The 65,496-nt window shown below is 43.7% G+C and overlaps 1 protein-coding gene across 1 annotated transcript; it reads right to left on the bottom strand.

The window, feature by feature from the left end:
* Positions 1–6,476: 6,476 nt before the first annotated feature.
* SBSPON (somatomedin B and thrombospondin type 1 domain containing) lies at positions 6,477–33,315 on the bottom strand (the record flags this gene model as incomplete). Its single annotated transcript, XM_082674977.1, has 5 exons — positions 6,477–6,594; positions 11,612–11,788; positions 13,312–13,402; positions 22,216–22,410; positions 33,102–33,315. The coding sequence occupies 5 exons, from the start codon at positions 33,313–33,315 to the stop codon at positions 6,477–6,479; spliced, it is 795 nt and encodes a 264-aa protein (XP_082531103.1).
* Between the last annotated feature and the right edge of the window lie 32,181 nt (positions 33,316–65,496).

Raw genomic sequence — 65,496 nt, 5'->3', positions numbered from 1 at the left:
TCTCTTGCACGTTCCCCCTCCACCCTCCATAAGTACACAGCTTGCACCCATACAGATGCTTCTCCCCGGTTCTTCGAGCGTATTTGCATCGGTTTTTGGTTAAACCAATATTCAGGGTTTGTATTATAACTCTGTAACTGTTTTTTACACCTGAGCTGTGTGTACTCATCACTTATTTATCTCCAAATTCTCTGACCAATTTGAAGACCTCTGAATACATTGAAATATGTCATTCTATTGACATTCTTTTTTCTGGCCACGCTGTGCAGCTTGAGGAATCTTAGTTCCCCGACCAGGGATCAAACCCTGGGCCACGGCAGTGAGAGCGCTGCGTCCTCACCACTGGACTGCCAGGGAATTCCCAATTTCATTGTTGTTTTTTTTTTTTCCTTTGGTTGTTTTGTTTTGGTGACAGCCCTCCTACTCCTTGCCCTCCAGGCTTGCTGCGCAGCTGTCAAGCTTACATCTCCCTTATCTTGGCTCTGGGCATCCCAGTCATCTCTCTCCTGGTTTGAATTCCCCGTTTCCTGGATCCTCTCTCTTGGTTTTAACTCTCGTTTATCTAGAGCATCTCATCCTATACCTCCTGAGAAAATATGCATAGAGTGAAAAATGTTTATATCATGCATGTCTGAAAATATCCTTTTTCTAGCCTCACATTTGATTAATAATTTTATTGGATATAGAATTTTCATTTGGAAAACATTTTGTCTCAGGATTTCAAAGGCATTGCTCTGTCATCATCAGTGTCAAGATGTTGCTTTAGGTAGTCTGATACCGTTCTGATTACGGAGACTTTTCATGTCACCTACTTTTTTTTTTTTTCCTCTCTGGAAGCTTGTAGATTCGTCCATGTATTCAGTGATCTAGAATTTCATGGTAACATACTTTGTTGTGAGTCTTCTTTTCTTTTTCAACTAATGAGCCAGGCACTCAGTGACTTCTGAAATCCCTGTGCTAAGTTCTAAAAAATATTATTGTGTTATTTCTTTGCTTATTTTCTCCCTTCTGTTTTTTTTTGCACTTTCTTTCTGGAACTCCCAGATGTTGGATGTCAGATGTTGGATCTCTTTGACTGATCCTCTAATTTCCTATCTTTTGTCTCCAAATTTCTGTATCTTTAATTTTTTTGTTTACTTTCTGGGGAAAATGTCACAAAACTTTACCTTCCAAGTTTTCATACCATATATCTACTATCAAACTTTTTAATTTACAAGAGCTTTTAATTCTCTGAATGTTCTTTTTTAGGACATTGTGTTCTTATTTCATGATTGATATCATTGCATCTCTTCTGACCCTGGCAGTGTTTATTGCCTGAGTTTTGTTATGTTGCTCGTTTCTTTTTAATTTTGGTTTCCCTCTTGCTTTGTCAATGGTTTTCCTCAAATGTTTGGTTGAACTGGGCTGTGCATTTCTATTTATGAGTGAGTATGAAGAAGCTGGTTGGAAGCTCTGTGAGCACTGATGGGCACTCACAGGTCAAGGTAGTGATTGGACAGGGACTTGGCTATCGCAGCTGCTGGTACCTGCAACCATTTTCTTGGATGATCTATTTCCTCAGAGAGGAATCTAGCAAACTGTTCTGAACGGGTGAGAGTAGTTTTCTCAGAGCACATGGACGAGGGACCTGGGGAGGGGGTGGTCACCATTCAGAATAGATAAGTCTCCATTCTCAGTTGTTGCTGGTGTTTCCTATCTGGAGCCCCCTGTAGAGAGTTGTTGCCTGGCTGCAGAGCCATCTAAGGCTCTAACTGTTTCTTATACCAACTGTCAACCATTCCATTGACGGAAGCATCTGGATCCTTAAGTTCCTGAGCCTTTCCAGGGTGCTGTAAATGACCTTGCCCGCTGAAATTCCCTCCTGTAGACATTTGGCTTTCTCCTATCTTCTGCTTTACCAGTCCTGAAATTTTGTGACCATCTCTTTTCAGCCTTTTTCTCTCAATCTCCTTATCATTATATTTTTTGTCTTTTAAAAAAACCTTTTAACTGTAATTTTATTTGAAGGTAAAGGAAGTAAATATATGTTCAACCTGCCATGTTTAATTGAAAAAAAAATACCCTATTTAGGACCATCTCACGAGGCTTCTGAACTCTACACCCCTGAAAGGCTGAATCTTGCCTTCACACTTTATTAGTAGCTTGACTTACATAGAAATGCTAGTTTCGAAATTATTCTCACCCAGAACTTGGAGGCTTTACTCTATGACAGTGGCCCCCAACATTTTGGGACCAGAGACTGATTTCGTGGAAGACAATTTTTCCACGGACAGGGTTGGGTGTGGTGGGGGATGGTTCAGGCAGTAATGCGAGCTATGGGGAGCGACGGGGAGTGGCAGCTGAGGCCTCGCTTGCCTCCTGCTCTGCGGCACTGTTCGTAACAGGGTGCGGACCGATACCCGGGGTTGGGGACCCCTGCTCTATTAGACTTCAAGTATCCACTGATGCTGATGAGAAGACTGCGGTCTCTCATGGGGATTCTTGTTCCTTTGTAGGTAATCTGTTTTTCTCTCTCTGGAAGGTTTTAGTCTATTCTTTATCCTTGATTTTAAAGTTCACAAGTTTGTCTCTAGGGGTGGGGATTTAAAAAATTCATCTTGTTTGTGCTGAGTGGGACCTCCCCACCCCAAGAAGAATGTCTCTTACCTCTGATTCCACCTTCTTTTCTACATGTTTTAAAGGGTATTGTTGGGCTTCCCTGGTGGCGTAGTGGTTAAGAATCCGCCTGCCAATGCAGGGGACACGGGTTCAAGCCCTCGTCCGTGAAGATCCCACATGCCACGGAGCAACTAAGCCCTTGCGCCACAGCTACTGAGCCCGCGTGCCACAACTACTGAGCCAGCGTGCCACAACTACTGAAGCCCATGTGCCTACAGCCCATGCTCTGCGACAAGAGAAGCCACCGCAATGAGAAGCCTGTGCACTGCAACAAAGAGTAGCCCCCGCTCGCCACAACTAGAGAAAGCCTGCGCGCAGCAACGAAGACCCAACGCAGCCAAAAATATAAATGAATTTATAAAAAAATAAATAAAGAGTATGGTCCCTTCATTCTGGTTTATCCATCAGTAGAATCCCATGTGCTTTCAATCTTCAAAAAAAATCTTCAAAATCTCTGGGCTGATTCCCACTCCTGCCTTCTCATCTATGTTATAGACTTATTCTCTTCCGTGAATTCTGTAATCTCCATGAGATTTGAGGAAGAAGGTAAACATGTATATCCATCTGTCACCTTGACCTAGAAGTTTCACTTCTCTTTCAATATACTCATTACCTGGTTGCTTATACTTCGGAATGCTCAGGTTGTCTAAATCAACTTACAGTTATTTGTATGAAACTTCACTAGAATATTCTTAGAGGGCAGAACCAGTTTTGGTTTACATCATTTTGGTGCATACCTAGAAAAGATGGCTAATTAAGATTCTTATGCCAGAGTAGGACTAAACAACTTAAATTGTTCCTATGACTTTTTATGCATAATGGCAACATTCTTGAATAAAAACATTGCAAGAAAGGCCCTAAAAAAAGAATAGTGAGATTATAGTTCCCCTTGTTCTACTCTTTTCTTTTCCCTTCTCTACTTTTTTTCTTTTTCCACTTTTCTCTTCTAAGTATCAACATCTCTAATTCCTTTCCCCTTCTTTCCTGAGTGGTTATATTTATTTTTGTTCAAATTACTTTTCTCGTGCACTTTTGAAAAGCAGCCTATTACGTAATGCTAGGGCCCGTAAATCATTGTAGAGTGTCCGTGGAAAGGATCCCAACTCTAAGATACTTGTTAAAAAGGAATATCAAAGCAGTCTTAAATTCTTTGATCTTTATCTCTGAAAATAGAACTTTTGGTTCTTCATTAATCACTTGGACTACATGTTTCAGTTCTGTACTGTTTCCTTTGCTAGAACTAATAACAAGCTTTTCAAGACCGTTATTTAATACTATGTCTTCTAGCCCATGAAATTCTTCTCAAGAATAGAAATAAAAATATGCTTTAATATGAAAGTAATTAATGGCCAAGTACTGAAAGCTAAATATGTAATTTGAAAAATTGATTTTATACAACTCAAATATGCTAACTATTATAACACATGTTGGAACCATAAATACATCATAGCTTTATTGCTGTTAATCATCGTAACTATGCCTCTCAATTCTGAAGTGTTTTGTTTTGGTTTTGGTGAAATTTTTGTTTATTCTCTGACCAGTCCAGAAGATTTAGGTATTTTCTAGTCAAATAAAGAAAGAGCTTTTAAAAATGTGAACAGAAAGTTTATTTACTGGTATAAAATTTTAAGTAACATTGAAAATTACCCAAGTATGCCTTCAAATGTTTTGCTTTACAGATCTTACAAATGGTCTTAAAATGTTAATAATGAACTTACAGTTGAAGTTCCCAACCCTGATGAGACTCAAATTTTAATTATTAATCTCTGAAGAATTTAATTTACCACAAAGACAATTCTGACAGTTAAATGAACATATAGTCAGAAATATTGCTACTTTCAGCATTAAATATTGGGGGCTTTTCCATCCCTGTTAAACTTGCTTTTGTCATTATGTCATTACATGATAAGTACCAAGAAATACGTATTTTAGTAAATCATTTGTTAGTAAATAATATTTTATACAAATGAAACCAAAGGAATTTCATATACAGGCATACCTTGTTTAATTGTGCTTCTCAGATATTGCATTTTTTTTTTAGCAAATTGAAGGTTCGTGGCAACCCTGCATTGAGTAAGTCTGCAGTGCCATTTTTCCAATGGCATTTGCTCACTTTGTATGTCTGTGTCACGTTTTGGTAATTCTCACAATATTTCAAACTTTTTCATTATTATTCTGTTTGTTAAGGTGATCTGTGATCTTTGATGTTACTACTCGCTAAAGGCTCAGATGATTGTTAGCTTTTTTTTTGGCAATAAAGTATTTTTCAATTAAGGTATATACCTGTTTTTTTAAGAAATAATGCTATTGCGCACTTAACAGACTTCGGTATAGTGTAAACATAACTTTCATATGCACTGGAAAACCAAAACTTTCTTGTTACTTGTTTTATTTTGGTGGTCTGGAACCGAACCCAAATACCTCCGAAGTTTGCCTGTAGTTTAAATCTTGAGATTCAATTCTCCGAAGAAAATATCCTGAATTTAAAATTTGTTTCAGAAATGAAAAGGGCTTCGCTTTTACAGCACAGTCTTTGGCAACGACAGGGTTTCCATCGAAGCTGAGTTCTGGCTGAGAAGCTGAGATATGGCTCTGACTGCAGCCCAGATCCTGCAGCAAGGCACTTTGACGCTGGTCCATTGATTTTCCAATCATAAAATAAGGAGACTAATACTTCTCTGTGTGTGTATGGCGGGGAGGGGCATGGGGGGGCGGGGATAATAGCATTCGTAATAAATCTTTGCCTTCCATAATCTATACCTCTGCCTTCTACTCCAAACAAAAGAAAATACGTGCTGTAGGGGGGGAAAAAAAGTAGTAAGTTTACTTCAATTAAACTTGAAGTTGGACTCCAAAATTATTTTAGTCAACTTCAGGCTTTAAGCCTTGGAGATAATTTTGGATATTAATGATGGTAGAATGTCCATAATTAAAGCAATTGTTTCATTCATTGGTGCCAAAATTTCACTTCATGGAAATTATAACATTTAAAGGAACTTGTGCTGACCTATAACGAACGTTTGATTGATGCTTTTCAATTAACCGAAGAAAATTTCTTCTATTTCAAAAAAAAAGGTATTTTTAGGGAATTCCCTGGCGGTCCAGTGGTTAGGACTCTGTGCTTCCACTGCTGGGGACACGGGTTCTATCTCTGGTCGGGGAACCAAGATCCCGCATGCCAAGCAGCGCGGCCAAAAAAAAAAAACAAAAACGAAAAAGAAAGTAGTTTTAGCAGAACTGTTGGTTTCGCATAACAAAATGCTTACTAAATCTCAGACAACTTGTCCTGTGGAAAATTATTTGTGACAATTTGCTTGAACTTATTATTTCAGAATTTATGGAATAATACATGGGAAATGTATGTGTGAGTGTACATATATCTGTAGACATTTTTTAAAGAAAGAAGTTTTTAAGAGATTACAGAATAGAAAGAAAGAATGCAAGATTCAAATCGTGGATACCCTTAAATGACAACTTACCAATAAATGGACCATTAAAATGTAGTAAGTTTAGTGCAAACAGATGAACACCGTGTCCAATGGGCCACCTATTGAATGAGGAGACTCCAGGTGACAGATCGAGGACAGAAAACCACAGGAGACTTTAGGGTGGGTCCTCAACTTAGTAAAAATGAAAATAAAGGCACTGTGTTTCTTGAGAACTGGCCCCCAAATTTCCCTTCTCTACTTCAGAGTGTGGCAACGACATATATTCAGGAACTTTGGCCAAAGGGTTTTTAAAGAATTATGAAGCGCTGAACATGACTTGCTAGTATTTAACATGTTTGCAAGCACATTTTGAAATACTTATATCACGATCTATATAAAAATAAAACTGTGAACAGCTGGACAGGAACATTGTTCTACTCGCCGAACTTTTTTCCAAGTTCCTTGACATCGAGGATTGCCAATTGCTTGCCAGTGGAGGGTCTGATTTCTGAAATGATATTTTGAAAATGTGAGTTATGCTAAAGCATACCAAAGAAAATTCTAATTTACGGAATTATAAATCGAGATTTGTTGTTTTTTTGGGTTTTTTTAGAAAATGATCACACCTTGAGTTTTGAAGTGTATTACAAATTGAAATTAAAAAAAAAATGATCACAAAACTGAGTTTCCCTTCTTCAGGCTCTGTCGCAACAAGTTACCAATTAATCCCTATTTGAGAACACCCCCTGTTGAGATTGTAGTTTGAGGTTACTGCATTCGTGTCTCTCACTTGCTCTGAGCATATGAAGCGCTACGTAAGGGAAAATGGCTTTCTGTTTTGTGTACATTTAAATTAGAGGGGTCTGGCCTTTCTGCCTGTGGGTGCCGCCGAGTAAGCATTGTCGACATCCGCCCCCTCCACTGCTGTCATGTCTATATCAGAGTCACCCAAAGAGCCCGAACAGCTGCGGAAGCTCTTCCTCGGAGGCTTGAGCTTTGAAATAACCTGTGAGTGTCTGTCCTCAGACAGACACTGTGCCATTGTGAGCAGCGGGGAGCGCTCGCAGATGGTGTGGTAGTGAGGGATCCAAACACCAGGCGTTCCAGAGGCTTTGGGGTTGTCACGTACGCCACTGTGGAGCAGGTGGATGTGGCCATGAATGCAAGGCCACACGAGGTGGCTGGCAGAGTGGTGGAACCAAAGAGGGCCGTCTCAAGAGAAGATTCTCAAAGACCTGGTGCCCGCTTCACTGTGAAAAAGATTTTTGTTGGTGGCGTTACGGAAGACGCTGAATAACGTCACCTAAGAGAGAATTTTGAACAGTGTGGGAAAACTGAAGTGATTGAAATCACAACTGACAGAGGCAGTGGCAGAAAGAGAGGCTTTGCTTTCGTAACCTTTGATGACCATGACTCCGTAGACAAGATTGTCATTCAGAAATACCACACTGTGAATGGCCACAACTGTGAAGAAAGGAAAGCCCTATCTAAGCGAGAGATGGCTAGCGCCTCATCCAGCCAAAGAGGTCGAAGTGGTTCTGGAAACTTTGGTAGTGGTCTTGGAGGGGGTTTTGGTGGCGATGACAGCTTTGGTCGTGGAGGAAACGTCAGTGGCCCAGGTGCCTTTGGTGGCAGCCGCGGCGGTGGGGGATATGGTGGCACTGGAAACGGCTATAATGGGTTTGGTAACGGTGGAAGCCATTTTGGAGGTGGTGGAAGCTACAATGATTTTGGCAGTTACAATCACCAGTCTTCAAATTTTGGACCCATGAAAGGAGGAAACTTTGGAGGCACAAGTTCTCCCCTATGGTGGTGGAGGCCAATACTTTGCCGAACCATGAAACCAAGGTGGCTGTGGCGGTTCCAGCAGCAGCTATGGCAGTGGGAGGAGGTTTTGATGACTGCCAGGAGACAGAGCTTTGCGGGAGAGGAGAGCCAGAGAAGTGACAGGGAAGCTCCAGGCTACAACAGATGTGTGAACTCAGCCGAGCACAGTGGTGGCAGGGCCTGGCTGCTACAAAGAAGACATGTTTTGACAATACTCATGTGTATGGGCAAAAAAACTCGAGGACCGTATTTATGACTAATTGTATAACAGGTTATTTTAGTTTCTGTTCTGTGGAAAGTGTAAAACATCCCAACAAAGAGTTTTAATGTAGTTTTTTTTTTTTTCTTTTTTGCACCCATGCTGTTGATTGCTAAATGTAATAGTCTCATCATGACGCTTGAATAAATGTGTCTTTTCTTAAAATGTGCTGTGTAAAGTGAACCTCCTCTACCCCAACCCTCCTCTACCTCTACCCCAACAGTGCGAAGTTAGAATTCCTTCAGGGTGATGCCAGGTTCCGTTAAAATTTATTTACAACCTGCTTTGGTGGAGAAGCTATTGTCTTCCGAAACCTTGGTGTAGTTGAACTGACAGTTATTGTGTTGTGACCTGGAGTTCACCGTGAAGAGGGTCACCTAAGCAAAGTCATGGAGTTTTTTGGTTATTAATATGATTGTTGGTACATCCTATGCAATATATCTAAGTTGAATTATGGTACCAGATAAAGTTAGAGATGGGAATGAAGCTAGTGTATCATGCATTATCATGTGTAATCAATAAACGATTTAATACCCTCTTAAAAAAAAAAAATAGGGCTTCCCTGGTGGAGCAGTGGTTGAGAGTCTGCCTGCCGATGCAGGGGACACGGGTTCGTGCCCCGGTCTGGGAAGATCCCACGTGCCGCGGAGCGGCTGGGCCCGTGAGCCATGGCCGCTGAGCCTGCGCGTCCGGAGCCTGTGCTCCGCAACGGGAGAGGCCACAACAGTGAGAGGCCCGCGTACCGCAAAATAAATAAATAAAAATAAATTAGAGGGGTCTGAACCAAACGATCCCTTGAAATCCTTTCCAGCTCTTTGATTCCATAATGAAAAATGGGAGCAGTGAAAAGAAAAAAGCCATATTATTGAAATTATTATTTTTAAAGTCACTGGAATTTCAGCCTGGGTTGAAGGTGCTTTACAGGTACAAATTAAATTATAATATTCATTTAAAGTTAAAATATGGATGAGGTAGTCAGGAAAATATTAAGTCTAGATATTAAGTTTCTATTTCATGTGAATTCCTTACCCACTTTACTGTTCGTATGTGTACTCAGTACAGAGGCTGTTGGGCACAGGGGACTAATAAACATAAATTCAAGTTATTAAATATTAAAATATACTATGGGAATAATGATTAACTGGGAAGGTCCGTATTTTTCTTTCAAATCTGTATTTTTCCCAGTTCTGTCTGACATATTTAAAACCATAACCCGTGCCCATCACAAATTCTACCCTTCTTTTGGTTATGAATAGTGTTATCGGATTTAACTAGTAGATAAGTACAGGACTGGCATGGATTTTTAGGGTGGTAAAATGTTTTCAAGGGTCAATTCTTTTGGACGATCTATAGATTTCTGTAGACTTCTGTGATACGATGATTTACAAGAAATATATATTTGGTCATTCAAATGACCAAAATATATTTTTCAAGTATATTTGGCCTTTGTTCACCATTCCTGGCTGACAGCTCCCAAAGCCGTTGGAATTTCCTAAATGTTGAGAGTGACGCAAATGTCTTGTTTATGTGAATAGGTGATTTTTGGAAGCACCTGAAGTTGAGAGTTGGTTGCCAGGAGAACTAACCAGGTGGTTAGAGGGTTGGAACTTTCAGTCCCACCTCCCATCCCCAACCTCCAGGGAGGGGAGAGGGGCCAGAGGTTGAATCAATCAATAGCCAATGATTTAATCAATGATGCCTACATAATGAGGCCTCCGTAAAAGCCAAAAGGACAGGGTTCAGAGGGCTTCTAGGCGGGTGAACACGTGGAGATGTGGGGAGAATGCCACCCCTTCCCACACCCTGTGCCTCTCTCCCATCTGGCTGTTCCTGAGTTATATCCTTTTACAATAAACTGGTCATCTAGTAAGTAAATGTATCTCTGAGTTCTGTGAGGCGCTCTAGCAAATTAATCAAACCTGAGGAGAAGGTCATGGGCATCTCCGATTTATAGCCAGCTGGTCAGAAGCACAGGTAACAGCCTGAGCTTGAGGATGGGATTGGAAGGGGGCTGCGGAAGGGAACGGTCTTGTAGGACTGAGCCCCTCACCTTGTGGCATCTGATGCCATCACTGGGTAGATAGTGTCAGAACTGAGCTAAACTGTTGGATGCCCAGCTGGCGTCCCACGAATGGCTTCGTGTTGTGCGAGGAGAACCCCCTGCCCCCCACACTGGGAAATGGGGGCTCCGAACATCAAAAGAGTTTCTGACCCTGCAGAGCTGGGCACACGGCTACTATCTCAGTCATGATTTTATGACTACCCCACTGAGCAGTGATTCTGAAATTTTGCAGTGGGTACGAATCACCTGGGCAGGGTTCAGCAGACTGTGACCCATGGGCCAAATCCAGCCCACCCCCTTGTGTAGTCTATGAGTTAAGAATGATGTTTACTTATGACCCAGCAATTCCACTCCTGGGTATATATCCAAACAAAACGAAAACACTAATTCGAAAAGATACATGCACCCCAATGCTCATAGCAGCATTATGTACAATAGCCAAGACATGGAAGCAACCTAAGTGTTTATCAATGGTTGAAATGGATATGTGGTATATATACTACTACTCAGACATAGAATGGAATTCTGCCATTTACAATAACATGGGTGGACCTGAAGGGTAGTAGGCTTATTGAGATAAGTCAGACAGAGGAAGACAATACTGTATGTTATCACTTATATGTGGAACCTAAGAAAATAAAACAAACTAGTGAATATAACAAAAAAGAAACAGACTCACAGATACAGAGAACAAACTGGTGGTTACCAGGTGGGGAGAGGGATGGGGGAGGGGCAACTAGGGGGAGGGGATTAAGGGGTACAAACTACTGTGTGTAAAATAAATAAGTTACAGGGATATATTGTTCAGTACAGGGAATATAATCAATATTTTATAATAACTATAAATGGAGTATAATCTGTAAAAATTTTGAATTACTATGTTGTATACCTGAAACTAATATAATATTGTAAATCAACTATACCTCAATGAAAAAAAATAGTAATAGAAAAGAATGATTTTTATGTTTTTAAAGAGTTGAAAGAAAATCAAAAGGATATTTCATGATACATGAAAATTATATAAATTGAAATTTTAGTGTCCATTAATACAGTATTATTAGAGCAAAGACAAACTCATCGGTTTATATAGTGTCTACGGCTGCTACTGGACAGGTCTTCGGTAGTCACTTGTGAGCTCGGCCTGAACCCCAATATCCAAATTCACTCACGCATCTCTGATGCAGAGCCTCTAAGTCCCAGAGTATGAACTGGGTCCTGGACTCTGGAATTGCCAGATGGAATGTTCTCCTCACTGTTCTGATTCCCCAAATCATGCCTTGATCTGCTACATCCTGGTCCGCTGTTCAAGACATGGAGAGGACAGATCTCCCCAAATGAGTCCCAAGAAACATCCTCCAACCAGTTTCCCTCCCTTACCCGTCAGAGTCCAGGCCGTCTCCAGAACATCGAAGGCTCGCAGAGTTCATAGCTGGAGGCTGACAATCTACGCACACCGTGTAGCCCTCTCGGAGATACTGCATCCATCGGGTCAGGGGCCGGTTCTCCGTGGCGCAGTGGTGAGTCAATGACTCTGTCTTGAACTCCATACAGTATCTAGGGCAAAAAAAAAAAAAAGGAGCGAGTTCACTTGCTGTTAATTAGAAATGGCCTAACGCTGGAGAAAGGCTTAGGAAGCCGGAACTCCCCGAGGACACGGGACAGCCTGGAGAAGGTAGGGCGTTGCGTGGTCACAGGTCACAGAATGCCTTGTCAGGTTTCTCGTTCGCTGAGCTATGATGTCTGACTGACAACTGAACGTTTTTGCTGTTTTTCAGTCCACGGTTGAATTATCTGGTCAACACGAATTTGCAGAAACTTGTTTTCATATTCTGTCTAGTCTGACCACGAAATTGTGTCTAAAAGCACATGTCAGCAGGAAAATTGCCCATGATAACTTTGCTGAGATTTTAATGAATTACAGAAAGTGAACAAGACCTTGCTTGAGCCTGAGAACATGTGAGCCCCAGGACGGCTAGTCCTGGATTTCCAGCCCAGCACTTGTGTTTTTCTGCCCCACAAACATTCCTGGGGCCTTCCCTGTTCTCCCCACCTGGCAGATGAGTTTTGACTTGAAGTCAAGCATCAAAGTTACACTGGGCATCACAGATAAAAGGACATGGGAAGCTGAGACATGTTTTCCTGTAACAGACTAGTGTCACCTAATACTGAGCTGCAGGAAACACTCTATTATGTGACTAGACTCTGAAGGCTCTGGGGGCGCAGCCAGACATGGATGAATATTTTAGAGTCTTGTACTTAAAAGCAACACAATTTGGCAATTCTTCAGGGAAACAAAACAATGTGGCATTTTAGGTCCTAACTATGCTAAAATGGGCTAGTTTTTTTTAAATCCATACAATTATGAGCTGTAAAAAGTTAGATGGAAAGTGTCTGGAGAATCTGCTTCAAAGAAGATCTTTAATGACGGTAAGTATTATTTATTAGATACCTTAAGGTATTAAGGGAGGAAATTCTCTTGATACAGCTTCAGTCAATTTCAGACAGCTTAACTCTGACATCTTTTCAATGATATTTTCTCATTAAATTCTCATAGCAACCCACAGGGTAGGAATTAATATTCTCACTTTACAAGAAGGAAAACTAAGGAGCAGTGAGAGGTAGTGTGGGGATTAGAACATGCAGTGCGTCTGGCGTCTCTATTCTGACCGCAGAAGGGTGGATTTCTACTGAGGTCAGAGGTTCCTCCCAGCCTGAGCCATTAGGTCTTGATAAAGTCCTCAGAGCTCAGGTGGAGGCCACGTTCAAATTCACCAGACAGAGGCGGTGCTGGAGTCCACAGTCCCCTAAGGACTATAAGATGAGCAGCCTTAGTGGGACTGACAAAATAGTATCACCTCATTTTTATACAGCATGTTTCTACTCAGGGATCAGACCCCAGAAACAAATCTTTTTTAAACGTAAAACAGGGGAGGGACAAGTACTTCCCAGTTCTGTGATAAAGAGTCACATTTGTCAATGAACAAATAACAGAAGAAAACCCATGTAGCAAGTTACCTTTGTGGGCTGACTTGACCGACTAACCGGAAAAACATAAGTAAAAAAAAACAGCAAGTTACCCAGCATCCTCTGTGTCTGTGGACCACTGTGGGGAGGCCGCTTGTCTTGTTCGCTGCTTGTTGAACGCAGAGGTAGTTATAAAGGCAGGGACTGGAAAAGGAGAATGACCTTGAACACGTGAAGCCTGAAGTACCCAGAGCGACATTTCCCAAACTTGGTTTCAAACCCGTCTAAAGCCTTCCATCCCTAAATCTATGGGACACCATCAAGGAGTGCAAGGAGGTGAAGTCAGAGTCCCCAGAAACGAATTCCATAAAGCTTTGTGCAGTGTAGTTGGGTAGGGAAGGGAACAGTAGGCTTTTGATAAGCACGCTTCTCTGCAGTGATAACACCGCGTGGAAAGGCAGGAGAGGGGCCAGGAAGCACAGCCCAGAGGGAATAATAAAAAGATGGGCAGGTCGGGGGAACCAAGGAAAAAAGTAAGGTACTAGAGAAAGGGAGAGGATTTTTTTTTTCTTTTTTTGTGGTACGCGGGCCTCTCACTGCTGTGGCCTCTCCCCTTGCGGAGCACAGGCTCCGGACGCGCAGGCTCAGCGGCCATGGCTCACGGGCCCAGCCGCTCCGCGGCATGTGGGATCTTCCCGGACCGGGGCACGAAGCCGTGTCCCCTGCATCGGCAGGCGGACTCTCAACCACTGCGCCACCAGGGAAGCCCGAGGATTTTTTTTTTTAATGGAAAGAGGAGACACAGAGAAGAAAAGGGAAAGATAGAAAGAATAAAGAAAAAGGAGACAGAGAAGGAAGGAAGGAAGGTAAGAGAGAAAAGGGGGTAAAAGGAGAAAAAAAAAGACAACCAGAGACAGGAAATGAGAAAGGGAAAAAACAAAAAGAGGAAAGGGTCAATGTTCCCAGGTGTTCTGATAACCACAGCCTGGAAGTTTCACCATCAACCCTAGAGCCCAGGGTGTGACCACCAGGTGCCGGCCGGCATAGCACTCTCTCTACACCAAACTCCGAGAAGGAAGGTCCTAAATCACCTCTCCTCGCCCCTCCCCCCACTCCCACCTCTGACACTCTGGGTGGGAGAAAAGAAAACAGCCAGAAATCCTTCCCTCCCACCTCTGCTCTCTTATTTTGTTTGTCTACCTCCTATTTCATCTCTTAGTCTGGGGGGGGCGGGCATCTGTTGCTTTGTGTAGCACCTGGAGATAACCTCTTGATTCCACCCTGCTGTCAATTCAAGAAAGGCAGGGTTTTGCCTTGTTCATCACGGGAGCCCTCACACATTTACATGCTCAGTAAATATGTGTGCGAGGAATGAATGGGTCGATGAGGGAATGAATGAATGGATGAATGAATGAAATTGCCACCACGGTTCACGGGTCCTACTTCCCTGAGGTCTTCTGTTCCTATACTGAGCCTTGCAGCTGAGATGGCTCAACCATCCTTCTTAGCTTTCCTTTCAGAAACTGGACCATCCCAGGAAGGGGAGATACCAGCTCAGGTTGACTTCTGCGATGCCCCATCATCAACAAGAGCACAAGGGCGTGCGGGTACCAGCAGCAAAATAGAGGCTTCAAGCCCGCATGCTCATCTTGCTAAGCTCCTTCCTGCCACAAGATGGCAGCCTTAATTCTTCTTTAGATTTTCTGAATGAGGAGTCATTTTTCTACGGCATGGGAATATAAGACAAGTGTAGCCACTTGATCCTAAGCGTCGCAGGCACAGCTTTTGCCCCGTGTGTCTGAGCACCTAACCTCTGGAGTCTGAACGCTACCCACATCTAGTGTAAACTACAGACTCCCAGCCGAGTGGCTCTTCCTCGCTGTGCTAACATGTTTGTTTTCCAAAGAGAACATGTCATTCTTTCTAAATGTGACTGTAGCTTTTGCACTTCCAAAATCCACGGACGGAATCAAAAAGGACAAGTGAATGCATGTACGTTAGGATCCTTCTCTGTTTCTCTTAGACCTAATTATCAGAAACACAAACAGCGAAAGGCTTTTCATTTTCTCATGTATTGTTTTCATTTCTGTTCTTCTGACGCATTTATAGGCTTATTCACTAAGTGAGGAATGCGTTTACTGCTACATCCACGTAGCATTATATCAGTCAAACTATAACATTTTCAGGATGTGTTTCTTTAGTGCGAAACATTTATCTGAGCTCCTAATTGGTACTGCAGGTATTATTACAAAAGTTCAAAGGCAATGCACTTAATGTGTAACTCGGAGGGTGGGTGGGAAACTTGGTTAGGAAGTAGAGGGCAAGTGTATGACTATAGTTTCTGATACAAAATCTGAAGAAGAAGTTCTAAGATAATAAAAATAAAAGCTAACAGTGATGCACCTCTAAGTTTCCAGGCATGATGCTAAGTGTTTTTCATGTGTTAACTCATTTAATTCTCATAACCCTGCTCTGAGATAGACCCTATTATTTCCCCATTTCACAGATGAGGAAACTGTGGCCCAGAGAGGTTAAGAAACGTATTCAAGGCTCATGTCGAAATGTGGCAGGCTGCCTCTATTGCAATGCAGATGACAAAGTTTCACTCTTTTAAGTTTCAATATTGCAGCATATTACCGATGAATTGCTTAAATTCGGCTGTGTTTTCCCTTTCTGTGCCTGATCGCTGCCCTTAATGAGAAGTGAGATTTGAGAGAGGAGAGAGGGAGATGGTAGCCCTGACCCTCGGATTTCCCTCAGGCATGGGGGAGGGGCGGGAAGTGTGGTCCAGGAGGTGGCGGAGGGCTCATGGTGGGCGCAGATTAACGCCTGGAGCAGCATGGCTCCTTGAACGTGCGCAGCCTTAGCCTGCTCGTTTACAAGGTGCTTTCACGTCGTATGTTACCGATCTTCACCAAAGCTTTGTCAAGAGGTGTTCTGAGCAGGTTTTCTCATCAGAAGACTGAGGCTCCTCGAGGTTAAGTGAAGGGAAAATAACTAGTAAATGACCAAGCAGGAGCCCCAGTACAGACACTAGCTTCTTGAAGACTTCCTGTCCATGCCCAGTGTCAAGCCTCTGTGCTTATGACCCATCAGAGAAGCAAGCCAGTAACCCTGGACCTTGTCTCCTCCGTTTCCTGCCTCCTCCAGCCCGGGCTTGGTTCGGTGGCACATTCTATCGAGGGGGGCGTCCTTCCCTCTGGCAAGAGTCTACAGTAAACGATCCAGATCTCCTGGCGAGCTCTGAACCAGCACCACTTTTCAACATCCCCCAGAAATTCAATTTTTCATTACTTAAGAGCAGTAAGTAATTCAGAAATGATTTTTGCCTCCAGCCCCGCTTTTGCCTCTGTGTGGAAGCACGTAACCGGTGCCCCAGGCTCTCAATAAACGTCAGCAACCCCTCCTTTCCCCTTTCTGGCAACAATATTCAATGTAATAGATTCTCTGTTAACAGACTATCTGCCAGCTTTTCTGGCATCCCTTCCACCTACCACTGTTCGCTTTTACAACAACTTCCACTTCTAAAAGCGTGGCACTGCACCTGCTTACTTTGAACATGAAAGTAAATTAAATTTGCTTTGAGAATTTCATAAAGCCCTCTGACACAGTGGGGTGCCACAAAAGCAGGCTTAGAACCACTAGTCTGTAGCATATGGTGTAGAAGACGACAGAGTGAAAATTTGACAAATAACACCAGCCTGGAAGTAGACGGTTCATGATATGCACGGCAAGCTCGCAAGAGGAAAACGCATATAAACAATTGTCAGGATGGGCAACAAATATATAATATGGGCTTTTGCATTTGTTTTTATGATAGAAATAGACTCATGATACACGTTAAATGAAACAGAAAGAATGCAATGGCTACTCGATTATTAATAAGAGTGTCTCAGTGATCATGTTTCGTTCACTGGCCTTGCATGGCCTTTATATTTCTACTTAGTTACCAGATTCTGTAACTGTGATTTTAAAATATAATACTACTACTAATATACGAATAGTAATGAATTTACAATATCAATATTAATTTGCAATATAATAATAATAATAACTAATGATAACACTTAACAGCAAAACTATCAAGGGGGGGAACCCACAGGATTTAGAGCCATGAGATCCAGGTTTAAATTCTGGTCCCTTTACAAATGCTGTCATCTTACTGAGCTCCAATGTCTTCATGTGTAAACCAAGAATGTGACACTGTCCTACGTCCATGACAGGCAGAATAATGGCCCCTCCCCAAGATGTCTGTGTCCTAATCCCCAGAAGCTGTGAATATGTTATGTTACAAGGCAAAGAGGAATTCAAGTTGTTACTCAGTTTACCTTAAAATAAGGAGATCATCCTGGATTATCCAGACGGGCTGAATGGAAGCACAAGGGTCCTTCAAAGAGTCAGAGGAAGATGTTACCGTGGAAGAAAGGCACAGAAAGATGCAATGTTTCTGGCTGTGAAGATGGAGGAAGGAGGCCATGGGACAAGGAAGCTTCTGGATGATGGAAAACGCAAAGAAACCGATTCTCTCCCAGAGCCATCAGAAAGGAATTCAGCCGCACCTACACCTTGATTTGAGCCCAGTGAGACCTGTCTGACTTCTGACTATAAAACTCTAAGATAATACATTTGTGTTGTTTAAGTCACTAAGTTTGTGATAATTTGTTACCTCCAGCTTTCTGAAGTATTGACAAAAGGTAATACAACCATACCCTGCGTGTATTCCTCTAGAACATGTTTTCCTGTGAGTGAATCTCTTCATTTTACTGTCCTTCACCATTTTGGTAGGCTGAGAATTTCACAGTTTATCAAGTCCTGGTTTCATGAGGATTAAAAATATTATTTCAGTTCTTCCTGAAATAATAAAGATCAGAATGAAAATAAATGAAATAGAGACTAAAAAACGTAGAATATATCAATGAAACTAAGAGCAGGTTCTTTGAAAAGATAAACAAAGTTGACAAATCTTTAGCTAGACTCACCAAGGAAAAAAAGAGGACTCAAATAAATAAAATCAGAAATGAAAAAGGAGAAGTTACAACTAATACCGCAGAAATACAAAGGATCATAAGAGACTATTATGAATAATTATACACCAACAAATTGGACAACCTAGAAGAAATGAATAAATTCCTAGAAACATACAAGACTGAATCACGAAGAAATAGAGAATCTGAATAGACTGATTACTAAGAGGGAAATTGAAACAGTAATAAAAGAATCTCCCAACAGACAAAAGCCCGGGACCAGACGGCTTCACTGGAGAATTCTACAAAACATTCAAAAACATTTAATAACCTTCTCAAACTTTTCCGAAAAATTGAAGAGGAGGAAAACCTTCCAAACAAATTTTATGAAGCCTGCATCACCCTGATACCCAAACCAGACAAGGACACTACAAAAAAAGAAAATTACAGTCCAATACCCTTGAAGAACATAGATGCAAAAATCCTCAACAAAATATTAACAAACTGAATCCAACTATACATTAAAAGGATCATACACCACAATCAAGTGGGATTTATTCCAGGGATGCAAGGATGGTTACATTGATTTGCAAATCAATCAATGTGATACCTTTACAAAACGAAGGATAAAAATCATATGATCATCTCAAAAGTTGCAGAAAAAGCATTTGACAAAATTCAACATCCATTTATGTTGTTGATGTCAACAAACTGGGAATAGCAGGAACGTATCTCAACATAATAAAGGCCTTATTGACAAACCCACAGCTAACATACTCAATGGTGAAGAGCTGAAAACTTTTCTTCTAAGAGAGGAGTAAGACAAGGGTGGGCACTCTTGCCACTTTTATTCAACATAGTATTGAAAGTCCTAGCCACAGCAATTAGGTAAGAGAAAAGAAATAAAAGGCATCCAAATTGAAAAGGAAGAAATAAAACTGCTACTATTTGCAAATGACATGATGCTATATAGAGAGAACCCTAAAGCCTACACCAAAAAACGGTTAGAACAAATAAAAGAATTCGGTTTCTCATAGGAACACACTATGAGAAAGAGAAATTAACAGAACAGTCCCATTTACACTTGCATGGAAAAGAATAAAATACCTAGGAATAAATTTAACCAGGAGGTGAAAGAACACTACTTTGAAAACTATAAGACACTGATGAAAGAAACTGAAGAAAATACAAATAAATGGAAGATATGCATTTTCATGCTTCCTGTTCCCTTTCCTGTGACCTGCATCATCCTTCTCTGAAGAGATCCAGGGCTGGGAAGGGGACGGGGTCTGGGCATCCTGGAGCCACAATGAAGATTCAGATGTGCTGCAGGTATACGGTCTAGCAGCCAATCCCTATAACTGAATGGTGCAGTTGCTTTTTCTGATAGATCTGCTATAGGCTGTGACAGCCATCCAAAAAATCAATAATGTCCCACAGCGACTTCCTCCCTCAGCCTTTCTGTAGTGTTTCTGCAGAGTGCCTGAGCTGAATGAGAGCTCGTTCTGTGACCATTGTTGTGAGCCCTAAATTATTTCCCTGCGAGCTCAACTCGACTGCTGTATCCATGAAGGGCCTCTGCCCTGGCCCTGCCACTACCCACTCCACTCCCCAAGAGATCTTTTCAGATCACAGATCTGATCACACTGGCACCTGCAGAAAACATCCCAGAGGTTTTCCACGGCTCTTAAGAAAACGACCAGAATCCTAAACAGGGACCCCAAGGCCCTGCATCCAGGGGGGTGTCAGCCCAGAAGGCTCGCTCTCTGCTCCCCACACACTGGCCTTCCTTTGGCTTCTCAGATGGGCCTTGTGCCTCCCCCGTGTTATATAAATCAGCCAAAGATGGGCCCTAGGTGGTTTATTTTCTCACAGCAGGCTGAGACCTGTTAGCCTCAAAAGCTACTGGCACTGGGCTTCCCTGGTGGCGCAGTGGTTGAGAGTCCACCTGCCGATGCAGGGGACATGGGTTTGTGCCCCGGTCCGGGAAGATCCCACATGCCGCCGAGCGGCTGGGCCCGTGAGCCATGGCCGCTGAGCCTGCGCGTCCGGAGCCTGTGCTCCGCAAGGGGAGAGGCCACAACAGTGAGAGGCCCGCGTACCGCAAAAAAAAAAAAAAAAAAAAAATAGCTACTGGCACCAAACTCAAACTTTTATACATCCAATCTTTAAAAAAATTTTATTTATTTAATTTGTTTATTTTTGGCTGCACTGTGTCTTCGTCGCTGTGCAGGGGCTTTTTCTAGTTGCGACGAGCGGGGACTACTCTTGGTTGCAGTGTGTGGGCTTCTCATTGTGGTGGCTTCTCTTGTTGCGGAGCACGGGCTTTAGGTGTGTGGGCTTCAGTAGTTGTGGCACGCGGACTCAATAGTTGTGGCTCGCGGGCTCTAGAGTACAGGCTCAGTAGTTGTGGCGCACGGGCTTAGTTGCTACACGGCATGTGGGATCTTCCCGGACCAGGGCTCGAACCCTTGTCTCCAGCATTGGTAGGTGGATTCTTAACCACTGCGCCACCAGGGAAGCCCCAATTTGTTTTTAAAATAGCCAAAAAAGCAGTTTTTTAGTCATTTAGGTCCTGCCTGTTTTGCATACTCTGTGAAATTACACCCAACATCGGCCGGCCGTTGATAAGGTAAAGCCTTATGGTTACAAGACCCCAAGCCGTCATGGCACCTGCGCTCTGAAGCCCCCAGAGACTCCAAACCACGCTGCTTGGCTAACATCACCTAGACACACAAGCTCCTGGCAGATTCCTCTCTTCCCCTTCTGTATGGGGGTCGCCATATCAGAGCCTCTGGACATCCCCTCTCACGCAACCCTGTAAGGTTGTTGTGTGTTACTGACTCTCGTGGTCATGCGTTTTTCCTAGATCAGTCCCCAAATCCCTCAAACGCCCTGCACCTGACTGTCTGGTTCGCCACACTGGTCTCTCTGCCTACGTAGCTCTGCAGTTCTCAGCCTCATCTCCACATCCTCAGGGAAGTCGCTCCCCTCCTGGCCTCTGGGGTTGCCCTCCTCCACCAAGGCCTGGGGGAATCTGCTTCCAGCACACACTCACAGCTCCCGACACCTCTCCCCTGTGCAGTACCTGGGGTACCACACTGAAGCTGTAATTTCCTGGGATTGGTGTCCTAGGATTATCTGCGTATCATCTCCTCCTCCCACTAGACTGTGATCTCCCTGACAAGCAGACTCCATGTCAACATTTTTCCCCCGTTGTAACTGGCACTCAGCCCAGTGCCTGGCATCAAGTAGACTCTCAATAAATATTTGTGTGTGGAAGGAAAAAAGGGAAAAAATGGCTTAGTGAGGGTCACGCTGACATGGAATTTTCCAGGTTCCTATGAAAAACATGGGATCTTTGCTACCCTGAGAAATCAGTGTTTCACTCTATCAGATTCAATCCCTATGAACACCCCTGTTTTGGCCTTTTTGTTTGTGTCTGTGTGTTTCCTGTGGCTCCTGACTCGTGATCAAGCCGCCTCCTGGTCTCCTTGGCCATGCCACAGCCAGAACGATCCTCCCGAATCATAGATCCGATCAGCTCCAATCCAGACGGCTTGAGAGGAGAGGCAGGTGTTTTAATCATTTAATCATCCTTTCGGAATTTCTATGTTTTCTACTAGTTTCACATGTATGCAAGCATGCGTGATTCAACAGGAATGACCTTGAAAGGTGAAACAGGGTTATCCTTACTGGACACATCCTAGCCTGAGTGAAATACTCTCATCCTACCTGAAGTCCTTTGTGGTCAGCTTGACTGAGTTTGCTCAGAAACCACAGTGCGCGTCCGTTACACTGGGCGCACGCACAGCGGCAAGGGGCCACCGCCGGGTTGTAACTGGGAGACGGTGGGAGGAGGCCTTTACACAGCTGACGTATAATGCCTTGATCAAGTATTTCCTGAGCTTCCTATCTCCTCTGGGCAGACTGGCCCATCCCATTCCCTGCAGCTCATGGAACTTTCCCGGCCTGGCACATGGCCTTCTATGGGACGAAGGGATGGAAAGTCACCAGAGACCCCAGGGGCAGCGATCAGGGAAAGCGCAGTACCGAAGGCGTGCCCGCAGTCCTGGCCCTGGTGCGTCGCGTACTCCAAGCAGCCGGCTCTCTCCTCCAGGGCCGGGCAGGGCTCGCCGCCGTTCCGGGGCTCCTGCCGTACCGCGCGCCTCCGCACGCGGGCCGTGGGCCTGCACTGGTCCGCACAGCCGCTCCAGGGGCTCCACTCCCCCACGATGCACGGGCGAGCTGAAAAACAGCACGACGGGACGCACACCTGAGCAAACCTAGCGCCTGCCCGGCCGTTCCCGCCAACGCACACAGTCAAGTTCAGCCCGCGTACATTGCGCCTGGACCCGGCCCTGGTTCGGGGGAACACCCCAAGTTGACATTGATGTCACCCGCCCTGATGGTGAACTGATAAATGAGTATCTCTTAGAGGCAGGCGGATGTTCCAGGATCATGAAGATGGGTCTGAGCCAGGACACACCCGAGTAAAAGAGACAGATGTCTTCAGGGTACTTCCTCTTACTCCCCGGGCTTAGATCAGGTCTTTGCTCTTGTTTTCCTTTGAGTGTAACTTTATCCTCCTCTGGCCAGAACATTTTTATGATAACAATAACACACATTCATTGTAGAAAACATAAAGGAAAAAAAATATATAAAAAAGAAAAGGTATTTCTCCTACCACTTACCCAGGTCAATTTTTTGTTTGTTTTGTTTGCGGTAAACGTGCCTCTCACCGCCGCGGTCTCCCCAGCCGCGGAGCACAGGCGCCGGATGCGCAGGCTCAGCGGCCATGGCTCACGGGCCCAGACGCTCCGCGGCACTTCCCGGACCGGGGCACGAACCAGCGTTCTCTACATTCGAAGGCGGACTCTCAACCACTGCGCCACCAGGGAAGCCCAATTCTTATTGGGAAATGTGCCTCCATAAAACATGACTTAGGCCGCACGAAGGACCCCTACCCAGCAGGTTTCTCCTGGGTGCTCTAGTCCCATCCTCCATGGCTCAGAGGCTCATACACTGTAAGAGGCGAAGTTTAGAGACCAGCAACCAGGGCCCACAGAGGGTAAGAATACCCAGGGTCAGGCATGAAGAGGCAGAGTCGGGGTGAGAATCTGGCTCTCAATGCTCTGTCCAAGACTGTAAAATCAATGCGGTTGCACATTTAACTTTTTCATTTAAAATCCCAAGGAGTCTTTTAAAAGGACCGTAATGAGTTTTTAAATTGAATTACTTGAGGACTTGAAATTGGATATAAGGACAAGGAGACAGAAGATGTACCCTGAACCGGATGCCAAAACTCTTTCTTTCCCACAAAATGTGACCCACTTTTCCCAATCACCCTCATACTTTCAAGTTTCCAGAGTCTTCACCACGAAAACACCTGAACTTCTTTGAAATCCGATTGGACTTCCAACAGTTTGTACCTGAAAAAACTCATTTTGCCTCTCAGCAAACTCTAGTTTAGGGTTCATGGCGTTTGGAAGCTGTATCCTTTGGTAGCACATAACTACACCTGACATGAAAAGGGTCACATACAACATAAAGCTCGGTCAGTAATCCAAAAATTTCAGACTGCTTTAAAAGATGCTGTTACTAATCATCTAAAAACTCACAGGCATCACATGTCAGCTACCTAACGAAGCAAGAACGAGCCACGTGAGACTTGGTTCCCAGTATCTGCCACGCACACATCCTTTGGAAAATCAATAACAGGTCACTTCCTGCTCTTCATCTCTTGTTGACCTTCCCATTTTATTTTCACAGTCCCCTGATTTAATTGGCCCATAGAACCAGAAGGCATTTAAAGAGGCTGCCAGATTAGGAGCTGGTTGAGAAAGACACCTTCTGTCCTTAATTCCTTTAATAACTCTTTCTCCCCCAAATCTCTTCATCCCTGAGTCTAGCTAGTCCTGCCCTGGTATGTTGGACTTGAACTACACTTAATAATACACTTAGGGCTTCCCTGGTGGCACAGTGGTTGAGAGTCTGCCTGCCGATGCAGGGGACACGGGTTCGTGCCCCGGTCCGGGAAGATCCCACATGCCGCGGAGAAGCAGGGCCCGTGAGCCATGGCCGCTGAGCCTGCGCGTCCGGAGCCTGTGCTCCGCAACGGGAGAGGCCACAACAGTGAGAGGTCTGCGTACCGCAAAAAAATAATAATAATAAAATAAAAATAATACACTTAATTCAAAGATTAAACATTTAGACATCACTATAAAATACAACTTTGTGGTATTTCCCTGGTGGTCCAATGGTTAGGACTCCATGCTTCCACTGCAGGGAGCACGGGTTTGATACCTGGTTGGGGAACTAAGATTCCACATGCCGTGTGGCACAGCCAAAAAAAAAAAAAAAAAAAAGTTATAGCCTAAGTAGGGAGCACTTTCTTTTTTTATTTAAATATTTATTTATTTATTTTTGGCTGCATCAGGTCTTAGTTGCAGCACGTGGGCTTAGTGGCATCCCCTGCATTGTAAGGCTGATTCTTAACCCCTGGACTACCAGGGAGGTTCTGGGAGCACTTTAAAAAAAAAACACACAATTTTGCCATGGCTTTAACTCAGAACTTAGTAATACGGCCTTGGGTTACACCCTGCCCATATGGTAAAAGTTGACATGGGGGGATGAATTTAGTCTCTCAGTATTTCTTCAATATTTGTGTCTCATGTCTCATAAATGTTTATTTTATTTGGTTTGACCAATAGGCAACGTCCTCACATCACAGAATCATTGAATCAACTGTTGTTCCTATAGGTTAAGGTTTGTCCTTGGCAAAATACTATGCCCTGTCTTTCCAATTCATGACTTTAAAGAGAATCAGAAAGTTCTGGGGCCCTGAACAATCACATCTCGGGGACTTTACTGTCAGAGAAAGTGAAAAAACTTCACATAGAGTTTCACCAGTGGAAAGGGGTTCCACAAAATATTTTGAGCTGGAAGATGAGTCTGAAGTATTTATTCCTATTCTGCACAAAAAATTCTATTATTAATTAACTTGTGAACTTTTGATTATTTGGATTACAATTTGTCACAGGTGATCTTTTGTCACGGAGCTTGGGAGAAGTACAGAAACTTCTGACAGATTTATTACCACAAGTCATATATCTCAACTGCATGACACAGATTTCCTTTTGAACTCTTCCATTAGTGTTCCCTTCCCACTAAAGCTTACCTAACTCACATCTATACTTAGCATATCAAAATATTCTGTCTTCAAATCTGACTTTCTCATCCTTCTCGTTTCCCTGGCTGTCACTGGGGGCTGGCAGACTGTTACCCAGTGAGCACAATCATCTCCTAACTCCAAGTCTGCCCCAGCTTCCCTGTGTCTTAATACTTGGGATTTGATGACACCCTCCCACCCCTTTTAGCGGAAAGAAGCCCAGATTTTTTTTTTCTTTTTTTTTTTTAACATCTTTATTGGAGTATAATTGCTTTACAATGGTGTGCTAGTTTCTGCTTTATAACAAAGTGAATCAGTTATACATATACATATGTTCCCATATCTCTTCCCTCTTGCGTCTCCCTCCCTCCCACCCTCCCTATCCCACCCCTCCAGGCGATCTCCCTGTGCTATTCGGCTGAAGAAGCCCAGATTTAATGGGTGCCTGGAAGAGCGGCAAAAGCTCCTTTTTTCTCCTTTGTTTCAAATCAACATAACATTCAGGTTGAGTTTCCCCAGAAGCAGACCCTGAGACATGGATCTGAATGCAAGCAATTTATTTGGGGAGGTGATCCCAGGAAATATAATAAGGGAATGGGGAACAGAGACAGAGAAGAAGACATAGAAGAGAGTAGAGGTAGGAAGTAGACTCCTAAGCTTCTACTTTGGGTCCAGCAGGCACCTCTGGCTCTGGGCTCACTGGGCAGTGAGACAGTGGATAGACCCAGAGCGCAAGGAATCATCAAGCCGTTCATGACGTACCAGCTAGTACCCCTTCCTCTGGAGCTTTCTGTTTATCAGACGTCCCCACTACGGCCACAAGGAGAACAGCCAAGAGCAGAAAAGTAAGTCACACAGTTCAATAACGAATCTGCACACAAGCGTAGGGTACGTTTTTCCATGTCCTAACAAGGATATCCAGTCATATCCAAGTACAATTACCTTAAAAGATGTACCACTAATCTTTTTTTTTTCTTTTTTAATGATTTTTTTAACCTCCTTCCATGGCTTTGCCATTGAATTTGGAATAAAATCCAACCTCCCTGCATGGCCACAAAGTCCTGGGTGACCTGTCTGTGCCTGCCCGTTGCTCCCACCCGGAGGCACCCCCAGTGCCCCCTCTGCCCCAGGCTCCACCCACTCTGGCCTCTTCACCCGTCTGCCACACCCACCCAGGCTCTTTCACACTCTGGGACCTTTGTCTGTATTCTCCCTCTGCTGGAATGTTCCTCCCACACTGGGCATGGCTGGGTTCGGCTCATCCTTGAGGTCCAGCTGAATTATTTTATTTTCAGGGAGTACTTTCCTGGCCAACGCATCTAATTAGACACACACAAACACACACACACACCCCCCACAAAATTATTTCCTCTCAGAGCTCTGTGCTCCTTGCCTTCTAACATCTCCATAATTCAAATTACATAGTTATTTATTTTGTTTATTGCCGAGTTTTTTATTTCATGCCTAGCACTTGGCACGTGGCAGGCGCTCAGCAAATATTTGTCTAATCAGTGAGTGAATGAATGAATGAAATGGCATTGGGTGAGTTGCTCCTCCTTTCTGAATTACATTCTACATCCAAACAGACTCTGGAAGTAAGAAGCCAAAGCACTGTCCGAGGCTCTAGGGTGGGAAGGAAAGCCGGTAGAAGGAAAGGGACAAAGTCAGAAACTCCCAGAGCCAGACACAGAAGACACTCCTCAACCGGGCGAGCGCTGTCTGGGCTCTCCTGGCGATGGTGGCCCCACAGGGTGTCCACTGGACGGAGCATTGCTTTCCATGCCTTAAGGTCAGGTAGAGCCCAGCTTCTCCTGGCGGCCACACCCTGTCAAGGCCTTCTTAATCCATGTCTAGCCCCTGCCAGTACCACCTCTTGAAAGTGACAAGCTCTTTTAATATTAACATCTATGGCGTGAAGTGGTATTTCCTTTTATTTGAGTCCAATTTCCCTCACTTGAGAATTTCAGAATATGGTGGAAAAAAATCTGTGTTTATCTTATCTGTTCCACTGGTGGACTTACTGTTTCAGTAGACCCCCTTTTATCTTATCTGTTCCATTTGGGGACTTACTGTTTCAGTAGACCCCCTTTTATCTTACCTGTTCCACTGGTGGACTTACTGTTTCAGTAGACCCCCTTCCCTGCAGCCTTTGGATACATCTCTCTATAGACGTTTCCCCTCTCAGAATTACCGCTGGACTTTCCCCATACCCATTCACAGCCCGGTGAGTGGTGGCAACTAGACACACTATTCTCAGTATGCAGGTACCATAGGGTAATTTAAAAAAAAACTTTTGTTTTCTAATGCCTTTCTTGATGATGCCAAATACACACACACACACACACACACACACACACACACACAGAGACACACACACGGCAGCAAACTGAGCTGAAAGCCAGGCTCCTTCATTTCCTAAATATAGTCTGGATTATTTCTTCTTAATGTAAGACCTTGCTTATCTTCGTGTAGCCTCACCTTGGTTAATCACAGACACTCAAGCCTTCCTCTTTGCAATCTGGCCCTGCCGGCCTGGCTCTTCGCCACCTAAAAGTTGAAGGCCACCCACACTCAAGCACTTTCTCCCTCACATTGTTAAGTTCTAATCAGGTCTAGTCGTTATCATTCCTAAGGAAATATTCTTTTCACACTTTACCCGCAGCAGTACCATTGATGCGTAACTTCTGTTTCTCGACCATCTACAGAGGAAAAATAAAACCGTCCCTTTATACACACACACACACACACACGCACGCACACACACATCTCATGGTGACACAGTTTTAACTGTATGTCATCTGCCTTTTTCCCTCTCCTTATGTATGTGTACCCTTTCCCAGGAACCCTGTCACAACTTCTCTGAAAGACGAATGAGAGCATAAATATTGCCCAAGTGCCTATGGACCCCCTCAAAAAGCACCAATAAAATGATCAAGTATTTGTTTCCTCTTGCAGAAACTTATGTTATCTGGCCCCTGGTAGGTTGTTTCGTTTTTTTTTCTTTTGAGACGTTAACTGGACAAGTTTATGAAATGGTAACAAGAAAGTGACATGAACTGTCACCTTAGAAAAACAGAATTTTAGACCCCATGAAAGCCTGGGAGAAAAAAGGGAATCAAAATCAAAAAGATAATGATGCTTTTTCTGGGTAGTAAGTTTCCAGGTAAATTCTTTTGTGCATTTCTACACTTTCTGCAACAAACATATATTTTGTGATCAGGAAGGAAATTTTTTTTTTTTGGCCGCGCCGGGTGGCTTGTAGGATCTTAGTGCTCCAACCAGGGATCGATCCCATGCCCTCCGCAGTGAAAGCGCAGAGTCCTAACCACTGGACCGCCAGGGAATTCCCAGAGAATGTTATTTTTAAAAAGGACATGTGGATATGCCTCAGATGGTACGGCCTTCTGAAGTCACAGTTAACATCCTCCAGGTGGAAACCAGTGGTCATATGTTTTTGGACAAATGTTTGTAAACGACACTGCGATAGCTCTTATGGGATTGCAAAGAGGAGTGGGACACGTTTTTTCACCCTTGAGGGGCATAGTTGATGGAGAAAGAAGACTCACTCACTTTCCCAGTATTTATATGGAGCCTACCCGCAAAGTCCACAGCTTCTCATAAAGGCTAGTTTCTCCGAGGCCGTGAAAACGTAACGTTTAAACGTGTGGGCTCTGGACCCAGAGCTCCTGGGTTCAAATCTCACTTCATCACTTATTAGCTGTGTGACGTTGGACACACTAGTTGACCTTTCTGCGCTCTGGTTGCCTCGTCCATAAAGTGAGATCAAAATGAAGAATACTTGGGTGGGTGGTGAGACCTAAGGAGACTGAGAGCTGGGAGGTACCTGGAGAGCACGGCCAGTTGGTTTCTTGGATTCCCCATAAATCTAGGAGAAGACACTGGGCTACAGAGGTGACTCAATTTTTGTCCCGCTCCACTTGGGTTAATGATTACTCTGTCCTTAAGTTGCTCATCCAAGATCCAATGCAACCTACTGCTTCTACGGTCTTAGAATGCAGACTCCACGAACCCATCTAATGAGTTAGAGACTGCGTGTTATGAGTCTGATAGGCAAGCCTTCCAGGAAGTTCTTCAGGGCAGGGTAACTCAGACCTGTCCCCTCCTCAGTCTCTCCCCATCCCTGATCAGGCTCAGCCAGTGGAGAATTCTCTATCCTTTATCCTCTGGGGGGTGGGGGGTGGTTGCGAAGATACGTTATTGGTGTTGAAACCCATACCATCAACATAATTAGATTTTTCTGAGATGATTAATTTCAGAATTGACTTTCTTGGGCAGTTTAGTAATTCTTCAGATTCAACTTATTTTTATATTTTACTGAGTAAAAAAATAACTTTCAGACTTCCCTGGCGGCGCGGTGGTTAAGAATCCACCTGCCAATGCAAGGGACACAGGTTCGAGCCTTGGTCCGGGAAGATCCCACATGCCGCGGAGCAACTAAGCCCGCGCGCCACAACTACTGAGCCTGCGCTCTAGAGCCTGCGAGCCACAACTACTGAGCCCGCGTGCCACAAACTACTGAAGCCCGTGTGCCTAGAGCCCGCGCTCTGCAACAAGAGAAGCTGCCGGCGATGAGAAGCCCGCGCACCACAACGAAGACCCAGCGCAGCCAAAAATAAATAAATTTTAAAAAACAACATCTTTCTATTTAGGAAGAAAAAAGTTCCAGTACGGTCATCTCTTAGCCACGCCAAAAAATAATGTGTTTCTCAAGATGAAAAAATCAGACGCGCTAGAAGTTCCACTGACACAGTTACATTTTTCATTCACGTTTAATGTCATTTCAGTCAAAACTGCTTCGGGCAGCATCAATAGTTAACCTAACATTAGGTAAGAAGGAAGTGGATTCTAAGGGGCCGCATGGCTCTATGTACATAGAGTAACTGGAGGCTCTGCGCCGCTGCACCTTATCTGGTATGATCAATTACAGCTATGAGTTGCCACAAACAGATGGGGTGGATGGCAACTTGAAAGCAGGCAGCGTGGGTTCAGATCTCACTCTGCTGCCCACCTGTGGTAACGCTGTGACAGGAGAGCCCTCTGAAAGCCCCAGCTCCTGCGGCTGGAAAACGTTAATAATGCAGGCCCACCTCCCCTTTCCCCAGATCCCCAAGTCAGCACAGTTGTGATGCTGGTCCAGGGCTGAGGAGACCCAGCATCTCGGCTGTGTCCTGCCCTGCACTCGTGCCCTCAGCTCTGAGGACAGAGCAGGCTTGGGCTCGCCAAGTGGGCCACCTTCCAATTGTCTCTATTTTCTTACTGCCTTGCCGCAAAACTCCAGGCACAGAGAATCTACCAACGAGGAGCCTTTTCCATCGCAAGTCTGCTTTCTGCCTAGACCTGCAAGAGCCTCTCTTAACTCCCTGGGGAAGGGCATTTAAGGCTCCTGAAAATGCTCCTTTAAAAATCCTAGCAGGGGGGCTTCCCTGGTGGGGCAGTGGTTGAGGGTCCACCTGCCGATGCAGGGGACACGGGTTCGTGCCCCGGTCCAGCAAGATCCCACATGCCGCGGAGCAGCTGGGCCCGTGAGCCATGGCCGCTGAGCCTGCGCGTCTGGAGCCTGTGCTCCGCAACGGGAGAGGCCACAACAGTGAGAGGCCCGCGTACCGCAAAAAAAAAAAAAAAAAAAAAAAATCCTAGCACCATTTCCTTTTCTGGCTTGGGCTTATTTGCCCACAGCTCACAGCCTCCTCCTAGCCACGAAGGTCCTGGGATTTCTTTCTGAGTTCTCCCGGAGATGGTAAGGTCTTCTCTCTTCTGCCATTACTTCCCCAATAAATCCTCAGTCCGAAATGATAGGCTCTTTGTTTTAATATCTCTGGACTGAAAATGAGGGTTTAATTTTTGACCAAATAGAGACTTGGAGGATTCTGCAACTCCTCATAGCGCTGTTAGGGCACACGAAAAAGCCAGTTTTCCTCCTGACACTCGCCTGTCTAGCGGCGTTCGCTGTCTGTCTTGCTCCCCAGGTGAGCCTTAGGGCCTAGCCTAGCGCTGTCACAAAACGCTGGCGCTCACAGGAAACACTGAACAGTCATGAGATGCTTTCCTCTTAGAACCCCCCTTCCCCTTCTAGAGGCGTCTCCCTCATTCTCTGGGACCAGGCTTCCTCTGGGAAGTCTTCCTTGAATTCCTCTGGTCTTCTGAGTTTTTCCTCTCTGGCTTCCCGGATCCATTATTTTGGCACTTAGCGTATTGCAAATGGTTTTGTGTGTGTTTCCCTGCTCCACTCTGAACTTCCAGGGGGCAGAGATTGTGTCTTCATTGTTTTTGTCTTGCTGTGCTTACCACAGACCGGGGCCCATTATCTGAACTGCAGGAATTCTGTATTTACCTTTAAAATGTAGGCAGATCCCTTGAGAGAAAAGGTTACTGAGAGAGGCTGCCATGGTGGAAAGGTTTGAGTGATCCAGGTAACTGAGGCCAACAGGAGTTTAGGGAGGATTCTGTGGGGAGGGAGCAGGGGACGCCTGGCCCAAGGGTACTACATTCCCTAAGTAACTGACTCTTCACCTTACTTTAGTAGTAAAGTACCCTGGCCTTGGAGCAGAAGAGGGAAAGAAGCTTATCAAAAAGATCAATATTCTCAGGTAAATCATTAGCTTTCAATCAAGATTTTAAAAATCTTAATGTTTTTCAACTGTGTTCTTTCAGCAGCAGGCCTGGGTGACCGTCCTGCAGTGGGCTGGTGGCCTCTCCCGGCAGAAAAGAGGCAGAAGGGGTGCTAGTCTCCACCAGGCATCCGGTTTGCCGGGAAATGACACAGCCCTGCAGGTTACCAGGAAGATGCTGAAGGTCCCACAACACCGGGCTCCCTGAGGTCAAACCCTAATGTATGTGTGGCTTTTGGGGTGATGTGATTATCAGGGATCAGGGCTACTTTTATTTCCAGAGCTGGCTTTTCTCAGGTACGCCTTGTTTTTCAGGACTGTACTCACCATGTCTTCCTTTACCTTTTAATTTAATTAAATCAGCATTTGTTGAGCCTATATCAGGGGCTGTGATATTGTGGGAGATTTAAAGATGAAAAAGATTGACCCTAAAGGAAAACCGGCAAGATTAAAAACATACTAGGAACTTTGAGATAAAAATCTTTACCATGCTATATGGATAAAATTGAATTCAACGAATATATGGAACACCTCCTAGGAGGAAGGGGCTGTGCTACACGCTGGAGTGCAGGTGAGGACAACTGAGGTCCTCCAGGAACTTGTTCTTCAGAAGAAAGTACCCTCCCAGGACAAGACCTTGGCGCCAAGTGGGATAATTACACGTCCCCCCCGCTCATCACCCCCTCCAGGGTTAACAGATTGCACGCAGCAGAACCAGCACAGGGGCGTGCCTCTGGGACCTGTCAGCGCCATCTCTCCAGGTGGGAGGTGGCCCTACCAAGCCGCAGCTCCCAGGCGGAGGGATTCATTCGGCAGAGGTGCCCAGCGCCCTTCCAGACAACAGGGCTCCAGCCCCTTCCACCCAGGCTCTGGTGGGAAGGGGGGCATTGGAGCCGTAGGTCTAGATGGAGAGGACGGGGAGATCCCGAGATGGACGGGGCTGGGGACCCTAGGATGGAGAGTCTGGGGTGCACCTAGAGAGCGGGGTGCTGGAGGACCCTGGATGGAGGCATCCGGGGTGGGCCGGGATAGACGGCACCGGGACACCTGGCTGTCGGGCTGCGGTCCCTGGCGTGGGACCCTGTGCCCCTCCGCTGCGGGCGAACGGCCGGTTGCCCACCCTCGGGCCCGCCACCTACCTGGGCACGCCCTGGCGTAGTCGAAGCAGCAGTCCCCGGTGAGGCGGCAGGCTTGGTCGCAGAAGCACGTCCCGTAGACCCTGTCCTGCCTCCAGCCGTGGGCGAAGCAGGCGGGGTCCCGGCCGGGGCAGCAGCGCCCCGCGTCGGCGCAGCCGGCCAGGGTCCCGGGCCACAGCCGCGCCAGCGCGCACAGCGCCATCCACAGGGTCCTCATGGCACGCGCTCCGCACACCTTCGGGGCGAGCGCTGGGCTTCTCGGAGAGCGCCGGCCCCGGAGCAGCCCGGCCTGGCCCTGCCCCGCGCCGGCCCCCGCCCTTCCCGCCGCCCCTCCCCAGCCCTGGCGGCGCGCCCGTCCTGAGCCGGGCGGGGAGGGCGCCTCACCCCAGGGCGCCCGCGATCGACGCTCCGGGCCCCGGCCCCCTCCCCGCGGCGACCCCGCCAGGAGGCAGCGGAAGAGCAGGTGCTCTGGGATCCCAGCGGCCCAGCGAGGTGCCGGGCCCCCAGCAGCCCCGTCAGGGCGGCCACCACATCTCCTGATTCCCAACTCTGCTTCCTGACGTCTGCGGACACGTTAGCCCGAGGGGCACTTTGACTCCAAGGCCAAGAGCCGAATAGCGCTTGATGTGCCCGTGCGAGGCTCAGCCGCACCGTGCGCGCGGGTCACCCAGGCTTCGCCCAGGAAGCCCACGCTGCTCTTTTCCCGGGACACCAGTCCCCCGCCCCCGGGCCACGCAATCGAGAGCTAAGACTGAAGAAGCATGCTTTATTCCTGCAGCATTTTATAATGGGATTTTCCTGCCCCAGGAAAATCTGCTTCACAGAAGAGCCAATTAATGATACATAGAATATAAACGGTGCTCGCTTTCTGTTACTGCAGATTTCCCCAAAGAAATTCTGCTTGATGGTATTTTAGAAATAATTTCCGCTTTAATCAGGTGCCAGCCTAACTTTCCATAGACATTCTCTTCCACCTTCCTCTCCAAATATATTGTATTTTCCGTACTTTTTTTGTTAACTGAAAATCCTGGAAGTCTCATTTTATTTTATGTTCTTAAATCATTTAAACTATTAATGATTTTGTAAGAAACCAGGAATATAAAGTTGTCTGTATCTGTGAGTCTGAGAAATCTAATTAATTTCAGAGCTAATTTTTTTCCTTTCTCATGTAAAGACTTCTCAAAGAGGAATTCCCTTTACTCTTTAGAGACTAGGAAAGTAACAAAAGAAAAAAAAAAAAACTTTGCTATGAAAGTAGTAAAACAATACAATAATCACACATTAAAAATAAGCAAAAAAGTTGTGAAATGAAAAAGATTGAATACATTATAAGAATTGTATCTTATGAACTGTAATCACAAGTGAAGTTTGACAAGTGCACAATGCAATTCTTTTTTTTCCACTGTCCGAGGAAAACATACTCTAAAATCAAAAAGAAATCCTTTCTTTGTGATCATTTATACTAATAAATCTCAGGTTTGGAAATACTTTCATTTTCCTCTTTAGGTAAATCTCTCTTTTTGCAATTTAATTTAAAGATATTTACTTTTTTATATTTTTAGTTCTCGGTAGTTGGTACTAAATAGCTTTGTCAGAAAATTATACCCTCTGCCTTGACCTGTGTTGTAGGTTTTATTAGCAGCTTTGTACTAACTCATTCATGTAATTTATGCCCCACTCCTCCCCTAAGGCTGTCTGCTTTATGGAATGCCTTTAGCTAGAGACTTGTTCTGTAATGCCTTAAGAATCTAGGAAAATGGAAAGGAAAATGATCCACTGACAAATGCATTTTCACATACGGAAAGTAGAAGCTGACCTCCGGTTTAAGAGAATTAAACACATAATGCCAAATGCTTGCTCAAATACTTTCTTATTCACCCCCTTTTCCCCCTTATACCCAGACAAAACCAAAACCTAAAATCAAAAACAAAATGTTGGGGGTCTGTGATCAGGGAGGTCGGGTCCAGTTCTGATTCTATGATCTTGGACGAATTGCCTCAGTGCCTTCGTCTCAAATATAGAACACTGAACTTTTTCAGATGGCTGTGAGCTGTCTATAGAGACAAGGTGATGTGGGTAAATTGAGCACAAAGTGGGCACTAAATATCTATTAGGTACTGCCCTCATGCCCGCCCCACTCCCACTTCATAATTTAAGCCTGAGCCAAGTAACAGACAAACTCAGTTTTAATAGTGTGCAAAGTAGGGGAAAGCACAAAGTTAAAAAGAAGAAACTGCAAACACGGTAGTCCCTCAGTATGGGGGTGGCAGTGGAGGAGGGAAGCCCCCTTCCCTACAGATACAAAAACCTGCAGGTATTCAAGTCCCTTATATAAAATGACATAGGGCTTCCCTGGTGGCGCAGTGGTTGAGAGTCCGCCTGCCGATGCAGGGGACGTGGGTTCGTGCTCCGGTCCGGGAGGATCCCACATGCCGCGGAGCAGCTGGGCCCGTGAGCCATGGCCGCTGAGCCTGCGCGTCCGGAGCCTGTGCTCCTCAAGGGGAGAGGTCACAACAGTGAGAGGCCCGCGTACCGCAAAAAATAAAAATAAATAAAATAAAATAAAATGACATAGTACAGTTGCCCCTCCCCCTCCCGGTATCCACTGGTTCCGTATCCATGGATTCAACCAACCACTCGCTGGTCCAACGTAGAACCCGTGGATACCGAGGGCCGGATGTAAATTATTACTACTTATCAACCACCATAAAAAAGGTGCTTGTCTGTGGTAAGTGACTTGGAAAGAAACTCACAGTTTCAAGTTAAATCTTGCTCTGTCTTGAAAACATCAAAATAAGTTTTCCCTAAGCAGGCGCCTGCAAAGGAAATAGTTCTTGCGGGAAGGTAAAGTCAAGGGGACACTGACTTTTGAAGCAATGAGTTCACATTCTTACCGGAAACCGGGTGCTGGTCAAATGTAACAGTCACTTTGTTGTCCATGTCTTGTAGAATTTTGGAGAACAGAAATCATCTCAGTGATCGTGTGGTGAATGTAGGAAGTAATCAAATGCACCTCAAAAGGCATCCTTTTGGGGGCTTCCCTGGTGGCGCACTAGTTGAGAGTCCGCCTGCCGATGCAGGGGACGCGGGTTCGTGCCCCGGTCCAGGAGGATCCCGCGTGCCGCGGAGCGGCTGGGCCTGTGAGCCATGGCCGCTGAGCCTGCGCGTCCGGAGCCTGTGCTCCGCAGCGGGAGAGGCCACAACAGTGAGAGGCCCGCGTACCGCAAAACAAAAACAAAAACAACAAAGATAAGACACCCTTTCTTCTGAAGTGTGGTTTTTGAAAGCTGCCCAAGATTGGTAAATATACCGAGGGAAAGAGAGGCTTTTCTGTTCACCAGATTTCAGAATGCAGTAATTTTAAAGGACGTCCACATATATGATCTCATTCGACCTTGCATAACAGTGAGGAAAATGTTGGCACCCCCATTTTGCAGATGACAGAGATTAGACATGCAGCTAATTAGTGACAAAACCAGAGCAGAACTAAAAGTATTCCTTCCAAGACGTTGAAGAATTCTTCCCATTACTTAAAGCTTGGTAGCAGTGGTGATAAGATGGTAATGGAAAGTAAGGACAAGTAAGATTAAGTGCTGTACTAAACACTGTAACTAGCATATGCGGAAGTGAAAATATAAATCATTTCCCAAAAGGTTTGGATACACGTCAGATGGATAGGGAGTTATAAAAGGCATCCGGGATGCTCTGAGGGCTGTCGAGGCAATCTCTTGAGATTGACAAATAGAAGAGTTGATTCTCTTTTTCTTCCTTCCAATTGTATTGAGATATAATTGACATACAGCACTGGATACGTTTAAGGCATACAGCATAATGATTTGACTTACATACATCATGAAATGATGACCATAGTAGGTTTAGTGAACATCCATCCTCTCATATAGATGCAACATTAAAAAAATAGAAAAAAGTTTCTTTCCTTGTGATGAGGACTCTAGGATTTACTATCTTAACAACTTTCATATATAATGTACAGCAGTGTTCAATACCTTTATCATTATCATCCCTAATCCTTATCATCCATTATCATCCCTAATCCTTACTTATCTTATAACTGGAAGTTTGTACCTTTTGACTCTCTTCACCCAAGTCCCCATCCCTCCACCCCCTGCCTCTGGTAGCCACAAATCTGATCTCTTTTTCTATGAGTTTGTTTATTTATTTATTTTTCCTGTACGCGGGCCTCTCACTGTTGTGGCCTCTCCCGTTGCGGAGCACAGGCTCCGGACGCGCAGGCTCAGCGGCCATGGCTCACGGGCCCAGCCACTCCGCGGCATGTGGGATCTTCCCGGACCAGGGCTCAAACCCGCGTCCCCTGCATCGGCAGGCGGACCCTCAACCACTGCGCCACCAGGGAAGCCCCGAGTTTGTTTATTTTTGAAGTATAATTGACCTCAACACTCTGATAGTTCTTAGTACACAACATAATGATTCAATATTTCTATACATTTCAAAATAATCGCCATAAGTCTAGCTGTCATCTGTCACCCTGCAAAGATATTACATAATTTTTGACTATATTCCCCACACTGTACATTTCATACCTGTGACTCCTTTATTTTGTAACTGAAAATTTGCACCTCGTAATCTCCCTCATCTATTCATCTCCTCCCCAAAGCCCCCTCCCCTCTGGCAACCACCTATTTGTTCTCTGTATCTATGACTCTGTTTCTATTTAATTACGTTTATTCATTTGTTTTGGGGTTTTTTTTTGGTTTCACATCAAATAGAATAATTGATTCTTAGGTTTTGGGGCATTTGTCAGAGGCAAAATAATGCATGGGTATCGATAACATCATATTTTGTTGACGCTCAGACACCTTTAACTGTAAGATTCACCATTATTTTATGTAATACTAAGAGATACTACGTAAGACAAAACACTGTCGATTAAAGTATGGTGCGTACTCATAGGTGGATTGCAGTATTGTCTTAGTCTGTTCGGGCTGCTATAACAAAATACCATTGACTACATGGCTTATTAACAACAGGAATGTATCCCTCAGATGTTCAGAGTCCAAGACCAAGGTGCTGGCAGATCGGTGTATGGTGAGGGCCTGCTTTCTGGTTTACAGACAGTGCCTTCTAGCTGTAACCTCACATGGCAAGAGGGCTAGGACCTCTGTGAGGTCTCTTTCACGAGAGCACTAGTCTCCTTCACAGGGGCTCATAACCTAAGCACCTCCCAAAGGCCTCACCTTCTAATATCATCACCTTGAGCATTAGTTTTCAACACACGAATTTGGGGGAAACATGAGCATTCAGTCCCTTGCAAGAATGGATCTCAGTTTCAGAGGTGTTAAAACGCATGAAAATGTGGATCTTAGTGAAAAATTGAAAGGAATAACACTTTTCATCACTTTACATTTTATAATGTGCTTTCCAGGAAATCCCATGGGGCAGATATTATTTTCTCATTTCATTGGAGGGGAGGTTCAGAGGAGCTAAGTGACCACTCCAGCACTCCAGGGCTCAAGCCGAGTCCCCCCTTCATGGCTGGCATTGCTTATCTGGTTATAGTCATCCCCTTTCTGTGGGTGAGATGCTACTCCAGGCTGAGGGCCAAAGATGGGTAAAAACTGGTCCTTCCCTAAGGAGACTGAGGTCTCATGGAGACACTAGACATGTAACGGTCATCACAGTGTTTTGTGATGAGGGCTATTCTAAAAGGGGGTGATGGGGGTGTCTGAGATGACTGACACGGGAGCTGGGCAGGCAATGGGAGATTGAATTTGGGTTCTAGAAGATTGGGTCACTATCAGTCCCTTACTTTCTCCCTGCAAAGTGCAGATTTAGCCCCCAGGAAAAGCTTGCACACCTTTTGGGAAGGTCCTGCCTTGACAGGCTGACACTTATTCATCTAATAATGCCTAAAATGCAGGCAAGAATCCGAATCTGCTTGTTAAAGATTGGTGTGCCTCACGGACCTTGAGCAATTCCTCCCCTACCACCTTACAGCAAGCAGTCAAGGACACCATTATCAAGGTTTATGGTGCCAATTTTGTGTCTTTGACCCTATCAATACAATGGGGTGGGTATGAAGGTGGTAAACTAAATTCATTTGTTGCCCATAAAATATTCATTCTCGGAATTCCCTGGCGGTCCAGTGGTTAGAACTCCATGCTTCCACTGCAGGGGGCATGTGTTCCATCCCTAGTCGGGGGCATTAAGATCCTACATGCCGCGCAGCATGGCTGAAAGATAAAAAATAAAATAAAATTTCATTCTTCCCTCCTTTTCTAACAGCCCCTAAAATTTCCTTTCCAGAGGGAGAACCCTTTCCCTCTATTACGTGACAGCAGTTCATTTTGGGTGGATTAACCTCACCTCAAGTGCCAGTGATGAGCTCTGAAGATTAATTCCATCCTCAGTCTATGGACCAGTCCAGGGATTAGTCCAATCAGAGCCCCAGGATCGGGATGTTTGCTCGTTCCATAGATGACTCAGTTTCACCTTTGCCCTCACTGGATGTGCATGAGGACACATGTGGCCTCTGTGAAGCCACCTGAGATACTAGCTAACAAGCCAGGGAAGGCAGAGCCAGGGGTCACAGGGCTCTGATTTTTTTTTTTTTGAATTTTATTTTATTTATTTTTTTATGCAGCAGGTTCTTATTAGTTATCCATCTTATACATCTTAGTGTATATATGTCAATCCCAATCTTCCAGTTCATCCCACCACCACCCACAGGGCTCTGATTGAAAGACACTTGAAATCACATTTCCATCTTTCAATTCCCTGCCCCCAAGAAATCCCTCTTATAATTTATACCAGTTTGTTGCAAAAATTTCTGTGGCTTAAAACAAAAGCACCTAACAGAGGTCACGTGGAAAGTGAAGAGCTCAGGTTTTAAAAGAAAAGTAAATTTGAACTATGGTTCTATCACTTACTAGCTACGTAACATGGAATAAATTATCGTAAATCCTTCAAGCCTCAGTTTCCTGATCTGTAAAATGGAGATACAGAAGGAAAGGATTAAGCAATGCCTAGTTTAGTTCCTGATAGATTAGAACAAGTTGGAAATTAATGATAATTATTATACTTCTTCTCTGGACTTTAACGCAAAAGACATGCTTTAATTATAAGCAATAAAATTCCTTTTCATAAACTATTCATGTTCATAATCATAAACTGTCAGACCGTAAGGTACAATTGCAACAGCTCTGCACTAGGGGTCCAAAGACCTGTCTTCTAGATCTTGCCAATGAGTGACCTTGGGCAGTTCATTTAGGCTCTCCGGACCTTGATTTCTCTTATATAATTTGAAGGTGTGAGCCAAGACGATCTCCAATGACCCTTTTAGCTCAAAGATTCTAATATTCAACTTTAGTAGCGATACAAGTCATGACAGAGAGGTCTTGCATGCTTTCTTTGACCCTAACATTAGGCTGCAAGTAATACAGTTGAAGAAGTCCTTTTGCAGAGTCCAAGTCTCTCCAAGTTGAGATCAAAAGGGCTTATTTGGAGACAGACATTTATGTCCACAGATTAATTACAAATTCATCATAGATGCTTGCATGGAGATCATGGTAGAATGACATGGTTTGAAAAAATCGGATTTAGGAATCAGGAGATGGATATTTTGACCCATAACTCTTCTAGCTGTATGACTTTGAGGAAAGTATTTAGTTTCTCTGTGTTCCAGAATCTCAGCTCTCAAATGAAGGGCTTTGAGAAGCTAAGATCTTCGATGGATCCACCACTGATTCTATGACTATAATCATCTAGTTCCGGTCTAGACAAATTATGCCGATTTTTGTATAACTTGTAAACTAAGGAAAAAAAAGTTTTTAGAGAGTTTTCTGGTATCATGTGAAAATTAAATGACTCTCATGTTTCAGTGTCCATAAAAATTTTATTGGAACACAACCATAACCATTTGTTTACATGTTGTCTCTGGCTTTTTTCACTCTCAAGGGCAGAGCTGAGTAGTTGCAGAAGATAGAAGCTATACAGTCCACAAAGCCTAAAATATTTACTATCTGGATATTCACAGAAAATGTCTGGCTGACCCCTAGTCAATATGACCAGCTCTAAAATTCATGAACTAATACACCTTAAACATTTTGTAAACTACATAAACATTCCTCTGCATGGAAGGGGTTCATGTAAAGTGGAATTCTGAAATTAAAAAGGCACAGTCAGAAAACTTCTGCCTTGCAATCCTTGTTTAGGACCGTGGAAGCTCTGGCTTGTGCCTAGTTGGGCCCGAGTTGTGAGGAACTACTGTGGAATTGTAAGCAAAGCTTAAAAAATGGAAAGGAGAAAAATCATCTGGATGACATTAAAGAAGTCATGTAATTTACTCCTTTTCGGTAAAATCACCTTCTTTGAGACACAGCAGGGATCTTTATAGCAGACTGTTCTTTCTTCCTATGTGCAAAACTCCCACTAAGCGGAGGGCATGAAGTGCTCAGAACTGCCTGTCCCACAAGCCAGGGAGAAATGTGCCTCTTCGAGAAAGAGGAATGTTCCTACTCACTTCGTTCTAAGAAGCAAGTGGGAAAGCAGTGCGCTCGCTGGTGTGCCTGGCAGCCCTGTGTGGCCGTGAGGCAGTCCACGCTGCAGGTTAGGACTTTGACTTTCATCCTAGACATTTGCTTGAGAGAAAACATGTTCTTTGCATGCTAAGCCTCCAGATACTCTCTTATTTATGGAGAATAAGGGAGTTACCATTTAGCCAGGCCTATTTGGTACTGTGAACTATATTACATTCTGAATGTATTTTAGTTTGTTGAAGCTTATGAGGCACCTATTACTACCTTTTTTTTTTTTTTTTTGCGGTACGCGGGCCTCTCACTGCTGTGGCCTCTCCCGTTGCGGAACACAGGCTCCGGACGCGCGGGCTCACGGGCCCAGCCGCTCCGCGGCATGTGGGATCTTCCCGGACCGGGTCACGAACCCGCGTCCCCTGCATCGGCAGGCGGACTCTCAACCACTGCGCCACCAGGGAAGCCCTATTACTACCTATTTTTGACAGTTAAGGAAATTGAAGTTTGATGACATTGAAAAATTTGCCCAAACTAGAGACATTCAATCTGTGCAATTTCAGGAGTCTACATTTTTTTCTATTCTGAGAAGTATATAATCAACACTGGATTTCTATTAAAATTTCATAGGCTTTTTAGGATAAATAGCTCGACAAATGGCACATAGACTATTAAATAACTGAAGTCGTTGAACCCTGTGGTATCATTTCCTATTATCAGTTCCTTAAATTTTTTTTTTTAGTTACAATTTTTTTTTCTTGGGATGAGAACTTTTAAGATTTACTCTCTTAGCAGCTTTCAAGTGCACATACAGTATTATTTTTATTATTATTTTTTAAATGGGATCTTTTTTCTTTTTAATTAATTAATTTATTTATTTATTTTTGGCTGTATTGGGTCTTCGTTGCTGCGCGCGGGCTTTCTCTAGTTGCGGCGAGCAGGGGCTACTCTTCGTTGCGGTGCGCGGTCTTAGTGCGGTGGCTTCTCTTGTTGTGGAGCTTGGGCTCTAGGTGCGCGGGCTTCAGTAGTTGTGGCGCACGGGCTTAGTTGCTCCGCGACATGTGGGATCTTCCCAGACCCGGGCTTGAACCCGTGTCCCCTGCATTGGCAGGCGGATTCTTAACCACTGTGCCACCAAGGAAGTCCCATGTACAGTATTATTAATTATAGTCACGCTGCTGTACATGCCATCCCTTATTTACATGACATTTATTTTATAACTGGAAGTTTATATCTTTTGACCACCTTTACTCGTTTTGCCCACCTCCCACCCTCCACCTCTAGCAACCACTATCTGCAGCTATGAGCTCACTTGTTTTTTGTTTTAAAGATTCTACATGTAAGTGAGATTGTACAGTATTTGTCTTTCTCTGTCTAACTTATTTCACTTAGCATAATGCCCTCAAGTCCAACCATGTTATCTCAAATGGTGGGATTTCCTCTTTTTTTTATGTCTGAGTAGTATTCCACTATGTGTGTGTGTGTGTGTGTGTGTGTGTGTGTGTGTGTGTGTGTGTGTGTATTCTTTATTCATTCATCCATTGATGGACACCTAGGATGCTTCCATGTCTTGGCTATTGTGAATAATGCTGTAATGAACATGGGATTACAGATTTCTTTTCAAGTTAGTGTTTCCATTTCCTTTGGCTAAATACCCAGAAGTGGAATTGCTGGATTATATGATCATTCTATTTTTAATTTCTTGAAAAACCTCCATACTGTTTTTCATGGTGACTGCACCAATTTACATTCCCACCAACAGTGCACAAGGGCTCCCTTTTCTCCACATTCTCACCCACACTCGTTATTTCTTGTTTTTTGATCATAGCCATTCTGACAGGTGTGAGGTGATATCTCATTGTGGTTTGATTTGTATTTCCAACAGTTCCTAAAATTCTCAAACATTTAATTAATGATAGAGAATGTTCCATTTGGGGTCGGAAGAACTGGGTTTTAGTGTGTTTTTGTTTTGCTACTCCCTGCTTGCTTAAACTCCACGAGTCCCAGTTTTCCTCACCTGTAAAACAGGAACAGTAAGATCTACCTTGATAACAGGACTCTTATGTGAAAATGCTTTGTAAGCACGTATCGTTATTACTTGGTCACTGTTGGATTCTTCATATATATAATTTTTACATTAAAATTTTAGCTGTTAATATTCTAAGAAGTAAATGGGAGCATGCTTCAGAGATTTAAGTAGAGGTAAATACAAATAGATATAAATACTATTTATCTAAAAATGTAATTTTTTAAGAAAAAAATGATCTCTTTTTAGTAAGCTCAAAAGGATAAAATTATTACCACAACGAACAATCGTCTTCTAATTTTGTGTAAGATGCTGTGCAAAGAGAATGGTACAGCCACTGTCACAAACCCTCTAGGAGTTTGCATTTCACTCAGATGCAGCAAAAGTTTAAATTCCATGACCGCACACCACCCTGTGCGCCTGTCTAGATTATAACCATCAGAAAAATTTCCCACCAGTCTCTGTTCACAGCCTTCCAAGAATCACCGAGGATGCTGGACACAGCTTGACAGTAGACTGCATGTCCAGCAATTACTGTGTCCGGGCTACTCCACCTGCAAATATCTGACAAATTGGAAAGACCCATCGGCTTCTTCTTCCCGCCTCTGTGAGCTGTTCCTATCAACAGCGCCATCTTCTGGCTGGCCCTGGGAACTGATTCTTTTTCTTCATCGGACGAGGCTTTCGCCAGCCATCCCCCTCAGACCTCTGTATTTCACAGTACACAATTCAGTTCATTCCCTCCTAAGAAATCATTCTTATACGTGTATACACACGTTCTCTTTCATTCCTAGATTAATTTGCTAGGGCTGCTGTAACAAAGTACCACAAACTGGGTGGCTTAAACAACTGACTTTTTTTTTTTTTAATTTTTGGCTGCGTTGGGTCTTCGTTGCTGCGCGCGGGCTTTCTCCAGTTGCGGCAAGCGGGGGCTGCTTTTCATTGCAGAGCATGGGCTCTAGGCGTGTGGGCTTCAGTAGTTGTGGCACACGGGCTCAGTAGTTGTGGCTCACGGGCTTAGTTGCTCCGCGGCATGTGGGATCTTCCTGGACCAGGGCTCGAACCTGTGTCCCCTGTGCTGGCAGGCGGATTCTTAACCACTGCGCCCCCCAGGGAAGCCCAAACAACTGAAATTTATTGTCTCACAGTTCTGGAGGCCAAAAGTCAGAAATCAAGCTTGTCAGTTGGTTGGTTCCTTCTGAGGGCTGTGAAGGAAAGATCTGTTCCACACCTCTCTCCTTGGCTTGTGGATGGTCGTCTTCATAGTCACATGCTATTCTTCTTGCATGCAGTCTCTGTGTCCAAATTTCTGCTTTTTATAAGGACACCAGTCCTATTGGATCAGGGCCCACCCTCATGACCTTATCTTAACGACTATATCTGCAATAACCATATTTCCAAATAAAGACACATGCTGAGTTTCTGGGGACGAGGACTTCAACACATAAATCTGGGGGAGGCGGACACAATTCAACCCACAGCAACTTCCCTCCTCTTTCCTTCCAACTTGCTCAGATCCCTCCAGGCGTTTTTTGTTTGTTTGTTTGTTTTTTGTTTTCCTCCAGGCGTTTTTTAATTCTCATTCTCTCCTCTGCTTCTGCTCCTACCTCATTAGCCTGCACATTATCTTATATGACGGAAACCCGTAAGCATGGGCATGTCTAGGAAAAAGAAGGCCATGTGCTGTGAAACCTGACCTGGGTGGAGATATGAACACCCCCGCAGATCACCCTCTTTTATCTAAACTAGCTTGTTCTCTTTTCCTTAAGCACCACCATTCAAAATAAATATTTCCGGGCTTCCCTGGTGGCGCAGTGGTTGGGAGCCTGCCTGCCGATGCAGGGGACACGGGTTCGTGCCCCGGTCCGCGAAGATCCCACATGCCGTGGAGCGGCTGGGCCCGTGAGCCATGGCCGCTGAGCCTGCGCGTCCGGAGCCTGTGTTCCGCAACGGGAGAGGCCACAACAGTGAGAGGCCCGCGTACCGCAAAACAAAAATAATAAATATAAATAAATATTTCCTACACAGCATTTTTTCTGTTTGAATCACTAATATTCAAACCGCATTGTGTTCTGCTGTATTTTTATTGTCGATGTGTAGCATTTTAACTGTTATAAAATATATTGGAGTAAAAGTCCCTCTGAGATGGTAACTCCCCTTCCCCATTCCCCCCCTCCCCATCATTGATATAATTCTCTTTCTCTAAGTATTTGTGTGCTGGCCACTACAGTAGGTGTGGGAGATACAAACACAAGTGGTCATGAGGTCTGCTATAAAGAAACATACAACCTAGATGGGCAGATAGACATAACTAATACTCTAAGTCTTATAATGGTAGTATTTATAAAATGATGTGACAGCACAGAAGATGGAGTGATTAATTAAGCATTAGGAATCAAAAGTCATCAGCCCCGATCCATCTAGTAAAGGACAGCATTCTTGGTGAAGATAAAATTTCATAATAGGTTGAATGATGAGAGAGAAAAGCTGGCCTGCAGAAGAGAAGGGCATTCTGGTACACTGGGGGCAAATTCCAAAGTAGACGGAAGATGCAAGTGGGATAATGGATGAAAGAGTCTTTGAGCATCTTCCATCCAACCATTGGCCTCCATCTACTGCTATGGATTAGCTGGAAATTGTTAAAGGTCCAAGCAAGTTAAAGTGATGGATGCCATCTTTGACCTCAGGGACACACACATTGATCAGTGGAAATGAGTGAAGTATTTCTGAACTTCCTTAAAACATTGCAACTGGGCTTCCCTGGTGGCGCAGTGGTTGAGAGTCCGCCTGCCGATGCAGGGGACGCAGGTTCGTGCCCCGGTCCGGGAAGATCCCACATGCCGCGGAGCGGCTGGGCCTGTGAGCCATGGCCGCTGAGCCTGCGCGTCCGGAGCCTGTGCTCTGCAACGGGAGAGACCATAACAGTGAGAGGCCCGCGTACCGCAAAAAAAAAAAAAAAAAAACATTGCAACTCAAGTCTCTTCATCAACTTACAAGAGTCCCTGTAATCATCCAACCAATGAATTGTTGACATGCTATTTCATCTACCCTCAGATGACTATTATGAGCTGCAATGTGACCAGTCATCCACAGTAATTTTCAATTTTCTCTTGGTAGTTATTTTCATATCATTTCTCTTGTATCAATTCTTCAGTTTGTTTGGGACTAAATTATTTCAGCATTTGCCATATACTCTTCACGCTGAAACCTGGACACACTCATAAGCAGGCTTTAGAATGAGTCTTTTGCAAGAACAGTCTCAGAACCCCGATTTTCACTTGCATCATTTGATTGTGTCCTTAAAAGCCAGAAGGAATATGTTTGGTTTGTTTGTTGTCTTTGATGCCAAGATTTGATCAGGATCTTGCAAACAGAGTCCCTTATTACCACTGACTTCTCACTGTTACTTCTCCCCAGTTAATATGAGGTGAAAATACTCATGACCCATGTTGCTCCAACCAACTCCTTCCCCCGACCCCAGAATGGCTTCTTATCGCCCAAACCGTGGTGCAGATCCAACAAATATCAAAATGTTAAAGCTGAGCGAATTAGAGATTATCTTATCCAACCACATACTTTTACAGTGAGAAAACTAAGGCCAGAGACGTTATAGGACTGACAAGATGATGCAGAATCCAAGCCATAATTCAGGTCCTTAGATACTCAGTTTTGCAATTAGTGTTTCCTGTGTGTTTTTGTTTGTTTCTGTTCCAGCCCTCACCTCTCTCTCTATGTGAACCATGTTAAGGATTTTTATCCTTATCCAAAAAAAGATAGGGAATCCACTGAGTGAGCATGATCTGAGAGGTAAAAATTTTTAAAACTTCCAGTGGCCAGTAGAGGATGGGTTGGAAGGAGCATTGTTACAAAGATGTGCTATTGTGTTTGTCCCCATCCCACCCCTGAAATGACCCCACATGCGTGTCTTGGATTCCACCGACCCCAGCCACAGCTCAGTGTCCTTGGATGGACACCTGATCCCAGGGCAACCAATCAGCAGCTCTAACAGAGTCCACCCAAAGAGAGAGATATTGGCCTACTACTGTCTCGCCAGAGATGCTGATTGAGTCCCTGGGATGGACCCCCAGGAATCTGTGTTTAGAAAGCCGCAAGTGATTTCAATCATCAGCCACATTTGGGGCCACTACTCTAGGGAATTTGAGTTAAGAGACACAGAAACAACTGTTGGCTGTGGTGGGTACTGAACCAGGATCGTTGTGATGTTGGAGCTTGAGACCCTTTGGGGCCAAATGCTGACTGAGTGCTTAGAAGACATTGCCTGAGGGGTAGAGGAAAAAGAGAGGCAGAGAAGAAAGAGAGGGATCTTCTATACTTCATTTCATATTCCCATAACGTCTAATAATATCGGATCTTCACACTAATCCTTCCTTCCTCTGTCCTGTGTGTGTGTGTGTGTGTGCGCGTGCTTGCTATTGGAACATCCATCACGTTGGAGGAGGTCCCTAGGCTCAGAATCTTCCCTAACCTTTTCTTCCCTTAACTTTCTATTCTTCCTCATTTCCTCCACCCCAACCCAGACCTTGGTCAAAGCCTTCCTCTCTTCCCAGAAACTGATGATGTTACTAAAAGCCTGATAAGCGTTTGGTGTGATGTCTATAAACAGGCACATTTCTGTTTGAGAATTTTCCCAGGATTCCTGTAGCACAAAGAATGATGGGTTGTTGGAAAGTGTAGGGACCAGAGAGGGCTGTGGAGGAGGCTACTTATGATGGACATGCTGGGGGATCCTTTCTTCACAGTTTTCAATCACACCATGTGATTGAGATCAGACAAGCCTGCCCAGGAAGCTCTGATTTCAGCATCTACTCAGACTGTTTAACATTCAACCCCATGTCACCCACCCTCATGAACAGAAACTTTAGTCCTGACCTCCTCAGATAGCTCCAATCTGAAAATCATGTTGTATTACGTGGTCCAAGAAGGAGCTCCTTGTAGATAAAACTAAAGGTACTACCACGGAGGAAGACAAGTGGAAGCTTCTATTCAAAAATGGGTCAAATTGAGGGGAAGAAGAGTTATCAACCTCAAGAAACTCTATTTCTAGTCAAGTAATTCTTAATATGTGTATACACACATACAAACACACACAAAGTTAGAGAGAGACAGGGAGATGGGTAGTCTGGAAGAATTTCCACCAGAATGTTAATTGATGTTATTTTTGGATGAGGCAGTCCATGGCTTTGTTTTGATTTTTTTGTGTGTTTGCTTATTTGTATTTGTCTTAATGTTTTGTAATGAGCATTACGTTTGCAATAGTACTGTACTAGTATGGAAAGAAACCAGAAGACTAAAAAAATTTTTTTCTAAGAAAAAAAGAAAAGAAAAAAGGCAAGAAAGAAAGGAAGGAAGGAGGGGAGAGGGGGCGGGAGGAGGAAGAAAAACTTCAGAAAATGTAATGTTATTGTTTGGACCCATGCTCAGTCCTGATGTATGTGTCCACTTGCTCTACAAAGTGATGCTTTCCCAAACTGTGTGTGTGAAGTGTGGAGGCGAAATGCACCCCCAAGAAGAGGGGAGCAGAGACAAACCATCTGCATGGGGGGAAGCTGCTCTTCGGACAGAGGATTTACTCAATAGTAAAAACACTTTGTTCCTGTTTCAAGTTTAAATTATAGCCACAGATATTGAGAACCTGATGAAAGGATCTTTCAGGTCAACTTCAAAGCGGAGCTGAGACGGGAGATCTATCAGTGGAGAGCTGGCCTCACCTCACTTCCACCTCCTCGCCCCACCTGCCCACTCACATTGTAGGTTCTCCAGGGGATTTAACTGATGGAATCAAGATGGGAGACTTCACCCATGCTGCTCTTCTGTATTTTTCTTTTCCTTTTTTCCTCACTTGCTTATTTCCTTGTGTCTGTTTACTCTTTAGAGACCTCTCTCTCTCTCTTTCTTTCTCTCTTATCCAAGAGCCTAGGATGAAAGGTCCTTAAAACCAGAAGCTGCCTGGCTGTGTGCACACAGGGTGTTGAGTCTGTGACTCACGGTTCATTCCTGGTTGATGAGTGGGTGGTTTGCCTTCCTGGGTCCCAGGCCCTAGCTGGGGGCTAACCCAGAGCTAACTTCTCACTAGCGTGAACATTGCGTCATTTCAGCTTACAGGAATCCTTTTAATTTTATTTTTAAGATTATTTGGAGGATCCCTAAATGGCTCTTGTATTTTTCTTTAGAAAGATAAATTTATTTTAATATCTTGGATACCAATAAGCCTAAAGCAATATCAGACAGGTCAAGATTAAATGAGCTTTATAATTATCAAAACTGCAATTAAAATTCCAGGCCTCAGAGGCCAACATTTCAGAGATGGGCATTTCCCTCCTTTACTAATAACAGTAATTAACCATTGTATTTTGTTTGTAATGCACACAAGGCATTTCTACATTATCTTAGGTGAACCTTTCTACAACCCTGAGCAGGAAACAGGGCATGTATTGTATTATCTCCAGTTAACAAAGGTGGGAAACAAAAATTAAAAGAAATTAAGTGACCGTTGGAAGAAGGTAGCCCCTGGGACAGGACTGAGGCACAATTTTTCCTCGCCTACCACCACTCAGTCCGGTCTCAAAGAGACAGAAGCTCCTTTCCTGGAATTTATTTCACTGTCTGCAGTGCATGCATGGTCAGGATGGTGCTGGGGAAGAATTTGGAGGCTCTCTAAAATAGATTTCCAATAAAATTGTATGTTTCACATTTTTTCCAAAGAGGAAATACAGATGGCCAACAGGCACATGAAAAGATGCTCAACATCATTAATCATCAAGGAAATGTAAATCAAAACCACAATGAGATATCACCTCACACCGGTCAGAATGGCTATCATCAAAAAGAACACAAATAATAAATGTTGGCAAGGATGTGGACACCATTTCCCTTGTACACCGCTGGTGGGAAAGTAAATTGGTGCAGCCACTGTGGAAAACCTTATGGAGGGTTCTCAAAACACTAAAATAGAACTACCATATGACCCAGCTATTCCACTCCTGGGTATCTGAGAAACACAAAAACACTAATTCAAAAAGATGCATGCACCCCAATGCTAATAGCAGTATTATTTACAATAGCCAAGATATGGAAGCCACCTAAGTGTCCATCAACAGATGAATGGATTAAGATGTGGTGTATATATATATATTACATATATATATATAACATATATATATATATAATGGAATACTACTCAGCCACAAAAAAGAATGAAATTTTGCCATTTGCAGCAACAGGGATGGACTTGAAGGGCATTATGCTAAGTGAAATCAGTCAGACAGAGAAAGACATTATATGCGAAATCTAAAAAATACAACAAACTACTGAATATAATGAAAAGAGCAGACTCCAGATGTAGAGAACAAACTAATGGTTACCAGTGGTAGGGGGTGAGGGGGCAATACTGGGCTGGGGGGAGTGGGAGAAAAATAATAAAAATAAATAAAGTGTATCTCCAATAAACTTGTATGTTTTATGTTTAATAACGTCATTTATTAAAATGTTTTAACATGTATATGTCATTTTTGGAGGGGGGGGGTACGCGGGCCTCTCACTGTTGTGTCCTCTCTCCTTGCGGAGCACAGGCTCCGGACGCGCAGGCTCAGCGGCCATGGCTCACGGGCCCAGCCACCCCGAGGCATGTGGGATCCTCCCAGATCGGGGCACGAACCCATGTCCCCTGCATCGGCAGGCGGACTCTCAACCACTGCGCCACCAGGGAAGCCCAACATGTATATGTCATTTTGATCAATCCTTATAATATTTGAAAACTCACTCCAGAATAAAATTTTAATAGGTACAGTCTTAGAGACATGGGAAACCTAGGCATTTAAGTTTATATGCATATTTTTATTGTAAAACATTATGATAGGGTGGTTATTAAACTTTCAAGCATAACCAGATAATAGGATAAAATTCTATGGGAGAAGTGGGTTGGAAATACAAATTCAAGGAAGCAAAGAAACATTGCAAACTTTCCCACGGTTAGAGAAGGGTTTTTCCATGTTTTACAAATGGATGACAGTGGTTAGAAAATAACTATGGCATCTGTAGTTTAATGAATGTATTTAAGAGAGTAATATAATAGCATTATGTTTAAGTACCAATATTTATACTACAATAGAAATTGTATCCATTGCATCAAATTACATCACTGATAAAAAATTTTAGAAGTCAAATTTTTTTTAAGCATGAGCGTTACCCCAAGTTTATAACATTCTTTGGGTAAGGGGTGAGCATAAAGAAAAATTTTGGGGCTTCCCTGGTGGCGCAGTGGTTGAGAGTCCGCCTGCCGATGCAGGGGACACGGGTTTGTGCCCCGGTCCGGGAGGATCCCACATGCCGCGGAGCGGCTGGGCCCGTGAGCCGTGGCCGCTGAGCCTGCGCGTCCGGAGCCTGTGCTCCGCAACGGGAGAGGCCACAACAGTGAGAGGCCCGCGTACCGCAAAAAAAAAAAAAAAAGAAAGAAATATTTTGAAAACGAACACATTAGAGCACCCGTTGCCTCATCTGAGGGTGAGAGGAGCAGTGAAAGGTGTGTGTCTTAATGAACTATTTAAAGGGCGAGAGAAACTTTTAATGGAGTAACACCGATCAATGCCAATTTGGTTATGAGACTTCATTTTGGACTAAAGTAGATCCAACTTTTTAAAAGCTGAAAGTTACCCAAAAGCTGTGGGATGGGGGATTTGACAGAGTATTTTTTTAAAGGCATCAATTGAATTTAAAAAAAATTGAACTATTTTGTGTTTGTAATTAACCAAGTTCTGACTGTTCAATAAACCACTTATATAATATCTTTCCACTGAATAAACAGGACTTTTCCTTTCATTAATGCAGCTGAACTGTGTGAAAGGGCTAAGGAGAACCACAGTGGGTTGCCTGTAAATTGAGGCAGCCTGAATTACATCACTTAATGAGGTAGCTGGGATTTTAAAAAATTCATTCATGTAGCCATGAATAAATACACTTATTGCTATAATGAGATAGGGTTGGTATACATTTTATTCCAGTTTTTATATGAGCACTGGGAAAATGTTCATATAAATAAGTATATGGAAATGAAAGATATTTTGATATAGCCAGTCCCTCAACTCCTTGAACTCCTTTAGAGCATTCTGTAATCAAGTTATTTTTGATCATCAGTTTACAACTTAAAAAGGTCATCCTTCAATTTCGTTGGAAGTATTTGGAAACCATCTGAGTTACAAAAATATGTGTTCCTTGATCATTAGAAGCACTCATTTTCGGGACTTCCCTGGTGGCACAGTGGTTAAGACTCCATGCTCCCAATGAAGGGGGCCCGGGTTGGATCTCTGGTCAGGGAACTAGATGTCACATGCATGCCGCAACTAAGAGTTCACATGCCACAACTAAGGAGCTCATGTGCCGCAACTAAGGAGCTGACAAGCTGAAACTAAGACCTGGCACAACCAAATAAATAATAAAATTTTTAAAAAATTAAAAAATAAATTAAAAAATAGGGCTTCCCTGGTGGTGCAGTGCAGTGGTTGAGAGTCCGCCTGTCGATGCAGGGGACACGGGTTCGTGCCCCGGTCCGGGAAGATCCCACATGCCGCGGAGCGGCTGGGCCCGTGAGCCATGGCCACTGAGCCCGCACGTCCAGAGCCTGTGCTCCGCGGCGGGAGAGGCCACAACAGTGAGAGGCCCGCGTACTGAAAAAATAAAATAAAATAAAATAAAATAAAAAAATAAAAAAGGGCTTCCCTGTTGGTGCAGTGGTTAAGAGTCCGCCTGCCAATGCAGGGGACACAGGTTCGAGTCCTGGTCTAGGAAGATCCCACATGCCACGGAGCAACTAAGCCCATGCACCACAACTCCTGAGCCTGCGCTCTAGAGCCTGCGAGCCACAACTACTGAGCCCACGTGCCACAACTACTGAAGCCCACGCACCTAGAGCCCGTGCTCAGCAACAAGAGAAGCCACCGCAATGAGAAGCCCGCGCACCGTGACAAAGACTGGCCCCCCTCGCTGTAACTGGAGAGAGCCTGCACGCAGCAGCAAAGACCCATTGCAGCCAAAAATAACTAAATAATTTATTTTAAAAAAAGAACAGAACACAGTTAAAAACAATGAGATTAAAAAAAAGACCCTTAAACTATATTAAAAAAAAAAAGGAATCATTCACTTTCTCCACATCATTGCCAATGCCATCTGTCAAATGGTCCTTTGTTAGGTTCTCTAGAGGTTTGTCAGACCCAGTACAATGCAGTGTAACTAGATTAGAGATGGATGATATCTTTCTTTTGAAAGATGGAAGAAGAACAGTTATAAAAGCAGAGGTGGAAAATGAGCATTTTCTGGCCTACAGGTACCTTGCTGGGCAAAGACATATGAAGAATTATATATATGGATGTTGATGGTTGAATCTGATTCTCTTAAGGCTATCTGTAAGCTGCACAACTTTTGGAAAGATTTTGTGTATCCCAGGGTAGTATGTTTGTGAAATAATGGAAAATGTATATTTGTCTCTGCCCCCAGTTCCTGGCATAGAACTTCTGAAATCCTTGTCATTTCCTGGGTGATAGGAGTGTCTTTTGTTCTGATGAGGCGACCCTGGGTGGGCTCCTGGATGAGGGCTGGTCACCAGAAAGACCAAGCCATGATTAGAAGTTTGGAATTTTCAGCTCTGCTCCCCTTTCTCTTGAGAAGGGAGAAGGGCTGAAAATGAAGTTAATGATTGATCATGCCTCTATGATGAAGCTTCCATAATGTCCCAAAAGCACAGGTTTCAGAGAGCTTCTGGGTTGATGAACAGGTTTTGGTGTTGGGAGAGTGGTACCCAGACAGAGCATGGGTACTCCATGTCCCTTCCCAAATACCTCGCCCTATGCACCTCTTCCATCTCCATGTTCATCTGTATCTTTTATCATATCCTGTTATAATGAACTGCTGAATGTAAGTAAACTTTTTTTCTGGGTTCTGTGAGTTGCTCTAGCAAAGTAATCAAACCCAAGGAGGGTGTGGTTGGAACCTCCAATCTACAGCTGGTTGGTCAGAAGCCCAGGTGACAACCTGGACTTGCAACTGGCGTCTGAAGTGTGTGTGTGTTGGGGGCAGCGGTGTGGGGCGGGAGAGAGAGTCTTGTAGGACTAAAGCCCTTACCTTGTGGAATATGATGCCATATCTGGGTAGATAGTGTCAGAGCTGAGTTAAATTGTATGACACAAGCTGGTGTCACGAAGACTTGCTTGCTGTGTTGTGGAGAAAACCCTCCACACATTTGGTGACCAAAGTGTCAGAAATGAAGTGTCCTATGTGAGCAGTAAAGGAAACACACAGGGAAGAAACACACAGGTGGAAAACGGAGTTTTTCCATTACCGTGTTCCAGCTTGCAGACCGCTGCCCGGGGAATCTTTCAGGCTCCACCATCCCTCACACTTCTCTATCCTGTTACCCTTTAAAAAAAATTATTATTAAATTTTTATTATTAATTATATATATATATAATTACATTATATATAATATAATATTATTATATAATAATAATTAAAACATTATTATTATTATGTTTTTGGTTGCACTGGGTCTTTGTTGTTGCACACGAACTTTCTCTAGTTGCGGCGAGTGCAGGCTACTCTTCATTGTGGTGTACGGGCTCTAGGCGCACGGGCTTCAGTAGTTGTGGCATGGAAGCTCAGTAGTTGTGGCTCACGGGCTCCAGAGCACAGGCTCAGTAGTTGTGGCACACGGGCTTAGTTGCTCCGCGGCATGTGGGATCTTCCCGGACCAGGGCTCGAACCCGTGTCCCCGGCATTGGCAGGCGGATTCTTAACCACTGCGCCACCAGGGAAGCCCCTCCTGTTACCTCTTGTTTCTGCTCCATGGCACCTTCCCTGGCATCTGCCTGCCGCCCAGTCTCCTGTGTGGTCTCTCGGCTCCACAGTGACTCTCTGAGGGTCAGTTTGATCCCTTTCCTCTTTTCCAGCCCAGCAGCTCAGAACTCAGCCTGAGTCTGGTGCAAAACCAGCAAAAACCCAATACACCAACAAACATTTGTTTTAAGAATACTTGCTTAGCTCAGTATTAATAGCTCAAAATGGAAAAAGGAGGTTATCTTAGGTACCTTAGCAAGGCTCCTTTTCTATAAAGTTATCCATAAAGAGGGAGAGAAAAGGTAAAGGGCTACACAAATAGCAGCTACTACAATAAGCATGGTAACAGGCTTCAGTTATTGATTACTTACTGTGTGGTGAGATCCTGCATACATTAGCTGAAGTGTTCCTCGTAATAAAGATATGCTGTAGTCAATTTTATCCTCCTTTTACAGATGAGGAAACTAGGGATCTAAGGTGTTAGATAGCCTGCCTGTAGGGTTTCAGTTAAAACCCACACTCTTCTGATTCCCAAGTTCATGGTCTTAATTAACCATTATGCCTCCTAATAGCAAGTCCATGAAAAGTGACCATTTATGGTTCATGTGATGCTCCAGAAAGCATTGCCTTCCTGTGTCCTCCACACCCATCCGCTCTCCTTGGTCCTCCTATTTTTGCTCTTCCCACTTTTCTTTAGGTGTCTTAAGTCTTCTAAAGGCATCCTTGAGCATTGCATCATTCCTCCCAGGTTATTAAGCTCAGCACACCCTGGTCTGGTGGGGAGAATAGTCAGGATTTGGACCTGTTTCCAATGTCACATTCCATCTCTGGGCTATTTTTTCCACTGAAGCCCACACAGAGTAATTAATATTGAAGAATAAGACAAATTCTTCAATAATTAAACCTGGAAAGGAGCCAGCCAACTGGCATCAAAGCCAAAATCAATGTAATTTGATTTCATGGAGCTGGACAAATAATAAAGAAAAGAACAGTTAGTCACCACCGGAGTATTTGGGCTTTAGTAGGGTGATAAAATCTGGACAATAACAAAAGAAAGGAGATAGGAAATTGCAAGTAGCAATGTGAACAAAGGACAGCTAAGCTCAAGTGACACATGAGTTGGAGGTGGGACATAGTGGAAAATATGATGTGGCCTTTAGACAGTGAGAGGCTTTATATGGTTAAAACCACAGATCTCACTGATCTGTGAGTTTTAGGTTCTATGTTGGCAGTCAAAAGGGACATTTGGATTAGCTAACAATCGTTCTGAAATCAGTTCTATTCCAGTAGTGCTGGCTGCACCCACGGGCATGAGGAAATGAGTAGGAAATGAGTGGAAAGTCCCACCCTCACAAATACACAACCAAATTCTCCCCACTAGTTACCCTTCTGGATTAGAGCCCTCGAGGTGTCTATTATAATGTGTACCTTAAGAAGATGTTGGAATGGGGACTTCCCTGGTGGTGCAGTGGTTAAGAATCCGCCTGCCAACGCAGGGGACACGGGTTCCATCCTTTGTCCGGGAAGATCCCACATGTCGCAGCACAACTAAGCCTGAGCGCCACAACTACTGAGCCTGTGCTCTAGAGCCCGTGAGCCACAACTACTGAAGCCCGTGCGCCTAAAGCCCATGCTCCACAACAAGAGAAGCCACCGCAATGAGAAGCCCGCGCACTGCAACGAAGAGTAGCCCCCGCTCGCCGCAACTAGAGAAAGCCTGTGCGCAGCAACAAAGACCCAAAGCAGCCAAAAATAAATAAATACATAAATAAATTTTTTTTTTTTAAAAAAAAGAACACGTCGGAAGATTCCAGCGCTACGACAGCTCTCACAGCAAGAGGGGCCACGTACTCAGTACTGTTCTACCATAGCAGATAGAATTGCAAAGCAACTTAAAGTCCAAAGTGGACTACCAGTTTTGTTTTGGATTTTCAATTTTCAGAGAAGGTATTTCTGCAGACTTTTCTTAGGTTGACCGAAATACATTAGAAAAGAAAATATACCTTCCATTTCAATGAAGTATTAAATGCCCTGAAAAAGCACGCTCACTGGCAAGTGAGTAATTCACCTCAGTTTTTTCTTAATTGAGGTGAAATTTGCATAACATAAAATTAACCATTTTAACACGAACAATTCAGCCAACTGGCAAAAGCCAGACTCAACGCAATTTGGTTTTACTGAGCTGAACAGATAATGAAGAAAAAGAACAACATTTAGTTATCACCAGAATATTTAAGGCTATAATGGGGTAATGAAAGCTAGACCACAGTGGTATGTAGTACATTCATGATATTGTGAAACATCACTTCTATCTAGTTCCAAAACATTTTCATAACTCCAAAAGGAGACCCCGTACCTACTAAGCAGTTACTCCTAAATATTCCTACCCTTAGCTCCCGGCAACTACCAACCTGTGTTCTGTCTCTATGGACTTACCTATTCTGATAATTTCATGTAAATGGAATCATACTATGTGTGAAATTTTGGGTCTAGCTTCTTTCACTTAGCATAATGTTTTCAAGGTTCGTCCAGGTTGTGGTATGTATGTGTAATTCATTCCTTTTTAATGACTGAATAATATTCCATTGTACGGATACACTGCACTTTGTTTACTGATTCATCTCTTGATGGACATGTGGGTTGTTCTGGCCATTGTGAATAGCACTACTATGAACATGGGTGTACATGTATTTGTATGAATGCCTATTTTCAGTTCTTTGGGGTATATACCTTGGGAGTGGAATTATAGGATCATATGGTAATTCTACGTTTAACTTTCTGAGGAACTGTCAAACGGTTTTTCACAGGAGCTGCACCATTTTACATTCCCATCACGTCTCAATTTCTTGCCAGCCTCACTAATACTCGTTATTTTCCTTTCATGTTGGTGTCGTTTAGTTTGGGCTTGGTTTGGTTATAGCCATCCTAGTGAATGTGAAGTGAGCTCATGGTGGTTGTGATTTGCATTTCCCTAATGACTAATGATTCTGAAAGTCTTTTCATGTACCCATCTGTACAGCTGACCCTGAGATTCTGCATATGCAGACTCGCTAACCTCAGATCATGTAGTACTGTAGTAGGTATTTATTGGAAAAAAAATGCACCTATATGTGGACTCCACAGTTCAAATCCTTGTCCTTCAAGAGTTAAATCTATATCTTCTTTGGAGAAATGTCTGTTCAAGTTCTTTGCCTATATTTTAATGGGGTTGTTTGGGAGTAATTCACTTTAAAAAAGTGGCGTTTATTGTTTCACAGAACTATTCATAGTTGGTATTTTCTAACTTTTGGGGGGCAATGAGGGTCAGCATCCTGACTTTTTATATCTCTTATTTTACTCCAGAGTTCTAGAAAGCTAGGAGGACAGGAAGACGAACTACTCTGTGCAAAACTAAACTTTCTCCAGAGAATAACAAGCGTGTGAAAGTCTTAAAATTTTATCTGCACAAATAGAAAGATGTTGACAAAAATAAGCACCCCGTGGGTAAAATGGACAAATTGCAGTGAAAAACTAAGAATTTCCACTAATGAATGGGATCAGAGATAGAGGACATATGAAGAACTGGAGCAGTTTTAGGAGGGCTGAGACCAGGCACTCCATGAAGAGAGCCATGGGCTGTTCAATCCCTTGTCATGAGGAAAATATGCGGAATGCCTCTTAGAAAAGTCATTGGGTGTAACCTAAAGAAAACCAGGGCACCAAAATTTGCTCACCAGGGAGTTAAAAAAACAAACAAACAAACAAACCCTCAGTGATCTGTTCTATATTTTAACAGAAGAAAACGTCAGTGCAATTACACTGAGTAAGGTTTTATGTAACCGCATTCATTAAGCACAGGATGTGCCCAAACTTCTTCCCAAAAGTATGCTAAGTAGTCTTTGAAGATGTTATTGGCTCAATGAAATGCATTAATAAACCTAAAAACATAAATACGTTTTAATAGGAGTGAGTCATGAGCATGACATACACCCTACTCCCCCCAAAGCCTTCATTTTCCCACCCACTTCCATCCCTTTATTTCCTTCCTATCCCTTTCTTTTAAGTTTTCCTTTCATTAAAAATTACTTATATGGGCTTCCCTGGTGGCACAGTGGTTGAGAGTCCGCCTGCCGATGCAGGGGACAACGGTTCGTGCCCCGGTCCGGGAAGATCCCACATGCCGCGGAGCGGCTGGGCCCGTGAGCCATGGCCGCTGAGCCTGCACATCCGGAGCCTGTACTCCGCAACGGGAGAGGCCACAACAGTGAGAGGCCCGCGTACCGCAAAAAAAGAAAAATACTTATAACTTTATAGCAAGAATTGAGGTCTATAAGAAACTATCATAAACTAGAGAGCTAAATGCCAGGAAAAAGAGAGGAGTTTGGAAAACAAAATTGATTTGGAGCAAAGCAGAGAGCAAAATTCGCAAAGAACATGTTGAGTGCAAATTGCCCAAGGGTTTGAGTCTGTGGTTCATGTCTGATATTGAATGGACTTTGTAAATAGCCAGTCGTCTAATGTACAGACATTAATTTTTGAAATATCAGTAGACCTAGAAGAAGTGGATGTTTGACCCAGATAAATATTACAGACAGCTATGAAATTCACAACTGCCGAGCAAATATGGCTCAGGAAAAGCGCAAAGAGCAGTGAAATTTCCCTGCATTTCATGAAATCACTTGTTAGTCCGTTAGGCATGTTGTCAAATGATGCTCTTTTCAGAGTCTGTTTCATTGAGGGGTGGATAGATATGATCCATGGGAAAGTTGCTGGAGGGAAGAGAGATTGCTAGACAGAGAGTTAGGAAAGCTGTCCCTGCGGAGTAGGGTTTGGAAGAGGATCCGTAAGGAAGAGACAGGGGCGATCAGGCAGGAAGGATGTGGGAGGCTCTTTCAGCCCGGGTTGGGGTGAGAACAGAGACATCCTGAGGAACAAGGGAGAGGTCAAGAGTGTGTCTGCTTGAAAAGAGAAAAGGAGCCCGATGAGAGCGTCACAATGTCTCATGCACAAATGCAGAGAAGGGAGCGGACTCGTGAGCAGGAAAGAGAGGTGTGCCCGGGTCAGAAAGCCTGGAGAGTGAGATTGTTCCGGAAGCAGCACTTGGCCTCAAAAAAACAAGAGCATTGTGCTGCTAAGAGTGTGAGTGAAAGCCTGCAGATAACCTTGACAAGGTCTGTCCTTTGAAGCAAGTTTTGTTTTGAGTCAGCAGATGTTAGAAACCTTCAATGCAACATCGATCTACACAGGCTAAGTATCGTCCCCATCTCTGTGATGTATTGGGTTGGCAAAAAGAGGGGTAGAAGTCCAACGCGTAGAGCAGTGGTTCTCAAACCCGGGGTGACTTTACCCGTCCCAGGGGACGTTTGGCAGTGTCTGGGGATAGTTTTCGTTGTCACGACTGTGGGGGGTTGGGGAGAGGGGCGGTGCTACTTGTGTCTAGTGGGTAGAGGATGGAGATGCTGTTAACCACCCTTCAGTGCTCAGGACAGACCTCCCTCTTCCGCAGCAAAGGATCATCCAGTCCAAAATGCCAAGAGTGCTGAGGTTGAGAAACTCTGGGATAAACTGATCCGTCCTTTCCCTTTCCTGTGTTCCATGCCGAGGACACCCGTGCGCGGGTGCATGCGGACTGAATTCAGGAATCCAGTCTGGGTCCCAGATGTCAGTGTGTTGGGCTGTCATCTGGAGACCAGAGAATGACTGAGTAATGACAACAATAATAGCTACCAGTTTTGAGTGTCATGTGCCTGGTCCTGTGCTTTACTCATCTCTCATTTAATCTCCACAACAGCCCTGCTGGTTAGGTATTTCCAGTTCACCTTCACAGAGGAAGAAACTGGGACTGCGACCTCCTGTAAGACAGGGACCGCATCTTTTTCATCTTTGAAATCCAACTCCGGGCACATGGGTAACACCCAATGAATGTTTGTTGAATGACTACTCTGTTGGAAAGTAGGCCTCCAACACAAGGTTTTGATGACTCAGGAGGACTGGTGAGCGCTTCCACTCACCACTTCTCTCCCTCAAGAGGGCTGGCACAATTGTTCAAAGCCATCACTCCGCAGAAACATCGGGTTTTGGTTACTTCAAGCATGGGACTTGGCGACTGGCACCAACAGATACAAAGAGAGTCGTGGTATTTGTCGGAAGAGTGCTTGATGGAGAGACACGGTTTTCTCTGCCTTTTGTTATGCTTCTTTCTTTTTTTTAATTCTTAAAATTCAGAATAATAACCTACATGTTAAAACTTAAATTTTTTTACATTTTTTCAGCTTTAAGTAAACATTTTATTTATTTATTTTTAAATTTTTCATTGAAATATAGTTGATTTACAATGTAGTGTTAGTTTCAGGTGTACAGCACAGTGATTCAGTTAAACATATACATATAAATATATATATATTCCTTTTTTTACATTCTCTTCCATTATGTTATTATAAGATATTGAGTAGAGTTCCCTGTGCTATACTGTAGGTCCTTGTCATCTATTTTATATACAGTAGTGTGTATATGTTAATCCCAACCTCTTAACTTATTTCTCTCCCTGCCCTTTCCCCTTTGGTAACCATAAGTTTGTTTTCTACGTCTGTGGGTCTATTTCTGTTTTGTAAATAAGTTCATTTGTATATATATTTTTTAGATTCCACACATAAGCGATATCATATGATATTTGTCTTAAAAACTTAAATTTTTAATGCTCATGTTTATGTGTTGTCGTTTTAAAGCAAAAGTTAATTTAATATCCAGTCAAGAAGAGGAGAGGAAGAAGGAAGGGAAAGAAACAAAGTGTTGTTCTAACTGTGGGATCACCCTGTTGTTTCTAAAAGAAATGGGTGGTTAGAAAGTTGATCTTGGGATTAAAACACAAACAAGCTTGACTCAGTAAATAGTGCTTTTCTCTTCTGTTTTTTTTTGCATTGATACGTACAGTGCACTGAAAGAAAATGGTTTTTGTAGTTCTTGGCTTGATAATGACCCTGGAAAATGATTTTGGAATGTTAGTGACTGCAAGAGATTGTTTATTCCATTACTTTCACCCTGACCAAGCCCACATCTTTCTCTAAAGTATGTCTTATTTTTAGAGTTTATAAATCAAATGTATTGTCAAGATGGAATGCAGCATGAAATGCACTTGCAAACAAAAACCCAGCCTTATTCAGCAGTCCTTACACAGCAGAAACCAAAGTGCAGCCACTATGACTTTTCTCTCCATGAGGCTATAACTTTGGACCCTTCTTGAGATATTTACCATGTGTTATTATAAAAAAAAAAAAGATGAAGAAGAAGAAAGAAGTCTACCTTTAAAGAAAATTTGGTTATTTGAACAAATATTTAGCAGGAAAGACAAAAACCAACACATTATTCATTCCAACATTTGAGACCACTAGTTTTAAATATGTAAAACCCACTGGAGTATATGAATATTTAAAATGGGCATGAGAAGGAGACTAAACAGAAGAAAACAATTCATGAACATACGATCACCTCCACGTCTAGGAAGAAAGTGTAGGTCTCTGGCAAATCGCTGATTCTCACTGCCTCCCAGGCCCCTCACTTGAGAGATGAACAGGTTGAACCCTGTTTTTCCAGGTCTCTTCCAGGTCTCACACGTCATGATTCCCTCTATCTCACTCCCAAGTCCATTAACCACTTCATAAGTCATACAAATTTTGCAGAACACTGATTACAGCCATTTGAAGGGTTTTGTTTTAGACCCCAAAATTCCAGTGGGAATCTTGAAGTCAGCCTGATAATGGAACCAGCTTCCAGGGGAAATCAAGCTGCTCAGAGAGGGACCAGCTCAACGGCACTTTACCGCTGATGAGCTGACACTAGATACATGATGGGAGCACCTTCCCTTGTCTTTGCTGATGGCATCCTAGTGTTTAAAGAGCCTCTGCTCCTTATTCCCCTGTCAGGGGCCCCAGCCACGGGGACCTTCAATTGCCAATAGCCGTCCCACTTTCTGACTTTGAACCTTAGGCTCACCACTGCAGAGCTGTCTCCTATTTCTGGTTATATCTCATTCAGATACATACCTTGAAACCCATTGTGTGCCTTTCATATGGGTCCTAGTGACTTTATACCTCGGAAAGTTTTTATGTTTATTAGCTCACTGGTTGTTTGGAAATGGCAGTGTCCAACAGTAATATCAGAACATTCAGTTTCGAAACATAGTCCTACTATAAAACAAACCCCCAAAAACCTGTGTTTCACTTTGCCTTAATTTGCTCATCTGGAAAAAATGACGACTAGTCCCAGCCTTTGCCTCCTCAGTCAGACACTGTAAGGAAAAAATGAGATATATATGTAAAAGAGGTCTGAAAAGTTTTTGCTAGATATGATATCAATATAAAGTAATATTCCACAATGAAATTAATGTTAGGACCATCTCCAAGAAATATTTTAAAATGTGTGTGATGCCTCTTTATGTCAGGTGTTGGATAAATTATAGGTTTCAGGTCCAAGTTAATAGAGTGGTGGGAAAGAATTCTCTCTCTCCCCACGCCTCCCACCCCCTCTTTTCTCCTTGCCTGAAACATCTGGCGGCCCTTTGTAGTTCTGGATGATTTGATTTGGAATTCATTAGTAATAATTGATGTGTTTTCTGGAATTTGTTTAAACAGTTAATCGTGTGGTGGGCAGCTAAGCCAAAAAGAATTGTGTCCCAAGTCCTGAGATGGGCAAGAACGAGCGCCTGGTGCCTGAGGCTTTAAAGAATCTCCCCCAGGGCTGCCCCTCCCCCGCTGGGGGTGGGAGGGAGCTTGGCTGTCGTGGGGGAAGCTCGGTTTCCTTGCAGTGTTTGTTCTAAAGGCTCCCTTTCCGCAGAGTGAGGAGGCAACAACCAAAGACATTCGTGCTTTAATAACTATCAGTGATGGGGCCACACAAATACATAGGGCTAGGAACTGGCATTTAGGTTTAAAACTTGGAAATCTGGAAAAAAAAGTGTCCACACTGGCAACTCTAAGCAGAGTGGGGAGGATTCCCCTAAGGCAACTCTGGGGCAAGGGTTCTTCAACATTCTGTGGGTCGTGGACCTCTACAAGCATCTGATGAAAGCTACCGTCAGATATGTGTGACACGTGTATGTTATATATATGAATATGTGTGTGAGTGTATGTGTGTGCAATTCCCCTCGGCACACAATTGTGATGGGTTCACAAGTGCATCTAAGACTTGGGTTAAGAAGCCCTGAAACACTGATGGTAAAATAACATTATGTCCGTTATGAATCTTTCTGTTATAAGTAACAGAAAACCCATCTTTTTTTATAAGCCCCATTTAAAATTCAATGGGCATAAAATTACTTTGTTAAATTGTTATAAACATTTCAAAATGTATACTTTCAACTTCTGCCCGTATCTTGTCAACAAACACTTTGTAGACTGGCCTGGGTCCATGGGTCTCTCTGAGTCGCTAGCCCTGGACTAATCACAGCCCCTCTTACGCCTCTGGACAGCATCACTTTTCTCCTCTCCACTAGTTAACTGTCATCAGCATTCAAACATACTGCTAGTTTGAACTGACTTAACCATAAAGAGAAGTTATTTTATTTATTTATTTATTTATTCATCATGTTATTTAATTCTTCCTCTTGCCTTCAAAACGTGAGCATGGGATTCAGCCTTCCTTCCGCATTCCACATATTGACAAGAATCCAGTATATTAACCATGAAGGGAAGTTATTGATACTATGCCCACAGAAAAACCAGTTGAAGTATTTTAAAGGCTGTTTTATCCTTAAATCGTTCAGCATGCCTTTCTAAAAATTAAACTCTGTTTTCACATAACAGTTATGCTAATACCACACTTAAGAAAATGTAAAAATAATTCCTTAATATCATCGAATATTCTAATTTCCCCCATCCATCCCCCCATGTTTGTTTACAGTTAGTTTGTTTTAATCAGAATCTAAATAAGGTTCACACATTGCATTTGTTTGCTGTATATCCTTGGTCTCTAATAATCTTCAAAGTTTCTCCCTCATCAACACACGCCTGCCATGTTTTCCTCATGTCACTGACTTGTTGAAAAGGTGGGT

The sequence above is a fragment of the Grampus griseus genome, assembly GCF_964374135.1.
Source record: "Grampus griseus genome assembly, chromosome: 17".
Taxonomy (NCBI): domain Eukaryota; kingdom Metazoa; phylum Chordata; class Mammalia; order Artiodactyla; family Delphinidae; genus Grampus; species Grampus griseus.
Note: the sequence above shows the minus strand (reverse complement) of the source record. Positions and strands in the feature narration are given on the sequence as shown.